The following is a 72,089-nucleotide window of genomic DNA, read 5'->3' on the forward strand; positions in this document are numbered from 1 at the left end:
TGTTTCCTTAATAGCAATAAAATAATGGAGACCATGATGATACCCATGGTATATAGAGGCAGGGATAAAAAATAATAAGGGCTGCCTCATCCCTTTGAAATCACGCTTGCAACCTTGACTCAGTGGGCGTGGTCTTGGAGCTACTGTATGACGATGTCAGTGCTTAAACACTTTTTTTTAGTAGATAACATCAGCATGCGAAACGTACTGAAATTGACTTGACTTTTTTTTTTACGTTTTAGTTATTTATTTTACTGTTTTAAGTGATTGATCATTCATGTGTGTATTCATGGTGTTGATTTAGTGTCGCACGTATGTGCGTGTGGTATTTTCATAATCTATAAGCTAAGAAATGGATTAAATCCAAGAAATAGTACATAATAATGGCTTTTGATATTAGCATTCAAAATAATAGCTTCAAACATTTTATATTAGGATTTTTTTTTTATATTTGCTTCCCATGTTTTTACGTTGCAGTTGCATTGGTAATAACTAGAGCTCAGATTTATACGACAAGTCATAATTTGAACATTTTTGAGCTATTAGTCATATTTTAGGAGTTTTCGAGCATAGTTTTTTTGGTCATCAAAAATATTAATCTGAAGGCATTTTGCTCTTCATGTAGTGAATGAATGTAATACACTCTCAAAAAGAATTCTGGTCTTTCTTTTCTTTAGAAAAAAAAAACTTTTGCATTCCCAGTAGCCATTTTTCATCCTCTGAGGATACTTTTGCTATGTTTTTGAATGGCACGCCAAACACAAAAGATGTTATTCATTTGGACACTTGAAATGTTTGCAGTCAACGCATTTTCCATCACGCCTAAACACTGGGATTTTTGTCAAGAATGGCAGATGGGTTTTGCCACCTTTCCACATGACTAAAATACTCCAAAGCTCTATAACAATGTTTCTTCACATTATGCTTTGAAGTAAAAGTAATTTTTTTCCCTTCATAAAATGACACTCCCCTCAAGTTTGGTAACTGCGCTCCCCCCCCCCTAATTCTGGTGCTGCCTAAAGTCGAGTGTTCAGAGTAAAATGTTATGGACTTTAAGGGAGAATATTTTCAACACTGATGGTAGCTGCTGTGCGGTCATGTGGGCAGTGAGGGATTTGCATCACAAGGGCCTGGGTTTGAATCCCACTGGTGTGTGCCACCAGTGATTTTAAGGTCATATTTTCATGTTTGTTTGGTCGTAAATGCTTGCATGTTATCAAGATTTTTAGGTCATAAAAATCAGAGTCCTAGTAATAATGAAGCCCAAGGCTTCTAAAAAGCTGCACCCAATTTAAATGAAAGCAAAAAGATTTTAAAAAATTAATTCAATTTAATTAAAATTATTAGGAATTTCAAAAGTTAATTGAAATTATTCGTCTCGAATTGGCTTTCAACAAGCCCAATAAAATTCAACTAACATACTTGAACCAACTGAAATGGAAGCTACCCATAAGCATATACAAAATTTCTCATTTTAAAATGTTTAAATGGTTGAATGAAGCAAGCCAATGAATATACAGATACTGATGACAATAATCGAAAAGATAATTTTGGAAAGAATTCAATCAAATGTTTAGTACAGCGACTGTGCAAACTACCACAATCAGCACGGTAGCAAAGCGTTGGTTCTATTTGAGCAATGGTGTCAGTTTGTACAGACTCCTGCGTGTTTTGAAACAGCCCTTATTATATATAGCCCTGATATAAAGGTGTAATTGGGGGGGGGGGGTTCCACTATATCACAATGTTATACTCAACACACGAAACATTTCAGATTAGGAAAAAAAAATTGGCACCATATTGTTTTTTCCCTCTTCCCATACAACTGATCCTTAACAAATCATAAATCACTTTGAAACAAAAACAACAAAACACAAAATATCAAGGATTATAAAATAAGCAAATCTAAAAAAAATCACATAAGCTCAGAAACATTCATGCACAGTAAAATCCTAGATGCTTTTCACTGGAATGTTATACATGAAAAGAAATATTCATGGGAAAACTGTGAATAAACATGAAATATTTATAACAATAAAAAACCTTAAAAGAGAGCGATATAGTCAAACCCAGTCAAACCCAGAGTAGCAAACCTCTCGATATAACAAATAAAGCTTTTAATGAATTATAAGCCTTCCTATAGGTGAAACTCCTCTAAGATGGCCACTTTTTCGCAGAACGAAAAGTGGCCACCTGCAGAGGTGACCACAGAATAGAGGTTGTATAACAGGAAAAACACATTTCAAGAGGCATGTCAAAATAATGGTTTTCAATGTCACAATAAATTCTTATGCTAAATTTGTTGGCAATGCCTAAAAAAGAGATACATATACAGCGAAACATCACTACAACGCTACTTGATATAAAAATCCTTCTACAGTGGAATTTTTTAAATCTTGTTTGGAATAACTGATGGTCGGTAATATTAAAGTTCTCTCAATACAATGGTTTTTTTTTATTAAGCGACAACCCCTTATAACTATTTTTAGGTGGATTTTGAAACCGCTACATCGTTTATTTATATATTGCTCGAAATACCCTTCAATATATTTTTTTAATTTCTCTCACATGTTTCAGTTTTTCTAAAGACTTATTGCAAGTACTGTATATGGTCTTTCCTCATATTTCTCTCACTCCTTCACTGTTGGTCTACTGAATCTCTGTGAGTGCTAAAAAGTAAAGTATCCACAAAGCCAAAACTTCCACAACCTTTACATATTCAGTAAAGATCATAGGTTATTTGTCTTGCTTACCCTGTCAACTTCGGAACAAATTTTTAAACTATCTTATCAACTAGCAGTAACCATATACCATTAGCCTTTGTCATAGCTATTCACAAATGTTTGAAACCTGATAGTGTCACACACAAACTGAAAATCTGATTAATCCGAAAACATATTGATGCTGATGTATAAAGGTTATACAAAGAGAACTACCAGCTCTGAATGCATTGAGAAGGAAAAATGCACAAAAATGTGTTTTTTAACTAAAAAAAATGGCTGTGTACAGATTGACTACTGACTACACGGAGTTGGCTGTGGAGTAAAGGTGATTTTTGTATCATGCCTATGGAGCCATATTTCATTCCGAGAAAAACTGGTCGCTAACGGAAGTTGGCATGGGAATAGAGGTGGCTGACTATGGAAGTTTCACTATATAATGTTATAAGGCTATAGAACACATCAAGAGGTTTGAAAAAATATATTTCTGAAGTGTAAAAATATGTATAAAAAATATGTATGCAAATCACTGGGGGGGGGGGGGCTTTTAAATTGGTTCTCAATCGAGCATGAAAAGGACTCTCTTCCAATGAAAATTATAGAATTGCTTCTACAGAACTGGATGCAATAGTATTGTCAATCTTTAATTTTCTAGAATGGCTTGTGTGTGAAAAAAAAAAAAAGAGACAATAACAAGAACTTTTGTGGATGGAAGAAGATATGTTACATTTTTCTGCTTTCACTCGATTTGCGTATGTGACTGTTTCTACTACCTTTAGTTGGGCAAGAAGCAAAAAAAAACTATAAAATATTTTTTGTTTTGGTTTCATTTGTTTTTTTCCCAAGGCAAATTTAAAGATGCGTCTGCATCAAGTTTTTGTTTCCTTTCAATGAAAATAGCAGAAATTAGTTTGAAATGGTTAAAATCCATTTACATGAGCTCTAGAAACACTAATCAATGCTGCAGATTTGTGGATTGTTTGACAATGAAATATTTGGCTATAATGAAAATTTTTAGATGATCTCATTTGTTTAGCTTGTGGATGGAAGCCTTGGTTTCGGTTGGTCTGTAAGTCAACATGTTTGGACCAAGAAAATCATTTATAAAATCCTTGCCTGTTTCAACGATTACTCTTTAAAAACTCTGAAGCATACTAAGTTTACAAAGCACACTGAGCCATTTTTGCCAAAAAGGAAGCAGAACATAATGTAAATACATTCTACACAGAAAATATTGATGGAAATGATCTCACTGACCTTTCCTCAATGACAGTGATAGCAGATGAATGCTGCCTCCCCGCCCCCAGCATCAATGGCAGAGCCGTCTGACCTAATGTATATATACATATATATATATATATATGAATTGACATCATCATTGTGCCCTTCCCCCAGACTTTCAAGTCTATCTCCGCCTATGTGAAAATAACAATCTTCTCTTCACATAAAAAGTTACTTCTGGGATCCTCATGTGTATAAAAAATTTTACGTTAAGTTTGGAATTTTTTTTTTTTTATCTAGCTTATAAGTACATGTATAGCAGAACTTTTTTATATACATGTCATACAAAATCTTTATATAATCTTACAAATGAAATACATTATCACAGCATCTCATTATATAAATATACCCTCATTTTTCTTCACAGGTCTTGTATCTTTTAACAGAATAGGAACATTGTAAAAACATTCCATTGAAAATATTTTCAGTTTTTCACAAAAAATACTTTAAAGTATTCATGTCTGTACACCTAAGAACAATCGAATCATAAGGTTTAAGGGAATGAGGACCGAAAATGGCAAAATTACTTTTTGTACTCAGAGTATATCTGTGCACACCAGTGGTGAGAATGAAACAAAAACCAGTCCCTAAAGGCAAACATGACCAAAAAAATTGGTGGTTATTGAATGAAAATGCTATATATCACTTAGTTTTTTCCTTTTTTTTATTTCTCAAAAACTTTTGATTTTTGGACTCGACTCGTTCCCTTCTTAAACCTGATGATTCAATTTTTACCTCAGCACCACTTCCAGCTGAAAGCACCTCTGAAGCGAGCAGAATGGCACAGACTTTGTTAGATAGCTTTCGTTACGATTTTTGATTGCACCATGACCGACTTAAAGTGAACAACTGATTCTACCAACTTTGATAATATATTAATTTTATTGGAAATGCTGCAAAGGATATGCTCCTGCAGGCACTTGGGATTTTCATATGCATATGAAAATACCCTCGACACTGTGGCATGCCACAATGTCAAGGGCATCACGAGTCTTTCAATTCTGGTAAATGAATCCCTGCCAGAGCCAACAGCCATGGTCAACAGCAGCATGCACATGAGAGTGGGATCAACATCTACTAGCTCGCATAATAACAGTAGACAGACCACAGTGCAAAAAAATCCCTCAGTCATCCAACGCTAGTGCACCAAAATATGTAAGTAGCTACAACATTCAGAACCTTTTCCTTGCTATGGGGGGTGCAGAAGTCATCCTGATGAGATCTAATTCAACACATCTCTTAATTTAATTGCTTTAGAGTGTATGTATCACAGCACATGAAACAGTGAAACCTTTTTTCATATAGGCTTGAAACCTAGATGAAAATCAATATATTCAACCAAAAATGCCAATTCAGACTCTTCTGTATATAAACATTGCATATAAAAATTATTCGATATGGGAAAAAAAATTAATATTACATTTAACATATCAATATACATAAAAATACATATTTGCAACATTTCATACCAACACTTCGCCATAAAATTTATGTCTAAAACTGATGTGATGATGACGTTGAGATTGTGACTTACATTATTATTTAGAAATGTAAGTTGCGTGAGTTTTCCATCCACTCAGCCTTGTATCCTGAATTTGAATATGCTGTTATTATTTTTCTCATTAATGTATCACAAGAAAGAACCGAATGGCAAGCAAATTATCTGCTTGTATATTAGAGTTTTGTGTGAAATGAAGTGGAGTGGCTGTTCCATCTTAGGGTAAAGGCCATGGCAAACCACTGAAATCCACGGGACCCCCTAAACCAGCATCTGCTTCAAGAAGACTCATAATGACAGCCATTGCAGCCTCATCATTTCCTTCATTGTTATTGCTGTTTTGATACGAGGCTTGGAGCATCTCTCTACCAATAAGAGGGTCCATGATACCATGTTCAGTTGAACTGCTCACGGAGCCGCCACTGTCGACCGCACCTTGATATTGAGATGTGCTGTTAGATGATGGGGAACTGCCTCTGTAATCACCATTTTCCATGGTGTGGTTTTGTATTTCTCTGTGGATGTTGAAATGCTTGGGTGTCATGCTCAGCAGCTCATCCTTACCCATAGTTCCCGATGAACTTCTAGGAATGGCAAAGTTGGTGTTGTTAGGTCCTGGACTGCAGCCAGATGAGGGTGAATTCTGAATTTTCTGAAGTTCGATCATTTCATCTGCGATCTGTCTTCCTATTTTTCCAGCTCCAACTCTGGTCCCTACTAATCTCTGCATATCACCTATGTTTTCGGCAGTAGGAAGATATGATAGCACAGTATCCAGGCTATTTGAACAACTGCTGACATCTTCCACTGCTGCACCGAGAGATTCAATAGTTTCACAGTCAACATTCTTAACTAAAGTATTGACGGCAACAATGTATTCAAACTCTTTAGTCCATGGGTTACGAAAGTTTTTCCAACGACTCTGTAAATGGACAAATGAACCCGATTTTGTTCTAAATTTGTACGTTTGAGTAACTATTTGTTCATTGCTTTGCAAAACTTGTCTATGACTATCAGCAAAGTGCAGTATGTCATTCTGGGAAAAATATTCATAACACGAAGCACCCAATAACTCTTGGGGCAAATAGCCTAAAATGGGCGTGACTCTTTGATCGACAAAGAGGAATTTACCATCCATAGAATGCCGGGATGTGAATTCCATAGAACGCAATTCAATTCCATAATTTGGAGAAGAAGGCGCATGAAGTTCATTTTGTACTTGGCCTATGGCTACTAAACAACTAAGATTACAGTCGCTATCGACTTCACTCTCATCCTGTATGTTTAATTTTGTTGGTGCCCAAGACTTGAGATAGCCGGTGCAATGTATTACACAGTATTTGCGATCTGATGATTGCGATTTCCGCCTTCTGTGCATGATAATATTTGACTCTGGTTCTTCTTTTACTGGCATCACATTTTTGTACTTCATGCGGCAGAAAAACGATCTACGTGCTCCGGGACAGAGTCTGATCTGGCTCTGTGGAATATCCCCTTTAACCGGCAGCATAGTTTTTGCATCAATTAATCTTTCCTTCGGACTAAGGTCAGAAGATGAAAGTTGCTCTTTAACTTTTGCAATATCTTTCGGATGCAGAATATCAAACCAGCTTTGTCCCAGAAGTTCTCTTTGGGAATAATTCAAAATTTGAGAGACTGACTCTGACACAAACAACATCCGCCCTCTATCACAGCTCACAACAAACAAGAACCCTTCGGCAGCTTGAAGAATCAAATGCTTCAGTTCTTCATCTGACAAGAAAGAAGGCTTATAATGACCCTCAGCATAGGTATTGATTGATCCCCTCAAGGTCTTCATGTGCTGAACGGCCATCCTGAGCACAGTCAATTTGTCCAACTTCCGAGACATCGCATTACACATGGGTACCATAGATGACAATTCTGTTATGTATTTGTTCATTTTATCTCTTCTACGTTTCTCGATCTCACTATGGTTCTGCTTTTTTGTTTGATCTCTGCAATCCAGTTTCTGAACTTTGACTTCTTCGTCCTCATCGACATCACTCCCACTCATTGCTTCCGACGGCAATCGTCTCTTCCTTGCTGCATTTTGATGATCTTTCATCGCTGAATTCATTTTGCTTTATTCAGACTTTTTCACACTAAAAATAAGAAATTCAATTACTATAACATTCTATGAATATCCGAAATATTCAACTGAAACATTCTATGCTAGTGATCAGGTGCAGATACAGGGCCCTACCGTCCCCCCATGCTTATAAGAGCGCATGTGCATTAGAGACAAATAGATGCCAGAGAATTGATATATTTAATTACGAATGGCTAGCAGCAACTGTTAAGCAGTTGGTACGACAACGACGCAAAATCAAAGGCAACCAAAAGGTTCGTAGTTTGAACCCTGCCTATAATGCTATTTTTTCCCTGTTTGACCTTACATACTCAATTTTTTAAATGATATTTATTTTTTTATTTTTCATTGGCACTAAGGTCACGTGTGGGGCCATGATGCGCTTGCTGCAGCATATCAGCTAACCGCCACACACACGTTTTTGCATAGTAAAATCAAAGTATTTGAGGTTTTGTGATTTTATTGCAATTATTTTTCTCAATTATTATTTCTTTTTAACGCACATGCGCTCTCAGAATGGACATCTACAGTAATTGCGAGTGCTAGACATAAATTTCTCTCGGATATCTTTTTATAAACATGGGGGGATGGTGGGGTCCCAGGACGATTGACAAATTATGTAAGTTCATTGAATTGTCACATATTCTATGGGACATACAAATTTTCCTATGTTATTTGACTCTTTAGAAGAGCAATCATAATCCCCCCGATAAATGCCTAAGCAAAGGCGGCACCATCAGCTTTGATCTATGAACAAAGCCTAGGCAGATGCCCAAGGATCCTGAGGATGGGTATTATGGAGTCAGGTTAAAAAATAACTGCTCTTCATATAACCTTACATATAAAAACAAATTTCTATTTGCTTTCAGAATGAAAAACTTAAGAAATGTACCTCATTTTCGGTCTTATAATTTTTATCCAGGAAGTTTTTCATAGATGGGTCATTTTCCTGAAATAGGGCAAAAAAAAGTGATTGGCAGGTTGTGGGCATTCATAATTGTTAACAGTTAATTCCCAATATACGGTATACTGCGATTTGTCGGCATTTTTTACTGCCAAACCTGCTTTGCCACTATGCACTAGAACCGGAATATCCAAAAACGAACACATGGAAATAAAAGTAAACTTTTCTGATGATAAAAAAAAAATTAATTAAATATCATGAAAAAATAGTCATATGCATGTATATAAATACATATCTCAATGAACGTTTATCACATTCTCATTAGGCTTTTTTAGAGATTGCGTGGTTGGTGGGGGGGATAGTGATTGTTTTTACAAAACTATTAAAAAGGGATTGGTTTTTTTTGTCTTTATGAAGGCAGAACTTCCTCATGAACTCAGCCAGATGTGAAACAAATTGCTAGACTGTGGCACATCGGCGCCCGAGTGGCATGGTGGTATGGTCTTCCGTGAAGGTTGCAGTCACTGTCTTGGGTTCGAACCCAAGGGGAGATATAGATATTTACCCTAACGAATTTGAAGTGACCACCGATAGACAACGCCTTCATCTCCAACCCATCTCATTAATGGCAGTAAATTGCAATATAACGATATGGCCAGAGTTGGCATTTGGTGAAGTAGATTGTGGGACATTAATTGAAAGCCACAGTCCCTCAACAGTATTAGTATGGGCATCAGTTTCTGGGTCTTTGAAGGTCATACTCTGATTTACGGTAAAGTAAAGAAAACCTTCATCTTTGAGACAGGTGTATGATTTCCAGCAAATCAGATTTCTATTATTCCTGGTAGTGCATATTTTTCCAACACGTTTAATAGCACATTTTTGCCCTGGTTTGACATTACTTACAAAGCATTTTAGGGTAAATTCTCAATATACGGTATACTGCGATTTGGCTACTTTTTTTTATTGCTCGCCAATCCTGTTTTGGCACTAGGGATACTGCCCCATTTCCAAAAAATGATTAAAAACATAGGGAAATAAAAAAAATATATAACTAGCTATAATACCCGGCGTTGCCCAAGTTTTCTTCAATGAGGCTTTTTTGGATCCCGTGATATCTCTGTTTCTTTGAGGGACATGCAAACCGTGTCTAAGTTCACCAATATGGTGACTTTCTGCGCGACTCATGAAAGAAACAAATCTAGATTTAAAGAAACTTAAAAATAAATAAATATATATATATGTTCTATTTTTTCAAAGGGTGCTAGGTATTTTGATTCCCCCCCCCCCAAACTTCAAGTTATCCATCTCTGCCTGTTTCTGCTTCAAAAAATGCTTAATTAATGCTGTGGAATTTTTTCGATGTACTTTTTATGGGCCCATAATTAATTTTAAAGCAACCTAAACTATATGAATTTATGCAGTTCAATATCAAAAGACAATACGGAGATATTAATTTTCATGAAATCAATGTTATTGCATGGATATCCAACTCGAAAGTAGGTCCGGCTAATCACTTCATATTTAATCTCCTGGGCTTCGTATATCTATCTCTAAGCGAACTCAATATTTCAAAAATTGAGTATTTAATACAATTTTTAAAATTATTGATGTGACAGAAAACACCACAGAATTTCCACATCTCTACATTAAAATCGGCAATTTTAACACTGATTTCTATGAGAATCACCCTTTTTCTGACCATCAAAGTGATGCTGATGATGATTACGACGTCATTTAAAAAACCTCATTACTGGCAGTATTGAAAATGTGGCGAACCATTATAATGGCATAAATATTATGCATACATTGGCAGCGTTGAAAAAATGACAAACCATTTTAAAGGCATATACACATCTGAAACGCATTGCTAGGGAACCACGGTAACCAAAGTAAACGTTCCAAAAGTGATTGTTGAGGCCCAAAAAACCATTGTTGCCCTATGGTTTTTTGCCCATTTGGGACATTTGTCCTGCTCTGACAAAATTTTAAAGTAGCCTATCGTTCAAGTCTGGTCCCATTTGGTATATATGCAAAATTTGACGACGATCGATTTAAAATTGTAGATTTGTATAGAGAACATATACACACACACAGATAGAAAATCAATTTTATATATATAGATAATAATTATTTAATCAATAAACACACGTGTAGGCCATACTTTCTATGGTGCATGCTCTGGAGACTAGTGCTACTGACCAAACACAGATGCCAAAAAAAACCCAGGAAATAGCGTGAAAAACAACACAGAAGAAGCACAATGAAATGGCAAAAATAAATTGGACAAGAAAATCGGGTGCAGTGGTGTCATCTACGTTTTAGAACCTGGAAGAATTATGTTGGTGACATATCGCTGGTTTGGAACGTAAGAAAATTTGGCTGCAAAACGATATACCGTATATTGGGAATTGGCCCATTTTTGCTCCCTGAATCGCCCTTCACTCATTTACAGCAGTTGTATTTTCGTTTTGAGAATTTACTTTCATCAATCTCTACTGTGACATCAGGACCACCAAGAATGACATTTTTATTCACCAATGCTTCTACAATCACTTCACTGCAGAAACTCAACCACTGTATTCTTCTACGCGTGCAGTTCATCAGAAATCCAAGAATTTGTTGTTTGCTTCACCCACAAGCATGAACAGGCTTTTTTTCATTTTCAAACCATGTGTCTCCACAGATAGACCTTTGCACTGTATGTGAACATTTAATTTGACAGGACCAACAGAAACTATCGCTTATTATGCTGGCGAGATATCGCTGTTTCAGCACAGTCTGAAATTTGGAGATAAAAAGATATATTGGGAATTAATAAATCTTGCTAAAGGCATTGGCCTGGAAAAACAAACTTTTCTTTAAAATAATTTACATTACCTACTATAAAATTAACAAAATAAGAGGCCCTGCAACTGGAGTGGGGGAAGCAGGTGGGTATGAAGGGGGAGCAAATTTCACCCTTTAACCTCTCATTCAACATTGCAAGGGGAAGCCAAAATGTGCGCTTGCCCGGATGACCAGCTTGTGGCCCTACCCTGCATCTATACAAGTTTTTGTGGGCTCCTCTAGACAATAATCAAGTGAAAAAATGTACTTTTATGAGAAAAATTAGTTGTGCTCTTTTGTTTAAAATGATTACAACTTCAATTAGCCTATTTCAACAAAAACAAACTCAATAACAACTTGTAATTTAAATATGGAGGAAATATATATGGACGTACACATGGAAGAAACATGACCACGTTATTCTTCATGTTGACATCATGGGTTTACCAATCTGTTTGAGTGACATCAATGATTGGCGTGCATGCATCGTGTATGTAATTAATTATACAGTTTATAAACAGTTAGTACTACTGACTAAAAATAAATTAAAATATTACACCTCCTTGATTAGTCCTTGAACTCGATCACACGCTGGCTTGGATTCGTAAAGTTTGTAAATTTTGTTACAAAATAATTATATAATGAAGATTTTGACGGACATTTCCTTTTTTTTTTTTTGCATCATCTCATGTCAACAGCGGTTTTTATTTATCCATATCTAGAGTGACCATACGTCCCGTATTTCCCGGGACAGTCCCGGTATTTTCTGTATTTTTGGTCGTCCCGACTTTTTCGCAAAAGTGTCCCGGTTTTTCCCGTATTTTGCACGACGCTTACTTGAATTTTTATTCTTTATTGAAGTCAAAGATTGAAATTATTTTTCAACTAATAAACTATATTATGATAATTACAACTATAAATGAGAATATTTATCTCCCACATTTGTCTTGGTGAACGTTTTTTTCGTGAAATTCATTTTAATCCACACAACTTGCAGTAACGTTTCATTTCCCGCCATTGTGATTTTACCGTAATTTTAACAATATTTGGCAACTTTGCTCGGTTTTGGCGTCATTTTTGGCGATAATTGGCGATGTCCCGTATTTTCCCGTAATTGGAATCTCAATGTCCCGTATTTCTCTCGAGGAAATATGGTCAGCCTATCCATATCTTGGCTGTGATGGAATCTACGTGACCATACATTAACAAGAAAAATACGGGATAAAATACGGAACATTACAGATGGTCATCAAAAATGTCACAAATTGCTTGACAATTAGAAAATTGCCTTTGCCAGCAGATAAATGGATACAAAAAAAAATCTGCATTGCATTGAAATCGGGATAGCGAAAATGAGAGCAAAATATGGGTATGGATACGAGAATTCCGGCTAATATGGCCATAAAGACTTCAGCACTTTTTGGAAGAAAACGAAAAACTGCTGAAGTGCCAGAAAAAACGTACAGCGCTACCGTATAGCCCTCCCTTCATATACAAGGGGGTATAAAGGGGTTCTAGCCCTCCCTATCACGCTGTACTTGTGCAGCACGACATCGCATGGACTCCCATGTATTTCATATATGTTGAATGTTTATGTCCGGGGGATTAAAAACGACTAACGTAGGATGCTGGAGTCGGAAGAGTTCCTCGAACCACTCCGGAAGTTGCTTCCGACGTATATTGCACCACATTGTCTGTTTGAATTGTCCGTGTTTCGGAAGCACGTCAGAATGCACACAGAACATACAAGGGTTCAAGTGATCGGAAAGGATTTTTACGTACAGATCACCTTTCAGAGTTACACTATGAATGTGCCTCTTCTTTACATGCGGGTTAATGGCTTCATGAGGTTTTTATTCACACCCACACATCTGTCGGAGATTGGTCACGCATGCAAATATCCAAAATTCATATCCACCTCAGAAATGATAAATAAACGCGGACTACTAAGCCACGTCCATAGGCACTGGCAAGGGCGTAGCGAGGGGGGGAGGGGACTTGGGTCTGGTCCCCCCTGAAATGTGAGAAAATGACCAGAAAAAGATGGCCAAATCCATTGTTCCGTCACTTTGGAACGGTAGTTCCAAGTGACCCCCCCCCCCCCCGAACGAAATTTCTGGCTACGCCCCCGGAACCTGAAGATATTTCAGGATTAGATTTTTCCTCCCTCAATAATCAATGAATACGCAGGTCGACCGGCAACTATGCTATGCTCACGTTGTGTTTCTGATTCAAAGTAGCTTTAAATCGTAGTAACAGCGGAATGAGAAGAATTTTTGCTGAGATATTCCCTCATGGCTAATCTGCAACAGAAGCGGCTGAAACCGATCTATATAAGCACTGCTGACTGCATCGATTTAAGTTGATTGGTTGCGTTTCTTCCTTATTTGCATACGCTCTTTTGTACTAGTTTTTATGGCTTCTCAATGAGTTATTAATTAATTTTTTCAATATATGTTGATAAATTTATTAAAAGATAAAAAAATAGAGAGAACTGCAAAAAATATCGAAGTAATTCCCACTAATGAAGAATAAATAACATTACAAAGATCCACTAGAATCAAAATGGCGGATACAATGGTGACGATCCAGTCGAATCTCTGAGACAACATGAACAATAAAACAAATGGGATTAAATCTGAAGTTTTTAAATGCTTCATGAACTAAAAAAATTTATTATACTTATTTATGTTATTCTTGTACATAATGTTCAGATATGCTTTGGATCAAGATTAACATCAAAATTTATTACAAATTGCATGGATGGTCTTCACTCCTTAAAAACTCCAGCCCATGAACTTGATGTTTGAACTTGGAAAGCGCGGGTGTTTTTTTTTTTGAAAATCTGTTTCAAAATGTCGCAAACTCAAAATGCTATAACTTTGAAAGGTTCGGCCGAAATAGTCACTGAATTCTTTCGTAAGTATATTTGAAAGGGGAGTTTTTTATTATATGTTTGTTATTTTAAAACGTTCGCCCGTCCTTTGTTTATTTACGCATTTTTCGCATTGAATTTTTAACACAAAATGTAATCGTTACTCAATGAATTGAAGCTTTCAGTATTTCAAGACAATGATTTGGATAAAGGCTTTGAATGAAAATGTCTTCAAACACTCACACATTCTTTCGATCACTGTGCAAATCAGTTTAGATGTTTTTATCTTTGCTTGTGGATAAATTGGTTAGATAATTGTATTACTGAGCTTTTTCCATTCTCTAATAATGGCTGTGGCCATGACTCCCCCCCCCCCCCACATGGAGAGCTAGAATTAATAAAGGCTCAGTTACATTGGGCAAGTTTACTAGTTGCAGTTTTACTCGTTGCTATTAAAGTTGGCAGTGGATATGAATATGGAGCGGGACATTTATTCAATGTTTGGTAGAAGACGCTAGAAGTGACGCCACGCTCCTTGCTGGATTTCTTGGGCACATGTGATACCAAACCGATGTAGCAGATTTGATTAAGTCACATTACTGGCTTGCCTTAGCTTTTGAAAATTAAAAAATGAAAAATTACAGCATCTAAAGTGCAATTAGCGCAATGCGATTTTACTTTTATTTCATCATGATGGCTCTCGCAGGGTCAGTGGATGTGCTTCCCTCTCTGATTTACAGTGAAACCTTGTTATAACTATACTCTTTAGACCAGGCCTGTAGCAAGAAATTTCGTTCGGGAGGGGGAGACCAAAGTGATAAAACAAAAGATTTGGCCATCTTTTTCCTGTTATTTTCTCACATTTTAGGGGCAGGACCAGACCCCCAAGTCCCCCCTCTTGTTATGGCCTTGCTGTACACCAGTGTTCCCAAAGTGGGCAATATCTCCCCCGGTGTGGGCGATGGCAGGGGGGGGGGGAAAGGATAAAAGCTGCTGGTTTAACATAGGATTCTATGGGTTTACATGAGTTATGGGGCGATGAGAAAAAAAAAATTCTGAAGATGGAACAAAAAGTTTGGAAAACTATACTGTAGACCAGTGATTCCAGTGGGTGTTAACGTCCCCTGGGGGGACGATAGAATGTTTCAAGAGGGCGGTAGAAGCTACGGGTATAGCATAGGATCCTATGGGTTGGATTGCATTAAGCGGGGGGGGGGGGGGGGAGAAAAAAATTTGAAGAAGGCATAGAGGGGACAAAAAAGGTTGGGAAACTATGCTGTAGACCAAGAAAAAATGTTGGAGATTATCGTTATATCAAGAGGCAACACTTCAACATTAGAATTAACACATTTCAAAACAATACTTGAAAAAATATTGTTGTAGAGGGATTAATCAATATATTAAGTGTTGCTGTAACGAGGTTTCGCTCTCCAAAGCAGAATGTTTTGCATTGTTCTGGAACAAGTCCTTGGCTGACTGGAAATGTGCTGCAGTAAAAATTACCATAATAGTGTTTTCTACACTTTTCTTGAAATTCTTTCAGATTGTTTTGCAGTAGTGTTTATTGTTCTGCAATGTACATCACAGATATCAGCATATTCTGCTTTGGGGGGGGGGGGTTCACTGTAATTAAAAATGAATTAGTTGTCATGAAGGCTCGCACAGAGGTGACCCTCTGGGGGTGACTAGATGTTTAATAGGCCTATCAGCTTTGAACATGAGTGAGAAACAAAGAAAAATAAATTTTTAATCATCCAAGAAAATCAGATCTGAGTAAGAGAGGGGTTATGAGTGAGATTCAAGCCATCATCCTTTGTTCTGCCAGTCCCATTTGGGAAGAGGGTTGACTCCCAGAACATAGCCCCATGAATACAGAAGGATGGCTGTAGATATCATATTGATTTTGTTTTTTGTGTATTTTCAGAGTATGGCATAAACAGCATAATTTATCAGAGAGGTATTTACCCACCAGAATCCTTTTGTCGGGAAGAGAAGTATGGACTTTCTTTTCTGATGACAAACAACGAACAACTCAAGTCTTTTATTTCTGGTGTACTGAAGCAGTTGCATAGTATGTATTGTATGTATTTTCCTATATTTGACTTGGATGTTTTTGAAATCCAATCTAAAAATTAAGTAATAGTATTCCATCTCTTTCCCCCCCCCCCACCACCTCGCCTCTCCAGAGTAGTTTTTCTGATCCGTAGATTGCTGTGCTTGCCAATTGTGTGTTTCTTGCTTTGCTTTGTGTATATGCCTAGTGTTTGTGAAGATAATAATGCTCATGATTCTAATGGCCTTGGCTCTGAAACATAAAACATATCAGTGTACAGTAGAACAGGGCTTGACAAATCCCAGTTTAACCAGAAAATCAGTGTTGCTGTTTAAAATTTTCTATATGTGATTGCTAAATTGGAGTCTAAGGATGAAACAAAGTTTTCTAATTACATTACATCTTTTAATATGGGAAGAAGTTATGAAGTTACGGAAGAATTAAAAAACCCCATTATTTAGAACTTGATTTTTGAGCAAAAACCATGCTTGGCTCTCAAGAAATGTGGGTGGTGCCTAAATAGTTTTTTGGTTTGTCAGGCCTTGCTGTAGAATCTCTCTCGTTTAAAATAACAAAGGCTGGGGATGAAAAGAATTTTTGATACAAGTCAGTACTTTTGGAAGCTGATACAGAAATCATTTTAGGATTAAAACGGCTTGTAATTTGGCTGGGGTAACCGTGGCCTTGAACTAAATTTGGGTCTAGCAAAAAAAAAATTATGCTTTTTTTAAAACGTTTCTTGAAAATTTTGAGTTTTTTATGTGAAGTGATCTGCAAGAAAGGCTTGCTTTCAAAATTAATTGTTGAGTTCCAAAATCAAAAAATTAGAGTAGGAGGGATGGGGTAAAAACCCACTTTTTTCTGAGTATAACCCTCTCGGCCCCCCAAGAAAAAGTCTTCCAGGGCCCTGAGAAGGCACGTTATGGCTCTTGAAAATACAAATATAAATACAATACAAATACAACGCCACAACAGGCAAATTGCCCAACGAGGTGGCTGACTTAAGAACATCATGGATCCCCCGAGCCCCTACCTACTACTGCTACACCACACATGCACCCCCCCTCCGCGGAACCCCCCATCTAATCGGTACATGCGGGAATGTGCGTGTACGTGTAGTGCAACCTGACGCAAAGTTTGTTTCTGTGTAATGCTTGTTATGTGTAGTGCTGTCATCTGCCCCCAGTTTTACAAACTATGAGTGAAGTGTTATGGTTGAATGATTTACGGTTGTAGGACTGTTGCTCTCTGTGGCGAGACTTTTTAACGGGGAGATCGGCTCGCATTTGCGCCTTGAAGTTGGGAACCACAGAAAACCAACTTCAGCCGACCACCACTGTGGGGTTCGAACCCGGATCCTCGCATCACGAGTCCGGCACTATAACCACTCGACCACCACAGCGGCTGCCTACTATTTCATTGTTTATTTCAAAATTTCAAGAACATTTTGTTTTTCAATTTTGCATTTGCATACAGAGTGCCTGCTGACCAAGGAAGTTCATAAATTGGTAGTGATAATATCAAGCATTGAAACAAAGGAGACTTTGGAAAGATGGGAGTTCCGAATAGAATGCGAGGGAGAATTCCAAGAATGGTGAATTATTGCTTTTTTAATGATATTTTGCTTCATAATGTTTTTTTTTTTAAATACTTGTTCAGAAATTCTATAACTTTGTTATTTTTTTATATATTACTGAACCGCACATACACCTCGTAAATATTTTCCTAGGGAATTTCTAATGGATTGGTGCATGCTGAAAAGTGTTTCAAATGTATAGATGTGGTCCTAATGCAATTATAATGTTTGAGTAATGCATCACATTTCATGTTCAAGAATTGTTGCTACCTGTCTGTTTTTCATATACCAAAAGTTCAATACTTTTGTCCCCCCCCCCAACCCCCGAAAACCATAATTTGTAAAATAATAATGCCAAGCTTTTGTCTAGAACATCAATTTTTAACTACAGTAATATCCAGGCTTGTGTCCCTTTGCCCTAAAAATGATATTTTTTCTCAATTAGACACATTTTGAATAAAGTTTGAAGGTTTTGACTGCACTTTCGTAGAGAGTAATGCTTCTCTGTTTTTTATGTAAGAAAGATGAATAGATAAGAAAGAATAAAGAAAATCTGCAAATTCCTGTCTCTTTCTGGAGAGGGTGAGACATTACCATTGGGAAAAGTTTACCTGAACTTACATCATCAGTGTTGGAACAAATTACTGACATAAATCAACCTATCATTATACCATGTTACAGAGATCAACATGTTCACTTACAGTGTCTGAGTATGGTGGCACAAATATGGCCCTTGTGATTTTTAATGGTGTGTGATAACTGTTTGCATCAAATTACTTTAATTGATAATATCTAAATATATTCGTGGGATATTAGTGGTCAGAGATGATTTGTTCCGGCATCGCATTCCCTAGCTAAAACGTCATTTCCCTTAGGTTTCTGTGGAAAATTGTTTAAGAGATTTGTCCCAAGTTGTGCCTAAAATTTGAAGATAAGTTTGTTAAAACACCAAGGAACAATATAAAAAAGACAAACTGATTGAAGGCTAAAAGCAGCAGGTTCAAAATCAAAAAATGGATATATGAGAATCTTACACAAAAACACCAGCTTCAGTAGACTACACAATCCAGTTGAGTTCGTAGGTGTCATCTCCATCCGTTGTGATTTGGTTAGCTTATTTCTGTGTCTGATATATGCAGATGAGTAAAGATAAGCTCCTAAAATGTCCAGACTGTTCAGTTTGATGCTAAGAGTCTTGTACTGAAAGAACACTTTCTCTAGAAATATAGGCTCCTTTTTTTTCAATGCACTTTCTATTAGTTGAATTTTTCATTTTGCATGAAATAGTTGAAAAAATTTCAGAAAAAGAAGTTGAGGTATATCTGGAAAAAGATTCAGAGGTGGACATGAGATGATCGAGCTTGAGTGACAATAGTTCTGATGATGATTGGTGCTAAAATTCTGCTCACGACGTGGTTGTTTTATATTATCATGTGCATCCATATCAACAAAAATGTTTGTTAGCCGAGTCAGAAAAATCATGAAAAAATTTTCGTTAGCCAAAAAATTTGTAAGCCAAGGCGTTTGTTAGCTGAAGCATCGTTGTATATATATATATATTTTTGTCTGGCCCTAAGTTCTACCATTTATTTATTTCATGCCAATCCGTAAATTACTTCTCCCATTTATTCAATTTTTGTAAATTTTTAATTTCTTTTTCTATTTTTTACCATTCAGCAAATTATTTCCCACATTTCTGTCAGTCCATAAAAATTTTCAACTACTTCTATTGGTCTGCAGCTGCAAAAAGGTTGAAAACAATGGTTTAAAAAGACAAGATAGCTTCACAGTTTATAATAAAGAATATATGCAGTATAATGATAAAAAAAAACCCTTGAATAGATAACTATTAAAAACTACGGCCTAAGACATCTAGTTTGATGTTTACTTATGTGTCTTAGATTGCTCTTTTTCAAATTACATAAAATAATCTGGTTAAGTAAAACATTAATTTGAAGAAAAATATGTCTCGTTTTTTTTTTTCCATGTTAACATTGCTTTGATTTGTAATCATCTTCAAATGTTTATCTTAATTCATTTTAATTTTTGTTGCAGTGGAGAACGGAAGTCTAAAGACATTAAAGAAATCCAGAAAGAAATAAGAAATATTGTCCGGCAAATCACAGCAAGTGTGACATTTCTCCCATTGCTAGACCATGCCTGTGAGTGATCAAATAGATAAATTATGCGTTGGCTTTCTGTGTGTAAATAAAAATTGGGTGATGCAATTTTTTCAAAGTTGCAAAAATTAACATATGTAGTGAAAGTCTCTTATAGTGACAGTTCACAATCATGAGGCAAATTGTTATAATGCTACTTGTTACAAGCAAATTTCCATAATTTGCTCTATCAGGTTAAGAATTGTAGGAAATTGTAATTTTAATTGCATTAAAATGTTTAGATAATTTTGTTCCAATATTAATGTTTAAAGTTATTGTTCTAATATTAACAAATGAACGTGAAACTTAATTTTTGGTCCCTCATCACAGTTAATTCTTGCAAACATTTTTTGCATGGAATTGCATATTAGCAAAGTGAGATAGTTGACCAGCTGAACAATTAAAAGTCTCACTTATTATATCACTGCTCACTTCCATGGATATATGGATGCCTCAACATTTTCCCATTGATCATAAAAATGTTAAGCTAGTTTTTTTGTCCAGTCATTTGATTAGAAGAGAGACAGAATAGAATTAACAGTCAAATCCAGTTTTAACGAACACTGTTATACTGAAAATCTTGTTTTAATGAACACTTTTCTAATCTCCAAAATAAGTTTACATAGGAATAATGCAAGAAACTTGGAATTTCTTTATAACGAAATTTCGTTATAATGAAATGATTTCTCCGGTCTCTTGGAGTTAGTTTTAACGGGATTCAACTGTATCACATAACTCATGTCTGTCGTGAGGAAGTCCAAAAATAGGAAGAAAGAGGATTAAACAATTACACTTTTCTGTGTCCATTCTTTACTCAAAGTAGGCCTACCTCGGAGTAGTTTTTTGAGGATTTTTTTTCCCCCACAATAAGATTCACCCCATGTTCAATTCTTGCAGAGAGGGAAGGAAAAATTAGTATTTTTGAGGAAAAAAGAAAAACATTTTTGAGAAGTCTTTTGACATTATTGCAAATGTTTCCCAATTTTCAATGAATATTTTTTTTATCTTTAAGCTACCCGACTACCATATTCTAAACACGATTGCAAAAAATTCTATGAATGAAATGAAATGTTTTGTTATTTTTACAGTACATTCAGCTAGTAATGGTATAGATTATGAACTAAAATTCAAAGGATTGTATGATATGCTCAAAGTTGCATGTCTCAAATCTGTTGGTGTAGGTGTGCATTTTTAGAAATTTTATTCTACATTCGTCTATAAAACACTAGTTAGATTAGACAAATGTACCTAATAGACCTTAGATTTTACTTCATAACCTTGGCATTATACATAGTAGAATATCACATTAAAATTTGGTAATGATACAAGGGATAGATACACACATAGTTTAGAAATCATGTTTCACAAACTCGAGTAAAATGTCAAAAATAACATTTTTCGTGAAACAGATTTAAAGTTCTTATTCACAGATTACTTGTATGCAAAAACACAACACTAAAGTGGACGTAACTTCTGTTCTGAGTGTCTCATAAACAAAACAAGGCCTGTTTTGGAATCACAAAGAATAGGGGCTTTCAAAAAAAAAAAAAAAAAAAAAAATCCAAAATGTTTGCAACATAGTCAGATACCTTAACATTAGCTGTTTGACAATCACTTGTTATAAGCCGTACCCTTTATTTTTTACTATATATATATATACGTGTTTGTTTTTTCTAATTTAAGGTAATTGAAATATATATATTTTTCTTATTTTTTGGTTTTTGTCAGTTTTGCCTGTCATAAAAACAATGTTTCTGTCATGCTGGCTTTTAACTTGGGCGGAAACTTATTATTCCCAGGGAATGAGATGATGTTAATTCAACAGCTATTGTGAAACGTCTCCTATTGGCTTTAAAATAAATTACTATTTTTGTTTGTTTATGCATGCATATTGAAAGATACGCATGGGCCACAAAAAGTGTATGTGAGGACTAGAGAGACTAGAATGACTAGAGAAATAGTGCAAATATAATTGGTGGTTTAGTTTTTCTAGATTTATGTAACATTTGTTTATTAGCCTCTAAGTCTGTTATTTTAACCGTTTTATATCTAGTGATATTTACATATCAAAATTATATCGTTATACTTTGATATCAGGTGCCTTCGATGTCTTATTGTACACCAGCAAAGGGTTGGATGTTCCAGAAGAGTGGGCTGAAGAAACTGCTCATCTGATACCAGATTGTGAAGAAGTTTGCCTCAGTAATTTTTCCACTTCGGTTCACAAGGTTGATACTGCTGTACAATATAAAAGCTGTGATAAAATGTGATGAGGTTTTAATGATCAAAATAGCATTCTCTGTATAAATTTTTATTATTTTTTTGTGATGAAAGTGTCGGTGTTTCTTGTATTCTGGTCCATCATTGCATTTTTTTTTGTATATGAAGCACAAATGTAAATTCAATTTGAAAAATATGAAAAAAGTATCCATGTTGTGTCTTATCAAAACAGGAGTGCTTATATTCAAGTGTGCATGTCTTTTTTTTTAAATTATCAAAATTATTTTTTATGTGCTGGTAGAATATCAAATTTGCAACTTTAGAAGTTTTTTATTATAGCAATATACAGGGTGGTTACAAATAAACTGACACTACTCAGACATAGGTAGCACCCATTCTGGTGGAGGTGTTTTGATGAAACTTGGAATATAGGATATACAGACCATGGGGGAAATGATTCAATAAAAAAAGTGGGATTTTTGACCACCAAGTAAAAAAGAGTTTTTTTATCGCAGTTATCTTTTCCTCATGGTCCAAATAACATGTATATACCAAGTTTCAATGAAATACATCCACCACAGCTGTCATTACATAGGCTGGAGTAGTGCCAGTATAATTCTACTGTCACAACTTTGACCTATGTAATGCCAGTTGTGGTGGACAAATTTCATTGAAACTTGGTATATACATGTTATTTGGACCATGGGGGAAAAATAACTATGATAAAAGAGCTCTACTTTTTCACCTGGTGGTAAAAAAATCACATTTTTGTATTGAATCTTTTCTCCATGGTCCATATATCGTATATACCAAGTTTCATCAAAATACCTCCACCAGAATGGGCGGTACCTATGTCTGAGTAATGTTGGTTTATTTATTACCGCCCTGTACTTATTTGGTGAATGTAACTTTTTATGTAAAAATTATATTTTAATTTGAATACTTCTGGAGTTAATTTATGGATAACATCACTGAGATAAAAAAATTCATGTTTTCAGGGTATATGAGCATATTTTACTACCGCTCATTTCAAACATATTGTGCATTTTTTATTATTTTCATTTAAGTATCAATCCGTTAAATTTGAAGAATACATTTTTTTTTAGAATAAGTAATATGCAGTATGTTCAGTTTTTAGACTATCCAGATTTTGGTAGTTTTGGTACTATATTGCTTGAAAAAAAAAGGCAGCTGAATATTGTCTCTGATTTTTAAAGAAAATATTAAAACTCAGTCCCTCGTATCAAAAACATATTTGCATAGTGCTTTTGATTAAGACCCATGTCACAATAAATAGGTTTCGGTATAATTAATGAAATTTTAATTACTTTATCCCACATTTGCAATTTGTGAAAAGTTTTGAGACAGTATTTAAAGTAAAATTTTTCCATACTTATTTTCGAAAAGAGCTGGACTTTTTTATATCTTCTTTACATACACACACACACTTGCTATTCTTATGAAATCAGTTGGATAAGTACTTAGTTTCAACAGTGAATCGTCTGATAAAAATAAATTTTATTTGTTGAAATGAAGTTTTTATTTGTTTTCATTGAACAGCTATACCACACAAAATAACTTAAGTGTTTTTTTTAAGTTCTTTGAAATAAAGAGTTATAATGCAATCAATAAATATGTGCCTCAATCAAAATTGAATGTTGCTGTTTGACTATTCATGCACTTTGTGGAAGAAGTGTATTAAAGCATAATTTTAAGAAACACTTGTTCTTGTGTATAAAAGAAATAATTTTATATTAACCCTCTAGAGCCGCAGGTGGTTTTTGAATTTTCCTGTACAGAATCGTGAGGGTATGATAATAGCATACCCATCAAAAATTTATAGAATATCAGAAACAAGATATTCACTGCACCGTTCATGTAGCCATTGAAAGGCTAGAGGGTTAATTTCAAAATTTTTACAATGTTTGAAAATAATCATATTATGAATATTTATGCACATGTATTATACTGTGTTTAGTATAACTTGATGTCAACCTTGAAATGTCTTTCTGTGAATTGAAATCTTAGAATTAGGAATTTAGAAGTAGATATCCCTCCAATACCTTCTCTAAGGTTATAAGGTGTCATATAGGGATGGGAGGAATAGTGATTTGACCGAATATCAATTTTCTTAAAATTAGTTATAAATAAAATTATTGGTAATTCATCATATATATATATATGATTGATATTGAATTTTAATCGTAATTTATTTAAATAAATGTATTGGTTAGCACACTTGCCCGGTATGCAAGGGGACCCAGGTTCGATTCCTGGAGGAGGCAAATCACTTTTCTTTCCAAATATCAGTTTCGGCATAAAATCCAGAAAATTCAATTTCTCAGTATATTTCAGGCCGAAAAAATACCATCTCTTGAAATTTTTTTGTTGCCATGACACTGACAATCAAATTTAAAGATGAGTGTTATCCCTCCCATATTGTATCAAAATATTTACAGAATCAATTTTTTTTTCAACACTTGTTATGATTTTACATATAATTTAAAAAAAATGTCAACCATTACTTACTCTCAATTTGTAATGCATCATAAAATTTACCACTTATTGTTTTTCTTCAGATATTCTTTGCCCCTTTTGTCTCTTTCAGTAGCTCAATACGCATCTTGTCTAGAGGTACATCCTTCAGTCAGTGAACTTGTATATAATTCATGTTCACTCCAATTTTATTGCAGTAGGATTAGATTTTCAGTTTCATGTTTTCCTTATCCTAGAAAAATTCACCCTTATATAATCTTTTTTACAGAAACGGATATACACAGCACAATAAAATATAATCGGTAAATTTTTAATTTATGGTAAAAATCCTAATTGATAATTTTTTTAATTAGTTTGTTGTGCTTAAATTTACATAAATATACAGCTGAATATTTATCTCATCTCTAGTGTCATGCAGTCCTACCCTGTACGTATGATTTATGAAATCGTATTGGAACGTCATATTATTGAAAAGTTCTATGACTGAAATTTAGTTTCAAATAAGAGTAAACACACTACAAACCTGGAATCAAAAATCCAATGTTTTTATTTCATTTTGGTTTTTTTTTTTGATCTGATGAAAATCATCTGATTGCACAAAATACTTGTGAAATCAATCAAGAAAGTATGTGTGTTAATTACCAAGGAGAACTTTACTTTTTCAAAATTGAAAAAAAATGCAACTAAATTTCTTAAATTATATTAGGATAAAATTAATTTTGCTTGAATTTCAAAAGCATTCATCTTAAATGAAGTAATATTCTTTATTTAAGATGAAAGAAACTTAATTTAAAACTTTTTATTTTATCAGTTGCTGGCAATAAATTTTTATACTCTTAGATTCATTTTTTTTCTATATTAGAGTTCTGTTACTCAGAATGTCTAATTCTTTTACAAGTTTCACTTTTCCAGTTGATCCAGAATTTTTCCCCAATATATATTTTAAAGGTGTCTTCGTTTCAACTTCGGGAACAGATGATTCGACATAGCCAGCTAGCAAAGCATCAATCAAAGGAAATTGGAATTGAAGGAATTGTTACTAAGTCCTCAAATAACGTTTCTCAACGCATCAAGAATAGCGCTAGAAACAAAGGACATACATAAGAGCATACTTGTCAACTACTACTGATTTCTACCATAAAATACGAAACTACGGCCAATCGTGTAAAACAAGGATTTCTTTGAATTCCATATCCTATCGAGTACCAGGGCTAACGCAAGGCTAGGACATTTGCTATAATTTTTTTTTTCATGCTATAAGTTCACTATAAAAGAACCCGTAAAGGATCTCAGCCTTGGGGCCCTGCTCCAGGATGTGGGAGCCATGAGATTAGTATACAGTAATTATCCAGTAAGAAGAAAATAGATCTATCCAATATTTGAGAGAAAATGGCATTCAAATTTGTGTAGAAAGAATTTTAGAAGATTAATATTTCGTATATATATATATATATATCAGTGTTAAATCATTTTTCTTTATAAACTGTTTGGAGCAGAACATGCCACGTGTTACAAGCAGAATGCGTATTTATATGCTGCGAAAGATCGCAGATAATGGTTTGCTAAGTTCGAAGAACTTGACTATTGCGGAGGATGTTTTTTGCAGGAAAGCTATGCTACGGGTGCGCTTGGGGAACGGAAGAAAGCTAGGACCCAGTTGGTCACGTGATCATTGTTTCTACTCCGAATGCCACCATAGCAATACCACACTATAGAAATACTGTATTTATAGTGTGGTGTTGGCCATAGCCCTCTCTTTCTTGTTAGCCCCGATCGATTACAAAATGATGTCACACAAACACAGCATTCCCAAAGAATAAATATCAAATTAATAACAAATTAACCAATAGACATAAAAAGGTGCAATTTATATAAAAATAACTTATCATGGCCTTAAGTTCTTTTTGATAAAAGAAAGTTCAAATTTCACTCACAGATGGTGCTGTAAAATGAAAAACTACACATCTATATATTATATAAAATTGATTTTCTGTATGTATGTTCTTAAAAAAAAACAAATCTAAAATTTCATACCAGCTAGGACCCAGTTGGTCACGTAATCATCGTTTCTGCCAAATTTTGTATGTGCACCAAACAAGCTTCAACTTAACCGCTTCGCTCACAAGCGATTGGTAAGAAATTCGAATGATTTCTGGTTAACGAATCAACGACAAATACGATGCAAGATTTGATAACCTTATTTTAACATAATGGCATGTTAGAAAAAGGAAGGGAAAAAAACAAGTGAAAGGAAAATAATCAGTATATTACAGATGAGAGATTGGTATAAAGTATATTTCTCTTTTCACCCTCACCTATCTGTTTCTTTCCCCCTCTTATGTACATGTATGTAGTAGAACGTATTTACCCTTAGAATAGAAGCTTTTTACCTCATCACAGAGATGAAAAGAACTACTTTTTTTCATAGGGTTTCAAGAAAGTTTCATGGTGATGAGGAGAGAGGGGAAAAAATAGACTTGGGAATTTATTTATTTGAATTTATTTCACTGGCGTTTGGACGCAATATTACGTCCTTGATCATAAAGTGGTTAAACGGTAGGCTATTTTAAAAGTTCGTCATAGGCAAATTCCCGATAGGGTCAAAGAACTGTCCAGCAACAATGAATTTTGGAATTTATACTTTTGTTAACTTTGGTTCCCAAAAAATGGTTTATCACTTTGTTAATGCTCCCAGTATATGAAGGAAACCCGGCCAGTGCCAGGTATGTATTACTGCTAGTTTGATACAGAATGTCAGATTCACAATTTTTTCTTAAAGTGAAGAAAATTGATTTGAATTGAAAAAAAAGTCACGAGAAAAAAATTTACATCCTACCCACACCTTCAATTTTTTATTATTCCCCGGTGATGAACATTGTCACTACGGAGAGGCTTAGTTTCAAGGTTGTCACGTATGGATGAGAGGCAAAACACGATAGGAACATACGGTATTCTTTCAAAAAAATTGAAATTACATTCGACACGTTATAACGATTTGAGAAAATTGCGTACTCGGATGTATTAAAAAATAATGATTTTGTTATATACATAATGTAAGCAGTAGCATTGAAAATTTATTATAATTGTCTAACCTGATACAAGTTCAATTTTAATAGGTCAAATAAACTTAAGGACAGATTTTGTTGATTTCTTTGCATAAAAGAATGCACCATCTGATTTCAGACGTTGTAATAGATGAGATGATATTTTCAGGTCATTATATCGGTTCGAAAATAACATGATATGAATAATAGAAATTTAGGACTCGTCGTACCGGTCGCTGTAATGCACAGTCATTATTATAAGTACGAAGGTTTTCAACAACTGGATGTTGCGAAGATATATTTTGGAAAAAGAGAAAATTCAACTGCCCCTGCGGGGAATCGAACCCACGTCCTTTCACTTTCCGGGTGAACGCCCTAGACTACAGAGGCACCGAATCTCTCAATCTTTCCTTGGAGCTCGTGTATACTGAAAGGGACCGTACATGGACGGCCGGACCAGACCCAGGCCAAGCTCACAACTGCTGACGCTGCCACCAGATGGCGACTTATGCAAGGATGACAACATCCAGTTGTTCAACACCTTCGTATGGTTGCGGAGAATGACGTCATCCTTGCATTATTATAAGTGTCGACTGTATTTCATTTTGGGCTCGAAATATTACCAGAATTCTCAAAAACACAAAAAAAAATCACCTTTTTTGAGCCTACTTAAGAATTGTCACCAACCTGTTGTATGCTTATATACCTTCTTAACTGTTGGCAATTTATCTCTTTGAAACTTCCTACAACTACTACTTAAGCATACATGCACCTCGTAAACATTCCTTTGAGGGGATTTCTCTGTCTGTGTATATGCGTGGCCCTAACGTATCTATGTTCTTAGAGTTATGCGTGTTTGGTGTTATACTGGTGCTGCCACCTGTCTTCCATATTTTGAAGATAAAATGGCAAAAGCCGGAATTGCCATGTTTTGTGTTGAATGTCTGTTTGTTCTCTGTGAAGAGACGTTTTAAAACCCCTTGTGTAAAAATACTTAAAAATTACTAAAAAATCCTACAGTAACAATATTTATGTACGATGATTTCAGTGTAACGTGTTCATGCGACCTACAGGACAAACAAAAACTTACGATTCGATTAATACTCGCAGCAGGCCTGTAGCCAGAAATTTTTTTCGGGGGGGGGGGGTGGGAACCAAAGTAATAGAACAACAGATTTGGCCATCTTTTTCCCTTTATTCGGCCATTTTCTGAGATTTCGGGAAGGGGGCAGACCCCTCAAGGCCCCCTCCGCTACGGCCTTGAGTCGCAGAGAGGGTATATTTCGCGGTTCAAATCTGGGGTTCGAGTTGGAATGAAAACGGTAGTGTAATTGAAGTTGTCCCTCGTGAAATAATTTGACATTAAAACGTATAGGGATGAATCGGGACAGCTTTTCTGAAAATGGTATTAATGCGAGTCATATAAATGGGCGGTGTCTTATCTATTTATGAATGGGGTTCATATGCAGGGTAACTCCATAATTCCCCCTTGCCACGTTTTACTGAGGAACCGTTGATCCTAGAGACATACTTTCAACTAGAAAAAGTATCCAAATAACGTGTAGAGTTCAGATAAGTCATTCATATTACAAGGAGTTGTATAGTTATTGAAATGAAAAAGTGAACTTTTTATACGGACAAACTGTCCTAAAAACCTATTAGAAGTTATTGCTCTGTCTCTCTTGAGACCAAAAAAAAATAAAAAAAATCCATGTTACTAAGTGCAATATTTGCTAAGCTTTTAAAAATTGGAGAAAATTTGGGAAATAGCAGCATAAATGAGGGAAAGAAGCATTGTCCGTTAGTTTATGCTGTTCTTTCCTAATTTTTCCTCCAATTTTTGAATTCAAATATTTCAACGAATATTTCACTAAGAAACGTGGAATTTTTTTTGTTTGGCCTCAGGAGACACAGGGCAACAACTTCCTAATAGGGTTTTTCGGATAGGATGTCCGAAGAAGTTACCTTATATAAAAAGTTACATTTTTTTTATTTTTTACTTTTATAGCTATACAACTCCTTGCAACATGAATGACGTATCTGATGTCGACACGTTGATTGCATAATTTTTCTAATTGGAAGTATGCCTCTAGGATCAACGATTCGCCAGTAAAAGGTGACAAGTTGAGTTATGGTATCACCCTTTGTACAAGATTTTCTAAAAAAATTTAGCTTTTTTTTACGACACAACCAGAAAATTTTTAGTTCATTTTTCTTGCCAGTCTAAAAATTAATGCATGAATTTTCAATCAAGAAAAATGAATTTATGTTTGATCAAAAAAGGGAAGTTTAATGTTAAATTCAATTTGACGTTGATGGCAATCAATCAGTAATGATTTGCAGATTAACTCACGTGTGTAGATACGAATAGATAAATTGCAAATCAAATATAAAAATTTTATTGTCTTCCAAAAAAAGCAAACGCTAAAAATAGGCTACTTCATGCGAAAATAAGTGTATATTTTTCTAGAAACATTTCTCGACTCAGTGAAATGAATAAAACTTGCTTTGAAATTTGAAATATTGCTAAAAAAATTGAAAACTCCAGACACGTGAAATTATTTTTTCCTTCAGTACCGTTGGATTTATTGGCAAACATGGCAGAAAATTAAGAAAATAAGACTCGTCATAGAAATTTTCTTAATTTTGCTTCATAAATAGGAATATGCAGTGAAATGTGTTCGATAATTCAACGCGCGTCCCAAGTTGGTATAAATACAGTATTCCTATTGAAAAGCTATAAAATTTACTCTAGACAGACGTTGTGGAATGGGGAATTTAACATTGCATAATAAGGTCTCTTAAAAAAAGTCTTTGGCTTCTCACCCGAATGCGGGCGTAAAAAATCCATTTTATTTTTTTGTCATTGTAAAAGGAAGGCAACGAACGACATTGGAATTAATGCATTCAGCCTCGAACCATAGCAGCCACTCTCCTGATTTTCCGCACAAGAAATGAAAAATGCACTATTAATTCAAATTGCAAACGTATAGAAGAGAGAGGGGAAAAAAATCAAAAGGTTATTATTTTTATATTCCCCGACGATAGAGACGCGCACAGAAAAACTCACGAGCACACAGTGTATAACTTGAAATACTGGGTGCCGTAGAAAAACAATGTCCGCTGTCACCGTTAAGGGGAAAGGCAACACAAAAACCATTCATATTTACAACATAAAACACTCCTAGTCTGCGCATAAAAAAAAACCTTGGCGCAGGCTTCGGCCTTGCATATAAGAAAATTTCTTTTATATGAAGCCCTTTTTTTTGCTGACACCTAGGCCTTTTTATTCTCCTCTGTGCGGCCTATTCAATATTCCCCCCATCTCCCTTCTTTTAACGGGCAACTAACTCTCTGTACGGTGATAATTTTTTACCTCCTTTTTGCTCCCTTCCTCTCGCTGCCAAGAGTGATACGTGTGCCGTTATAATGTTATATAGATTGTCCCAACACTATACGTACTGAGCATAACGGGGGGGGGGGAAGTGGAGAAGGCATTTGAGATTATATAATTAAGTATTATAATTCTATAAAAAGTAATAATAAAGACATTTTAAAGGCAATGAAACTTGTAAAGATCATGCTTTGTCTTATGATGTTTTCATAAGCCGCTTGCAATCGGTATGGTTGGTTATAGTAGGTTTCTTCAGCCCTTCACCAGTCGCGAGCAAAGTTCATGCTCAGCATCAACAAAAGAGCACTCAAATGACAACACTTAAATATGTTAATAATAAGACCAGCATAATGGGAACTCTTGTGATATATAGCATATATCGCAAGTGCAAAATCGAGCATTCTTGATTGCTTCAGCAGGCACCTGCGCGATGCAGAGTAGCTGATTGAAGATGTTGCAGTTTTGAATGAATTTCTTATCATACACTATTATGGATATAATACTAAATCACACATGCACCTCATAAAACATTTTTCCGAAGAATTTATAATGAATTGGTGCATGTCGGAAAATTATATGTAAGTGTTATGTACTTAACTTAAAGATGACTACTTTAGGGGAATGTGTGAGTGACACTCGCAGATTTCTGTAGTGGCCCGCCCATGAAAAGGTTTACATAGTGGTAGTTACATAGTTAGATAATTTTTTGATTTTGTTCACATTATGTTAGCGAGACGAACTGTTTTCGAAACTTCCTTATGCTATTCAAATTTTCATACAAAAATTTCATTCTTGAAAAGCATCCACATTGTTTTATTATTACAAAAAAAAAAAACTTCTTTTCATTTCACTAATGTGGTGCCCTTCCCACGCGTAAGGTCAAGTGTGGCCACACTTGCCACACACCTGTAAGGATGGTCCAAATTGCGTTCATAAAATAATATATACAGGGTGCGTAGCTAACAGCCCGCACCGCATTTTACTGACGAACCGTTGATCTTAGAGGCGTGCTTCCAATCAGGAAAAGTATCCAAATAACGTGCAGCAATCAGATATGCCATTCATGTTGCAAGGGGTTGTGTAGTTATCAAAGTAAAACATTTAACTTTTTATATGGACACCCTGTTCTCAAAACCCAATTAGAAAGTTGTTGCCTTGTCTCTTTTGACGCCAACAAAAAAAAAATCCCATGTTTCTAAGTGCCTTATTCGCTGAGATAATAGAATTCGAAAAACGGAGGAAAGTTGAGGAAAACAGCGTTAAGTGCAGGAAAACCGTTTTACCCGCATTTAATTCCTTTTTTCCCCCCACCTTTCCTCCGTTCTTCGAATTTGAACATCTCAGTGAATCTGTTAGAAACGTGGCATTTTTTTTGGCATCAGGAGAGACAGGGTAATAACTTTGTAATTGGGTTTTGAGAACAGGGTGTCCATATAAAAAGTTAACTTTTTTTATTTTAATAATTACACAACCCTTTGCATCATGAATGATATATCTGATTGCTACACGTTATTTAGATATTTTTTCTGATTGGAAGTACGCCTCTAAGATCAACGGTTCGTCAGTAAAATGCGGTGCGCGCGCTGTTAGCAATGCAAGCTGTATATAGGTGATGAAGAACCTGCATCTCGTTTGGTGGTTGGTTTCACTGCACTCTTTACAATCGAGCACAGAAAACAACTCAAAGCTCCGAATGAACGGTACAGAAAACAGGGCTGTATAACAGTGTTTGTCAACCTGGGCCCATATGGCTCTTCTCTGGTATTGGGATATTATAAGGTGGCCAAGAATAAAAAATAAATAGAATGGGAGCTATTAAAGGTGGCTAAGAGAGCCGCACAGAGCTGTGAAAACAATTTCAGATGCGAAAAAAAAGAAGCTTTTTCAAGTGAAATTTGATTGGATAAAGCGCGACTTTTTTCAGAATCCAGCAGAACTGTCCAAAGGACAAAGGCTATCTTCACACATGACACTTTCCGAGCATCTCGCGGGAAGGTAGGGGTTATGCCTATAGGAAAGTTGCATAATGAGAATGGGTGCTATGATTTTTGAGTTTAGGTAACTGCTGGACTTCCAGGAAATTCAGGAGGGGTGGTAGAATATCACTTTGCCCGAGGCCCATGATGTTCAGATGGTCCAGCATAGAACCATTACTGAACTCTAGTTTAGGGGTCAAGAGATCGAACTTATTTTTAAAATTTTCGTTCACTGTAAATTTACTCAAAAAAATGAACTCAATGAGTATGTAGAAAGGATCTCACTCCTGGGTAATATTGGTGGCCCTGGATAAAAGGGGGAGGGGTGTGCACGAAAAGAAATTATGGTCCAAAGGGGGGGGGGGTCACGGGCAAAAAAGGGTTAAGAAATGCTTATGTGTATTACATTATTCTTAGGATTAAGTTTATTCAATTAATTGTTTGTTTCCATCAACTATTGAAATTTCACAGTTGATATTCCATTCGGCTTTGGTAGCTTGAGCTTCTTTTGTATTTTTTGTCCCGTGAGCAGTTACTTATCCAAGCATGTTAAATAGTCCAAGAGGAGTTTAGCAAAAAACACTTTTGCAGGTGCCAAAAAAAAATGAATATCTGTCAATCCTTCGGATAAGTATAGGTGATATCTCACGTCAATTAGACACGGGTGCAAAAAGTTTTTGATGAGCGACGGGTGGAGTGAGTGGATTAGTTTATACGTGTTAATCCAGTCAACCAAATAAAGTACTAGACCGAGTTCATTCGGTATGACAGGTGCTTACGGAAGGAATAAAAAAGAACTGCCGGATGGTGATTGGCACAGAGTGTGATTTTTACATTGCTCTCAATGGAAAGGGGATCGCGGGCAGAGAATATGTGTATTAAAAATAATAATAAAAGTACGAATGGAACATACTACATCCCCTTCATACGTATGTGTGTATTTGTATTCTACCGCTTTCGTAGGATATTTTCTCGCTGCTTCGGGGGCAAAGTGGTTCTACCGCCAAACAAAAAGGAGATTAACGCTCTATCCTTTTAGGAATCGGATTAGAGGTGATCGAGATTAAGCTCCATACTTCTACGTGGTGTTCTGATCCGTCCTCTTTCCCGAGCGTTAATTCAAGTTGACATCCATAAACGAAATGCGTTTTGTCCCGCTTTAAGCTCCGCCATTCGAATTAATTCCGTTTCGTAAAGACCATTCGTGATATAAATTTATTCATCCAAATGTGAGGCCCCAAAGCCTTTCGTGTCTCATTTATTCCATTCTCTGTGAGCTTGAATAGTTTAATTAGTGCGAAAGGAAGGTGTGTATGTAACATATAAATAGTAAGCAAATATTGATGTATGATATGTAAACATGGTACTGAAACCAGAGATTTTCCATCTATTGGTTCGAACGGAACTGTTAATGCTTATGAGGCTTTCATGGAAAACATCTTTCCGTCCTAAAAAAGAGAGAAAAAAAAATGATGACTAAGAAATAAAAAAAACAAATGAGAAGAAATGAATAAAGGGAATAAACGAATAAGTGAATAAGAAATGAAAGTAGGGTGATTTTAGCGGTTTTGGTGCACAATAGGACTGCGCATTTGCTGCGCATCAAACAATAGGGCTCCCCACTTGCTGCGCATCAAACAATAGGGCTCCCCACTTGCTGCGCATCAAACAAATGGGTGCTTCGCACTTGTTGAGGCTCGCTAGATGGCGCTTCCTATGACGTCATTCCTAAATTATCGTTCTTGCCTATGACGTCATTCCCAAATTATCGTTTTTCAGGGGGGTCATTCCTAAATTAAACTTTATTTCCCAAGTGATGATTTTTTTCAGGGAACATTCCTAAATTAAACTTTTGAATTCATTTTCTGACTTAGAAAAAATTTGCTCCTAAATTAAACTTTATTTCCTGACTTGTTTTTTTTTTTTGGAGGGATGCTCCTAAATTTTTTTTTTCCATCCCAAGTGATGAGATTATTTCAAAGAGGGGTCATTCCTAAATTAATCTTTTCTTCCACAAATTATTGTTTTTTTACTGACTTAGTTATTTTTCTAATGATTTTTTTTTTTCATTCCTAAATTAAACTTTTTTTTTCACATATCAAGCTGTAAAATAAAATTCCCTCAAAAAGAAATGTTATTGACTTTTCATCATACTCAAGCTGAAAAAAAAAAAATCACACGTAACTCAATTAATGACAGAAGCATTGATGATAAAGAAAATTAAATTTTAATGATACACAAAATAAATGAGAAAAAATATATATACAAGAATAAATGGAAAAAATATATATACAAAATAAATGGAAAAAAATATATACAAAATAAATGGAAAAAAATATATACAAAATAAATGGAAAAATATGTTAAAATAAATGGGAAAAAATATGTACATCAGTGTCCATGTAGCACTGTTCATCGAATGGCATAGTGGCCATACGCATATGTTTTAATGCCATCACCGAGAATATAGCGTTTATCGTCGCGAGGGCACAGCGACGTTTTGCGGAGGGCGACCGTTTGAAGTTTGTGGTTACTGGAGGAGATTTTTAGCATGGTGTTTTTGATCGAGGAGTTGTTGCGGAGGCAAGTCAGGTAGTCTTGATGTTTGAGATGCTTTTTGACGACCGCACGAACGACCCCTTTGGCGGTCTTCTTCTCCGCGACTGCTGTGACCATGCTGTACATTTTTGATCTTAATCCGACGAATTCCACAACGGGTTCGCCGCCGTTCTCGTCCTTCATGACGCCCACCACTTTTTTGTTGTGCAGGCTAAACAGAGGATGATCACCGGGATAGTTTGACGTGTCGAACCTGTGTAGCTCCTCCCTCATGTCTTTGTAAATGTCACCGGTTTTTATCTCGTAGAGGAATGAATCTGTATCTGTGAACAAAACTTCCACACCGGGTCCGTACTTTTTCTTCATAAAATTATAATGGAAGTCCGCCATCAAGTGTTTGGACAGGTCCAAAATCGTGACACCGGTATATATGGGCCTGTCCAGATGGATTTTCGTCTTCAACATCTTGATGACGGCTAACTCACCGGTGATTATCCTGAAGCATTCGAATGCCGGGGATGATATTAGCTTCCTCAAGCTCTTCTGATTGTTGGCGAGACGGATGTCGACGTGCTTCCTCAAATTTTCTAGCGATTTCCCGTACACAGCGTTGTTGAGGAGCTTATAGAAGTCCTTTTCGAATTCGCACCGGGCTTGCTTCCTCTTTTCGGTGTTGAACGCTATGTACGGGCGTATCCAAGGCTCTTGTGTGAATTCGACTGCACGCCGAACACCCGTCAGCTTCATTCCCAGCGACGTGTATAACTTCAGGCACCGGTAATGGATCACATAGGAAGTTTTGTTCATCAGATTTGGTGAGAGCTTTTTGGATGGTTTATCACCGGGTCTTCTGATGAATGGAGAGAGCATGTCACCAGTAATTTCAATGTTTTCTGCCGCCAAGGGGAAACAATTGTGCTCGTCGTGCAACTTCACCGGGTATTCCATGTCCACTTCTAAAATATACCCCTTGACGGCGTTGTCATCGATGTTGAGAAAATCGATGCTCTCAAGTTCACTGGGGGACAACCATCTGAAGTCTCTCACCGGGAGGGGCTCCATCATACACTTTCCATATAAATTATTCACATCATAGTACATGATATATGATGTAGGTTCACTGGGGTTATAACCGGGTATTAACGGGTTGTTGGCTCGCGCATACCGCTTGGAGATCACTGAGACCCCACCTCGGATACCTTTCTCCATGAAGAGATGCATGTCCGGATCGTTGATCAATTCGAGCTTGACACCGGTCATTCGCAGACATGCGTTCCAGGCCAATCCCGGGGATGTGAACGTATGCACCGGGTCGATCTTGTAGTTTTCTTCGCAGAGTTTTCTAAAACTCTCGAACACATCCCCGAGAAGCAGCACGTCAGTCTTCACGTAGAGGTTGTGGTAATCACCGAGGTTGGAACACCGGAATTCTCTCCAAACGGTATGCGCATATGTATACTCGTCACTGGTTATATGTTGATCCCCCAGAGAGGTGTAAAAGGCCTCTCGTGGGGGCAGCACCGGATCTTCGAACTTCTCAAACGAGTCAACGTACTCGTACGGATAACATCCTTTACGTTGAAGAAGATGACTCGTAGCTCCAAAACATTTCTTCATGTTGTTGAAGTCACCGGGGTTCATCGCTTGCACGAGCGAATCCAACGACGCCGCCAAGAACTGGTTGGAATCCAGGAATCGCAGGCGACCGAGAGAAAAGGAGATAAATTTCTCCATATTCCTCCCGATCACCTGGATCCTGCGATCGGGGTACCGGGAAAGTCCTTGCATCAGGAAATGAGCGTCGTAGTTTTGTAAATTGTGAAATATAACCGGGATGTGACGTCTTAACCTGAGCTGGAGATTGCACTTCTGATGCAGCGCCGCTCTAAAACCACCGGTGATGTGACAGTGGTCACGAACCCTGTCGTCACCGAGTGGGCGGTCGCACACCATACAAGTGGTCGCATTCCCGAATCTCTCTTCATCTTCAGCTGTCATCTGCAGAGGCACCGGGTTGTCGAGCTTGCCCATAACCACTCGTTCTTCTTCGACGAGACACCGGAAGAAGACGTCCACGCAATCTTCACCCCTGTACACTGTGGGCTCTTTCACGTATACACCATCGGGCCCCACGACCGTATACGCGAATCCACAGGGGCGGTGAAGGCTCTTCTGGGTTGTGCTAGAGAGAGACGGGTTCGGCTTACAGCTGTCCACCTTCTCCAAGATCGCCTCAAAGTCCGCATATATGACGTATGGAACGTGCAGCTGGTAATGGTTGTTCTTGAAGAACATCACGTTGTCGTCTACACCGGGATACGTCACTCGTTGCAGACCGTGTGTCTGGCAAAGTGGTTCGTGCGCATTCAGCTGCTCGAGGGAGGAGAAGCGTTGCAAGCAATAATTGCAAAAGTGGGATGCACCTTCATACTTGGTCGTGTAGGAAAGCAAACGAGACATGTTTTGGATGAGGCAGTAGTGCGACGTTGTCTCGTTGCTGATGAACAAGAGGTTGATTGGTGTACCAGACACCACCTCACTAATCCTGAGAGGAAAGACTTCTCCCCCCTCCAACCCAAAGACGTTAATGCGCACTGAATTCGCAGCTTCGAACCGTGGGATTTGTTTAAGTGTCACCGGGTATACTAATTCACTGGTATTCAATTCATTCTCATACTGAATATAGTTGAACACCCTTTCGGGGTTTTGCTTCACCGGGTGTAGGGCAGCCAACACACACCAGAGAAAGCATTTCTCATCATCGTTCTTTACATTTACCACTGCTCTTCTGCTGGCTACCCCCTTTGGCAGCGGAATATAAGTGGCGGCCGCTAGTGGTTGGTATTGCGCCGTGTTTAGCTCAAGCAAGAGCACGCGCTCGAGCACCCAACCACTTCCGCTGCCTTCAAAATCCTCTGTCGCCTGCTTTACCTTTACGAAGGCTATTTGTAGGTGCTCTTCTATCTGGTCGGCGGTTAAAGTGGTGAGCATTTTACTTCGAAGATACCCGTTGCAGAACTCGTCCTCGCCGTCACTTCCTTTCCTGGAAAAAACAGCAGTCGCGACGATGTTCCATTTAAGGGACCTGTGGGTGGTCATGTCCTCCCTCAACAGCCGCGTCAACTCCTCTCTCACGCTGTCGAGGAAGGTGGTCATATCCATTTCGGTGTCTGGGGTGGGGATCAATTCGTGCGTCGACAACATGTCGAGTGCGCGCCTGACTTGCCCTCCTCCTCCTTGGGGTGCTCCAAGCTGCTGCTGTGCCCCATGGCTCGGTGATGGCCGCTGTGGTGGTGCTCCTCCTTGCGCCCACTGTGGGGACGCATCATGCTGGGGTGGTCCTGCTCGGTGATGGCTCGGTGATGGCCTCTGTGGTGGTGCTCCTTGTGCCCACTGTGGGGGCACACCATGCTGGGGTGGCGCACCATGCCCCATGGCACGCTGGTGGCGCATCAAATCGCTCTTGCGGTGAAACGCTGCATCGCACACCAAACACTTGTGGCGACGCTCGCCATGCGTTAGCCTGTGCTGATTCAGATTCCTACGCAAGGAAAACTCCTTGCCGCACGTCTCGCATAGGTGTCGCTCCTGAAAAACAAATAAAAAGGGAATGTAGGACACGTAAGTCTAACACAAGCAATGGATGAGAGGTATAGAAACCCACGTCTTCCCGCTAGTTTCGGTGGCGTATCCGCCCTCAAGCGCGTGCTCAAGTCATCAAAGAAAAAAGAAATCAGAGATTGGTTGGCTGGCGAGAGAGCGTACACGTTACACAGATCCATTAAAAAAGTGTTTCCCCGCAACAAAACAATAGTGGCCGGTCTAAACAGTCAATTTCAAATCGACTTGGTGGACATGCGTAATCTAGCAATTCACAACGATGGTTACAACTATCTTTTAACGTGCATCGACGTCTTTTCCAAGTACGGTTTCGTCGTGCCTCTCAAAAGGAAAACCGGTGACAGCGTGGCCAAAGCTTTAGAAAGCATCTTTCAACAACGTCAACCAGTGGCGCTACAGAGCGATAAGGGGCGCGAATTTATAGCGTCACCAGTCCAGCGCTACCTCAAGCGTCAAGGTGTAAAGTTTTTCACTACGGAGAACGAACAGATAAAGGCCAGCGTGGTGGAAAGATGGAACAGGTCTCTCAGAAACTGGATGTACAAGTACTTCACTGCCAAGAACACGTATCGCTACATCGACATGATCGAAGACCTCGTGTGGAGTTACAATCACAGGTATCACAGGTCTATAAAAATGAGGCCCGTGGACGTGAACCCCGGAAACGAGCCGGAGGTGTGGAACAATCTCTATGGGGATACACCCAAGAAACAAGATTGCAAGTTTAAAGTGGGTGATCACGTGCGCATCACAAGATCAAAACACACCTTCGAGAGGGGGTACGATTCTAATTTCACCGAAGAGATATTCGTGGTGACCGAGTGCGTGAAAAGGGAAATTCCCGTTTACAAGCTCGAGGACCTGATGGGGGAAGAAATCAAGGGCACATTCTACGCTGAAGAGATGGTAGGTGTAAAGATGGGAGAAAAATTTCCGATTGAAAAAGTTTTAAAGAAGAGGAGAAGAAAAGGAATTATTCAATACCTCGTGAAATTTCGGGGGTATCCGAAAAAATTCAACGCGTGGGTGGTCCTATAAAAACCCGGAAACAGTGCGCGCATCTGTCATTTCAGAGATGGCTTCTTTCTATCTCACTCTACCCAGCGATGCTTCCAGAGACTTTTTTCCCGACAACACGCTCTCGAGTTTCGTGGTTAAACTTCCAAACACCCTGGAATTCGAATCCGAGATGGAAGTCGCACTGTCGGAGATAATTTATCCCCATTCATTCCACAACATCACTCAAGAGACAAACACTTTCGAATTCGATGTCGGAAACAAGATAATGAAGACCGGTCGCATAGCCCCGGGTTTCTACGAGACGACCCCCGAACTGATCAAAGCCATATCCACTCAAAATTTTCAAGACAAGATTGGTGTGACGTACAATAAAATCACGAAAAAAGTTAAGGTGAACCTCAAGAAAGACACCAAGCTCAGTCTCAGACACGGTATAGCCGAAAACCTGGGTTTCGAACCCGGCCTGATAGAGGGTCCGACCATAGTCGAGGGTCCTTTCACAGCCGATCCTAAATTAGACTTTCATCTCTTGTACGTGTACTGCAACCTGGTCGAACCTCAGGTCGTGGGTAACACCTACGCCCCGCTACTGAGAATCGTGAAAACTAGCGGTCAGGACGGGGATATCGTCAGCGTGTCTTTCGAACGCGCCCATTACGTGCCGCTGGCCAGAAAGAGTTTCGACATCGTTCACATGTATTTAAGGACGCACATGGGCAAGTTTTTCACATTTCAACGTGGAAAGGTGATAGTGAAACTACACTTTAGACTGCGACATGCATTATAAACCGTACCGGAGCTGTGCCCACAGCATCAACGATTATTATCTCGCTCAGGCTGGAAACGGACTCGGATATTATCAGGGTAGCGCCCTGCAGAGGGGGTATGGTCTCGGATCTATATTCAGCTCTCTCTTCAGATCGGCCGTGCCCCTGTTGAAACGCGGTGCCAAGGCAGTCGGTTCTCAACTGTTGCGCTCTGGTGTGGATTTCGCCAACGACATCGTTCAAGGAAAAGACGCAAAGATCGCAGCTCGCGATCGTGCCAAGGAAGCCGGAAGGTCTCTCACGGATAAGGGGGCCAATAAAATCAAATCCATGCTCGGAGGAAAGAATAAAAGGAAGAGACTCGTCAAGAAAACCGTCAGTAAGAAGAGAGCTAGAAAGCTGTCGACATCCGATATATTCAGCGATGGCTTTAATCCACGAAAATTCTCATGAGTGTTTGAAAAGCGAAGCCGATCTGTTCACGGTGCCACCCACGGAAACCTCTATAGAATCAGCCGAATGGGTCCAGTACCATCCCATATCTCAAGTGCGTGATTCGGGGGCCCCCATCGAATTTCACGTGGCCGGTAGTGCCGAAGAATACATAGACCTTTCTGCCACTCAGCTGTATGTCAGAGTAAAGGTGACAAAACCAGAAACCGCCGAAGCCGTATCGACGGCGAATAATTTCTTGCATACCCTTTTCTCTCAGATTGACGTCACGTTGAATGGAAGAACGCTCACAAACTCATCACACACTTATCCGTATCGAGCTTACCTGGAAACGCTGCTTAACTACGGATCGGATGCAAAGAAAGGACCCCTGACAGCCGAGGGCTACTACAAGGACACTGCAGGTCACATGTCTGACCTAACCAAGAACGAGGGGGCCAAGAAAAGAGCTAAACTCGCGGAAAATTCTTTTGAAATGATGGGCGTGCCTCACGTCGACATATTCTATCAACCGAAGCTGATGCTCTCTCTGGTGGACTTGAAGATGAGACTGGTTCGCTCGAAACCCGAGTTCTTTCTGATCACTGCTGCTCAGGGTTGCGACGTGGTTATCGAGCAAGCGAGTATTTTTGTGCGTAAAGTAAGAATGAATCCTGCTGTGGCTGTAGCGCATGCCATGGCGCTCGAGAAAACAACAGCCAAATATTGCATTAACCGCGTGATATGCAAGGTTTATTCGATATCCATGGGAAGCATGAGTTTCGTGCAAGATAACGTATTTCTCGGGGTCATGCCCAAGAGATTGGTTATGGGCATGGTGGACACGGAAGCATTCAACGGAACGTTCAATTTGAACCCCTTCGACTTCAAGCACAACAACGTCAACTTTGTTTCTGTTTCTATCGATGGAAGACCCGTCCCCCACACGTCGCTACAACCAGACTTTAGGAACAGACACGTCATCAGAGCCTACAACACACTCTTCGTGGGCACCGGAAGGCCCGGAGAAGATAAAGGATGTGACGTGAGCAGAGAAGAATATGAAGCCGGCGGTTACTGCCTCTTCGCCTTCAACCTGATACCCGACATGAGCGACTGCGGACACGTGCACCTACAAAAGCAGGGCAATCTGCGAGTGGAACTCAAGTTCTCCTCAGCCTTGATCAAGACCGTGTCGGTTATCATATTCGCCGAATTCGAATCGCTGGTGGAAATAACAAAGTCCAGAAGCGTCTTGTGTGACTTTGCGGGATGAACACTAAACAGATAGAGCACGCCCTCTCGACACACCCCCACACTCGAAAGGCTTTCCTAGGTGTTTTTGCGAGTGACAATTTACCCGAAAATGTGATCGCTTATCCCGCTGCACTGGTTGTGAACACGGACAGAGAGAATGAACCCGGAACGCACTGGTTGGCTATTTACATCGAAAACGAAGCGAGAGCTGATTTCTTCGACTCTTACGGGAACCCGCCCACCTATTTCAAGAAGGGACACATAAACAGATTTCTACGACGCTACTCGCGCGTCGACTATAATGACGTCATGTTACAATCAGATAAGACAACCGTGTGCGGTCACTATGTGATTTTTTTTATCTATTCTCGATGTATCGGCAAAAGTATGAATAATATTGTATCGCGTTTTAATATGCAAAACGATATGCGCGTAGCAAGCTTTGTAAAGAAAAATTTTTCTGTTAAATAAAAGAGAAAAAAAATTCATTCATTTGTCATTTACTATGGAACCTTTCAAGCTGACACATCCGAGCACCGTGCTCATTGCCGGACCCACCGGTTCGGGAAAAACATATTTTCTCAGAGAACTATTAAAACACAGAAACGAAATGTTTCGAGAGCCTCGTCCGAAACGAGTTATATGGTTTTACGGCGAATATCAGACTTTGTTCGAAGATATGGAAGACTACGTTGAGTTTCGAGAGGGGAGCAATTTCGAAAGCGTGGAAGAAGACAGCTTGGTGATTTTAGATGACCTCATGAACGAGCTATCGGGCGAGAAAAAATTAGCAAACCTTTTCACAAAGTACAGTCACCACAGAAAATTGACCGTGATTTTCATAGTGCAGAACGTGTTTCACCAGGGGCGGGAAATGAGAAACGTTTCTCTGAACGCGCAATATATGTTTCTATTCAAAAATAGAAGAGATGTCAGTCAGGTGACCCACCTGGGACGTCAGCTGTTTCCCAATAAAATCAAATTTTTCAACGAGGTGTTCGAGGATAGCACGAAAAAACCGTATTCGTATTTAATGGTTGATTTACGACCCGAGACGGAGGAGGAAATGCGCCTGCGCACTAACGTGTTACCTGGGCAGACGCAATATATCTATAAACCCAGGAAATGAAACTTTCCATTTTCGAACATGACGGCTGTGATAGAGGTCGAGGGTTTCCAGCTGTCGGATAGAACATTCATAATCAAGGAGTTGGCGTGGTGTTTCATGCATTCGAGAGAAAATTTTCACTATGTATATAAACCGCCCAAAAAGTTTTCGGAATTATCTCCTAGAGATAGACACCAATGTCTCTACGTCACCAACAACATACACGAAATATCGTGGTCGGCGGGTGATGTACCTTTTGAAATGCTGGAGCAACATTTGCAGCGATTATCAAAAGTCGTATTGTATACGAAAGGCCACGACAAGTGTCGGATGCTACTGCAGCAGTACGGGTTAAAAGTTTATAATCTAGATGCGATTCTCTGCCCCAACATTGTGGACTTGCCAGAAGTGAGCGCGAACTGTTTTCTCCACGAAAACATGATAAAGCACTGCGCGCTGAAGAAGGCTATAGCATATAGCATATGGTTGGAATAAAAACATCGTTATTTTAAAGTATGGCATTGGAGAAGCAACAAGTGCTTCGTCTACTCTCTGCCTGTCCGAGGAATAAACGTAAGGATTTGTTGAAGAAATTACCGAAATCAGCATTAAAGACAGTCTGCGAGTGCTCACTCAATATTTTGAAGGGTGTCATACCGTTATCCTCAAAACAGAAAAATAAACTGAAAAGGCACAGAAATACACTTCGCAAACTCGCCTGCAAAAAGACGCCGCTATACGAGAAAAAGCGCGTGCTGATTCAGAAAGGAGGTTTTTTGTTCCAGTTAATCCCAGCCGCCATACAAACCCTCGCCACTTTGTTCACGAGATAATGGAGCACGCACAGAAATTCGCTCTGGTTCCAGAACAATTGTTATCGCGTCATGTGACCACAAAAGAGCAGCTTTCTGAGTTGGACAACGAGATGTTGAAAATACTGCGAAGCAAGGAGCCCGAAGCTATAAAAATTAAACTCTATCAGAATCTGCTGAACAAGAGAATCAACGTCGCCGAGAACAATCCACCGCGGTTACCAGAACCGAAAATTCAAGAAGTAGAAAAAGAGAAGAAAAAGAAAGTTGACGAATTACCAATAGCTCTGATTTCTGTCCCGAAATCGCAAAGAGGGCACTCAGAAAAAATTATCACGCATATAAATAAGCATCCGAACATATTAAAAATTAATTCTAACGGCTCGATCGTTTATAAGAGCAGACTCATCAAAGGAAGCGACATTCGCGATTTGATATCAAGTGTGGTCGGTCGGAGAAAATCACCCGTGGTGGGTCAAGAAATTTTCCTGAAAGCGCTAGAAGAAACCGGAGCTCCGAGAGATTATATAAAAAACCCATTTTTGAAACATATTTGGTTAGAGCTTTGAAATGCCAACAACAGTGGAAGCCGTGATCTACGATCAAAACAATAGAAAGCAGGGTATCGCATGGAAAACGGATGTACCGTCATTCGATTTACCGAGCTGCTGGTCCTACGAATTGGAGAGTAATGGAGAACTGATAAGACACAAGAGAATGTTCGCCATATTCACGATACTGATTGTTATATTATTTACTCTTATAGCAACAACATATAAAAATCAAATGGACTTTGAAAGATGTAATTCCTCTCTTCCGCTGGGAGGAAATATTTTTCTCACGTATTGTAATAAAACCTACGATATACGCTATTTTAGCGGAAATGCGCCCACTACGAAAGCCGTTAATCTCACCAGTGCGCAAATGTATAAATTGATTCACGAGTCTGCTGATGTACAATTGAATAAAAAAATTTCTATTTGAATTCTTGTGTCGTTTTGAAATTGTTTCGCGACATGAAATTCCCAGATGTTTCGCAGCTCTACCATTAAATAAAGTTTAAATACCTTACATGAAATAAATTTAACTTGAAATAAATTTACGCCTGAGAAATTGTTTCGCGACATGAAATACAACTGAATAATTTTTTTTCGATGAATGAAAATTTAACTCGCGACATAAATAAATTTGATTTGAAATTAAATTTAACTCGGAATAAAATTTAACTTGTAATGAAATTCCCAGATGTTTCGCAGCTCTACCATTAAATAAAGTTTAAATACCTTACATGAAATAAATTTAACTTGAAATAAATTTACGCCTGAGAAATTGTTTCGCGACATGAAATACAACTGAATAATTTTTTTTTCGATGAATGAAAATTTAACTCGCGACATAAATAAATTTGATTTGAAATTAAATTTAACTCGAAATAAAATTTAACTTGTAATGAAATTCCCAGATGTTTCGCAGCTCTACCATTAAATAAATGAGTTTAAATACCTTACATGAAATAAATTCAACTCGAAATAAAATTTACTCCTGAAAATTAATTTGGAATAAAATTTAACGCGCGATAATTTAAAAAAACAACTAACCTCTTTCTTCTTCTTCTCTGACGGAGCATATCCACTTGGTCCAGCTTCTACTGGCGCAGGACGCTTCAGGCATTGCTGGATGAAATTCTCCTCATCCTCAATCATTAATTTTATATCGCGATCACTAACTAAATCCTCGTTGAGACATTCATTGACGAAATTATCGTCATTTTCCAACAATCTAACTAATTCTTCTTTACTTATACCGAAATCGATAAAACTAGCCATTGCGCGAACGTACGAAGCGAAAGCTAAAAAACTTGATGCTGTCTGGACAAAACTCAAAAACGAAGTGAGAGGATCTGCAAAGAAGATGATACTTTTAATGAGATAAAGGGTTAGGAAGCGATAACGAGTCTCGTGTGCTATGCGTCATTACTCGGGCAGACAGTACTCATATAGTTATCAGTGTCGCGTGCAGAATAATCGAAGCAACGCGAGTGATGCATACTCACGTCAATATCATTATCAGTGATTTATGTAACATTGGATAGTGTATCGTTAGATATTGGTACTGTATCAGTGATGCATGCTCACATGAATATATTGTATCAGTGATTCACGTGAATGAGATAGTGATGCTACTCACATCATTATCAGTGATTCATGTAACATTGGATAGTGTATCATTAGATATTGGTACTGTATCAGTGATGCATGCTCACATGAATATATTGTATTAGTGATTCACGTGAATGAGATAGTGATGCTACTGGGTGCACTTTGAGATTCACAGTATATTCCTATACTTATGCTTATCAACTGCAACTGCAGTATATAAACTGCGGGACAGACACAATTCCTTAACTTAGTTCTCTCGCTCGCTTGGATACACTTCTCTCTCCGCAACTTGGTAAGATTTTTTTTTTCTATGGCTTCTTGCGTGTTAGATTTTGAGGGATTCTTGCTTAAAAGTGGGATATATGTTGTTAAGGAAATGGCTTGCTTTGATTTAAGCACAGGGAGAGTATATCACTCTCTCTACAAGCCGCCATTCTCTAGCAAGGAGCTATCCGAAGAAGATTTCCCACAAATGCTCTGGGTTAGCAGAAATCTTCTTAATATTAGATGGGGGGAAGGGCTTTTCGATTATAATTTAATGAAAATTCATCTCACCACTGTTAATAACAGATATAGTTGCATTTATGTGAACTGCAGGCAAAAAAAAAAATTTCTAGAGCAACGATTCAACCTGGAGACAGTGAAAGTCTTAAACTTCCCAAAATCCTTGACTTCTTGCGGGTTTCACCCTCTGCAAAAAGGGCATTGCGCAAGAAGCAAGGTCGTAGCATGCGCTGAATGGTTAGATGCATAAAAATTTAATTTTGTAAAATAATAATAATAATAAAAATTTAAAAAACTTAAAAAAAAAAAAAAAACTTCTGTTAAAATATATATTTCGCAATTTTTTTTTTTTTCATCTTGAGAGTTGCGGAGAGAGACTGTATGCGTTGTTTTCATTTAGACAGATGGAAAGCCTCCGCTATGAATACGCTCGGAACGTACTGGATACTTCCGTTGCGATACTACACCAGCTCGAATCTGAAATCGTGTACCGTCCAGCAGAGGAATGCGTCTTCAAGTTTGGCGACAAGACTTATCCGATGCCCAGACAGCATGCTGGGTATGGTGACGCTGGCCTACACTACACCTTTTCCGGAATGACCCTCCAGGCCCAACCGTGGACACCTCTCCTCTTGGATTTGAAAGCCGTGGTCGAGAGCATCTCAGGCCATGACTACAACTTTGTTGTCGTCAACCGATACTCTGATGGAACCAAGAGCATCTCCCCGCATTCCGATGACGAATCACAGCTCGTCAAAGATTACCCCATCGCTTGCCTCTCCCTGGGCGCTGAAAGAAAGCTCGTGTTCTCTCGACGGGGGCACCAATCCGTGGACCGAATCCTGGAACACAACAGCCTGCTGACGATGCTACCTCCAACCAACCAGCTGTGGCGTCACGCGATACCTAAAGACCCAAAAGTAAAAGACGTCCGACTCAGCCTGACGTTCCGGAAAATGGTTTCGAGTAACAAGCGCCCATCACCGAACACTCAACCACCATCGGCTAAGAGATCTCGCAGCAGTGGATTCAATAAGGAAGCGCCGCCTCCCAACATCTTTCACGTGAAGGAGAACTTTTTCGTCAGCGTCGTGATCTTCAGTGGTGAAGTGCGCGTACATATTCGAGAATTTTTCGAACGCGATGGACTCATGCACCCAGCTAAAAATGGAGTGACTCTTTCGCCGTACGTGTGGGAATGTTTGAGAACCGAATTCTCTCGTCGTACTATGCTGCAACGCGTTGATAGAACTTTCCTAGTGTCGGAGAACCTGATCGTGGACTACAGCGGTGATGATGTGCTAATTCAAACTCTACATCGCGGGGACAACAAAATTTTCAAGTGCTCCGAAAACCCCCTCAAAATGACTTTCCAGGCAATCGAGGCACTCTTCTGGAGCGAGGATGATAAACCACTTCATACCGTGATCAGTGAGCTCGTGCAGAAAACGCTCTGCTTGGACTATCTGAAAGTGTGTGTGCGCGAAAACCAAACTAAAGGAACGAGTTCTATGGATATCACCGACATTTTGGCTAAATTGGTGAGTGAAAAACTTTTTGCTAGCATCGAAAAAATTGTTGACTGCCATGGGTGTTCCATGGGATATGCTAATCAGTTGGGTCATGAATGTCTGCAGTTGAATGATAATTTAATGTTTTATAAATATTTTGATCATGCTTTAACCCTGATTGACTTTCGCGAAGTCGCTAAAACTCTGGCGGAAAATTACGATGTAGCGGAAAAATGTTTTAATGCGATTGATTTTGATGTTTTGAAATCTAAGATAGAAGAAATTTATTTGAAATAAATGAAAATCATATAAAATGACTTTGTATTTTATTGCTCCTTTGGTTTATTTTTACTTTTCAGCTTGGACATACAAAAGTTTATTTGTGACTTGAAAAAAATTTTATTTTAAAATTAATGAAACGATTCATCTTTGTTTAGTTTAGAAAATAAAGTTTAATTTAGGAATGAAAAAATCATCAGAAAATAAAGTTTAATGTAGGAAAGATCCCCAAGTTAGAAAAAAAAAAAAAAGTCTGAAATTAAACGATAATTTGGGAAAGATCCTTCTCTTTGGTGATATCTTCGAAGTGACGTTATGGGAAAATCTTGGGATAGAAAAAAATTAAGTTAGAAAATGCATCCCTCCAAAAAATAACAAAGTCAGAAAATAAAGTTTAATTTAGGAATGACCCCTCTTTGAAATAATCTCATCACTTGGGAAGTCAGAAAATAAACGATAATTTGGGAAAGAGTTGAAAGAACGGTAATGAACTTTAAATTTCCCAGGGTGTTGAGAAAAAAAAAAAAACCAAGTCAGAAAATAAAGTTTAATTTAGGAGCAAATTTTTTCTAAGTCAGAAAATGAATTCAAAAGTTTAATTTAGGAATGAAAAAAAAAAATCATTAGAAAAATAACTAAGTCAGTAAAAAAACAATAATTTGTGGAAGAAAAGATTAATTTAGGAATGACCCCTCTTTGAAATAATCTCATCACTTGGGATGGAAAAATGCATACCTCCAAAAAAAAAAAAACAAGTCAGGAAATAAAGTTTAATTTAGGAGCAAATTTTTTCTAAGTCAGAAAATGAATTCAAAAGTTTAATTTAGGAATGTTCCCTGAAAAAAATCATCACTTGGGAAATAAAGTTTAATTTAGGAATGACCCCCCTGAAAAACGATAATTTGGGAATGACATCATAGGCAAGAACGATAATTTAGGAATGACGTCATAGGAAGCGCCATCTAGCGAGCCTCAACAAGTGCGAAGCACCCATTTGTTTGATGCGCAGCAAGTGGGGAGCCCTATTGTTTGATGCGCAGCAAGTGGGGAGCCCTATTGTTTGATGCGCAGCAAATGCGCAGTCCTATTGTGCACCAAAACCGCTAAAATCACCCTACTAATGAATATGAAATAAATTTAAGAGTAATGAAGGAATAAACTAAAAATAACTTAACTAAGTTAACTTAATTACTTAACTTAGTTAATTTACTAATTTTTAGTTAATTAATTGACTAAAAATAAGCTAATTGATAACGCCGAATCTTGGAAAAGCTTTTGCGGAACCAGGGTTCCATGGAACACAATTTGGAAACCCATGATACAAATAGTTAGGAAAAACTGATGAAATTTATTTGATCAGAATTTGATAGCACTAAACAGAATGAAAAGCATTTTGGAAGTTTTCTGGATTTATATATGATAAGGTAAATTTGACATTAACTTATCGGCATACTTACCAATCCTCTTGGCAAGTTTGATAAATTTATCACTCTTACCGGAGATTATATATAATACACACATGTTGGTAAATTCGATACATACTGAAAACCAATTTTATCGGTGATTGTGCATAATAACCAAGTATTGTTGGTGAATTTGATAAATACTTCAAATTTATCACCTTCACCTGTGATTGTGCAAAATACCCTAGAGCAGCGGTTCTCAACCTTTTTTGACTCGCGGAACCCTTTTTAGTAAAAATATTCTATGCCGGAGCCCGGTAGGCCTATTTTTTAATTATTCATTAAAATTACTGATTTATTTTTACTACTTAACATAAAAATATATATTTTTTTTTAATTTCCTCGAGAGGCCGCGGAGCCCCTGGAGAGTGCACAAGGAGCCCCAAGGCGGAGCACCGGTTGAGAACCGCTGCCCTAGAGTAATTGATAAATTTGATGAATATAAAAAAAATGAGCCTAGTATATGTGTATATATAGTATATATAGTTAGATATAATTTATAACAAATTTTACGATCGTACCTTGATATAATGATACAATACATGTATGAATTATGTATAGTATTCCATATAGTACGATTTACCATGTTCACCAACGACGCAACGCTTGGGTACTATGCATACTCACCGGTAAAAGTGATTAATGTAGGAAAATTGATCAAATTTACCAAAACGCTCTGCAATTATGCATTATAACCGGATTTATTACATTTACCGTAGCATATATACTGCTTCATATTGCGTGATGCACATTTTAGAACAGATATACATGTATATGAAAAGAATGCAGTGATACCTCGGCTAACGGAGATAATTCGTTCCGGAGTCACATTCGTTAGCCGGAACGTGATTTTCCATAGGTTTCTATGTAAAATCGTTTGATTCGTTCTAGGCACTGCCTAAAATTTCAAAACAACCTTCTTTGAAACAATAAAAAATATCATAAAAAAAAAAATCTACGAACTGACCTAAAGCTGAGATCAACAACTTCACAATTGGATGAAGTAGGAATTTAAACTATTAATAAAAAGATAATCAGTTTTTCATCTTTTTTAAAAAAAATATAAGAAAAACGAATTATCTTTTTATTTTACACTCTGCAGTCGAGTTCGTGAGCTTGGTATTAAGAACCGTCTTACCGTATCCACTGAAACCATTCATCCAAATCTGTGAAACTTTGGTTTTTTTTAAAAATTCAGCTTTCTCTCAGCTTAATTGTTGATTTTACATGAAATGGGTCGAAATCTTTCTGAAAGAGAGGTCGATTCCGAGGTGGAAATAAATTAATCGGGCTCGAGTAACTCTTCGGATTTATTTTTGATTGGCACGAAAATTTAGCTCACGACGTTGCTGTTTCATATTAGCGCATGCATCCATATCAACTAAAATGTTCGTTAATCGAGGTAGAAGAACGTCGAAAAAAATTTTCGTTAGCAGAAAAAACAAAAGCCGAAGTGTCACTGTATATATATATTATGGTAAATGTAATAAATCGGTTATTATGCATATTACCAATCGTCTAAGTATGATAAATTTATCACTTTTACCGGCGAATATGCATAATACCCAAGTGTCGTTGGTAAATTTAAAACTACGGAAAATATTATCATTTTTACCGGTGATTATGCATAATAATCGAGAGGCGTTCATAAATTTGATAAATACGCACTTGAGATTTATACTTGAGATAAATACTTAAACTTTATCGCCTTCATCTGTTATTATGCATACTCTAGTATAATTGATGAATTCGATAAATATGAAAAACATTCCAAATGAGTCTGGTATGTGTGATGTATATAGTCGGATCCCGATATAATGATAACTAATTTTACGATCGCATCGCAATATAATGATACAATACATATGTATGAATTATTATGTATAGTATATCATGTAGGATTTATGATGTTTACTAACGACGCGATGCTTGGGTATTATGCATAATCGTCGGTAAAAGTGATAATTTTTTTAGCGCTTGATAAATTTACGAACGACGCTTGGTTACAATCTAGGCCTCTTAGATATTTTCTTTCTTTCACACCGAGCACAACTCAGGTCTATCACCATCTATGGGCGATTCACTACCTAGTGAGTTGTGTCGGAAGTGTAACTGTGAGTGTGAGTTGTAACAGTCTGAGTGCGTATGTAGTGTTGTGTTTGATTTTTCAGTGGGGTTCGTAAAATTGCCTCCTAGATACTACTATTTAGGAGACTTGGGTACTATGCATAATCGCCGGTAAAAGTGATAAATTTAGGGAAATTTATTAAACTCACCAAAATCCTCGGTGATTGTGCATAATAACCGGATTTATCACATTTACCGTAACATAGGGGGGAGGGGTGTATATAATGTTCATAAGTATTCGAATATTATTTATTAGAATTTTTTTCTCAAATTTTTATAGCTATCAATGGAATAAAAGAGGCTATCTCGGCCGATTTTCTTCGCAGCAATTGACATTAAAAATTACGCTTCACACCATGATGAGTCCTAAATCATTTCATAAGAGCCCGTTCATCGCTATTTTATGTGCCAGGACCGCATCACAGTCTGAATGTTCAATGAGGAAGGGTAGAAAAAAAAAGAAGAAAAATAACCGAGAAATAATCCATAATCACACACACGGACGAGATAAATCACCTACAATCGGAGCACACAAGTGTGCTTTTTTTTTTCCTTTCGTAAATTATTATTAAAAAGTCGGGCGTCGTCGTCGTCACAAAGCCAATCTATGGTTCATTGTGCGGTGTCGTGGATGATGCCCATGACCCATCCCGGAGAGAGCGCACGTGCCACCCGAGTGTATTGGTTGCATATCCAGGGATCGGCATTCGACAATAGGAAGCACAATCAAGCTCGGATAAGAGAGAAGAGCGTTGGGGGTTGTGGAAGGATCGACCAAAGATTAATGCCAAAAGATGCGTCCTTCCCTCCTCCTTTCATTGCCAATAATCCCTTTGTCACCGCTCCTTCGACAGCAGACATGACGTACGACTCCGAGAAGATGTCTATGCAGCTGCAACATGCAACAGGGATCTCTTTCTCTGGCTCTGCTACAATTTTTTTTTTTAAAATAATGTCCACATCTCGTACCTGCTTCTTTTTTTTTCGTCTGGAAGAAAAGTTTCTCTGCGGCGGAATTTTTTTTATTTATTCTTTTCCTCATCAACAAAATTGACTCCCTCTCCGATATTTTTGAACGGCTTCAAACACATACACCCTCCATCACTTGTAAAAAAAAAAGAGAGAACAAAATATTTGGAAACTCGTGTGAGAGCACAACGAACAATTCTTTTTCGTCGAGGGCAAGTTAGCTTAAGGGATTTACAGCATGGAAAAAAAAAAATTGAGGGATGGGTTAGTTAAATTTGCTTACGATATTTGTACATTACTTTTTTTATGTTTTCAGGGTGTTCTTCGACCCATGTTCAGTTTTGTTTCGCGAGAGGGAGTGACCGTAATCTAAAAAAAAAAGTAAAGCAATTTTTTTATGTTGCATAAACCCTTTCTTTAAATTTTCGTTGAAATTCTGTCGCGCAAGTGGACACTAAAGTTCTATAACGATGAACGATAGCTAGTCGATGTTCCTGGCCAATGCCGATTCCAGCGATGGCTCTCTATAGTAATTAATGTGGATCTGGGATCACGTAACTCGTATCTACCGCGAGAATGGACTTGTTTTCAAAGAACATGATATTGTGCAGAGCGCGAGCAGTGGTTCCCATATATTTCTGGTCCTGAACCCCACGGAAATCTTGGCGTCTGTCATGAATGGTTCTCGAACCATGGAGAGGTCATTCTATTCTGCATTAGTAAATATGATGCGATAGCAATGTCATCTATTTGACTGCAAGAGAACTAAATTAACGTTTCATACTCTTATCAAGAGATGTCATCGCAAGTACACATTTATTGCCCCAAGTAGGAAAATATTACTATTACAGTCTACCAACGTTGCAGCTGTGCTTTTGCGCGTTAATTTAATTAAAGTTTTTATTTTTAAGGTATTTACTTATATTATTTCTTTTCTTTTTTTCCAACTTAGCATTAATGTTTTTTTATAATTCTGCAATAGGGTTATGGGCCCTTGGGGGTTCCAGGGACTCCCCTCCCCCATTTGAGAACTACCGTTTATGGATGGCGATTGATTTCCCAACCAAAATCTGTCTCAGGTCTTTTAAGAACATAAATACGCTTACAGTTCAAAAATTTCATTAATCAGTTCCCTTCCACGTTTGATCAGAATAAGTTTCTCTTTATTTCATCGATTTTCTGGAAATTAACAGATTCCTAGATTGAACCGAGCACGACCAGGCTCTGTCGCTTGCATGATATGAGCTTATTGTCCCGGACAGCGTGGTCGTGCCGGGATTATTTCCAGCTGGGAAACTACCCAGAACAAAATAAAAAGTTACAGATATCGGGTGGGGGGCTTATCGAGGAATTGTCTGAAGCAAAGCTCAATTAACTACAATGGATCCCATACACACTTCCGGCACAAACGCACTCAGTAGTAAGTCGCTCATGACCATAGACAGGAGTTATGCTCGGTTTGAAAGAAAAAAAGTGGATCAGAAAATGAATGTATGTACAACATGGAAGAATTTCGGATGATGTCATGGAAGTCTCCCAGCAGTCATGAGGACGGAACCATCACTACTAGATACTTCATCACAACGGTCACCCAGACATGACTCCCACTCTGGCCTAAGGTCAGAATTATACTATAAAAGTATTATAAAATATCTTCTATCAAAATTTTATAGTGTAATATCGGCCTAAGATACAAACAAGGAAATCAATGGAACCTCAGTGTTGCACCCCCATTTTACTACTGAATCAGGCTTCTCAAACGAGGAGGGAAATGTGAATTCAACAACCTCTTTGGTTCGGCACGCAGGACACCAGACCCACTTGTTCTCCTCTAGTTTCAGCCCTGCATGGAGATGATGTTCTACCATAACACTTCATAATTCATAATCAACACTGATTTTGTTCTCAGAGTTTTTCCAGTGATTTTAAGGGTGATTTTGGGGCACCGATTCCGAATCTTGCATTGGTTTTGTCGGATTGGCTCTAGTTTTCGAGATGAAGTGAAAATTGAAAATTGAATTTTTATGGTAATTCATAATCAGCATACAAATCACATTCGAAGTCTGCGAAATGTAAATCAATAATGAACTTAATATCAATAAATAAACACCACCAATGCCCAGGGTCGTCTTAAGAGCCTCATGGGCCAATGTTTTTTCTGAGGCTCTACCTGGCAAACTCTCGAGAATTTCAACCAGTTCTAATTTTTGCGAGACCTTTCTTCTCCTGAGGCCTTCAGGCCGTGCCCGGGTGGGCCCATACGTTAAGACTGCACTGCTGATGTCTGATAATGACATAAAATAATAAATATAATAGTATATTGAATAAAATAATTAAATAAATAAAAAATTGAAAGTAAAAATTCGACGCAAAAATTAGTGGTTCCAGACTATATTGAAATGTTGGGAGTATGCATTATCTCAAAAACTAGAGCCAATTGGGCAAAAGCAACACCAGTTTTAAAATCAGCAGTCCCAATATACTCTAAAACCGTTAAAGTTCCCTTGGGAACATGAATTTCGTTGTTGTTTCTGTTTCCCAACCATTTAAATTCTACAAGGGCAAGAAGTACCCGAGAAATAAGCTTAAATTTGAGAAAAAAAAAAAAAAAAAGAAAGATAGAGGAAGAAGGGTTTAAACCTTTTCCCTTCATTTACTCGATAAATTATGAGAAAAAAAAAGACTCAGAATTTTTTAACACGACCGTCACCATCATCGGTACGTTAAAAAATCATATTTATAGTGTAAAAACCCTTTAAAAAAAGTGGAAATCCTTAAATTATTGGATCTTTGCAGTTGAAACTCGGAAATGATGAGTTATGGATGATAATGCTGTATAGTGTGTATTGATTCATGCTCCATTCGTCTATAACAAATAAGCAGTGAAAGGTAGAGAGAGGGGGGGGGGCGAAGGGAATAATGTTTGTAGCTCATCTATAACATGCAGTTTTATAACATTGTATAGTCAGAGAGGAGCATCGGGCCATATTCGGCAGCAGTAAAGAAAGGGAAAAAAAGCGTTATTTCGACCCATTCTTCCATATTTTTTTTCCCCCATCTCTAGCTATTGTTACTGTATTTGCTTTGCCAATGTAGAACCAAGCGCTTTTAATCCGCCAACCCAATAGATAGTCACTGTCACATTGGAGTATTGTCTGAATAACGGATCGTCGAGGGTTAAAGCCAGACATTATACCAAAGAGGAAGAGCACAAAACTGTGCACTCTTTGGGTCTTCTTCTTCCTTTTATTTTTTCCCCAATGGGCTAGAATAGTTCGGGTTGAGACAAACAGTGGTGCAGTTTCATTATTAGGAGACATACAATCACTTCTGGGGTCTTCAACGCATGGCCCTCGAAGCTTTTTCAAATGACCCGCAGATTAAAAGGCTTAAGTAGGTGCAGGATTTATAGAAACACTAAAAAAAATTCAATGACAAAAAAAATGTATTCCGAACTTGGTGAAAGAAGTAATTTCAAAATTGCTTTTGGAAAATATTTTAGAACCAATGGACGAAATAATTTCAGAATTGACGTAAATTTATATTTAATAAAAAATATTTCGGGGTTAATGAAAATTCATATTTAATAAAAAAATATTCTCCGGGCATTAAAATGAAAAATGTATTTTAAGAAAAATTAAAAATTCATATTCATTTAATATATAATAACAGAATACATGAAATTCTCCAGTAGTGTAGGGCGTGCCCGAGCGGCAAGCTGCTCGTCTACCATCGTGAAGGTTATTGTCAGGGGTCCCGGATTCGAACCCAAGGGAGGATATAGATAAGATATTTTCCCTAACGAACTCGAGGCGACCACCGATAGACAGCGCCTTCACTTCCAACCCATCTCACTAAAGGCAGTAAATTGCAATATAGCGATATGGCCAGAGTTGGTGTTTGGTGAAGTAGTAGTGCAGGGCCTCTGTGTATGAATCAGTGCTCTGTGGGTCCAACCCCTTTGATATGCCACTGGGTGAATATATAGTGAAAACCCAATATAACGATATTCTGCGGGCCAAGAAGAAATATCGTTGTAGAGGGATTATCGTTACATCGGGCGACAACATTGCCAACACGTGCCACTAAATTTACGATGTTTTTTGCATTTTTCCTAAATCTGCGTTGCTATTACACCAGAAAACGTGCTTTAATGTATTTATTCGTCTCGATAAACTGTGTAATCAATTAATTGATAAATGAAATTCATTTCAGATGCATTGCCCCTGTACAGAAGGTTATTGTATTTGTGTCTTACAGAGAAAGTGTCAATACCAACAGCCCTATCAACATTTTCGGTGATCACGTGGTGCAAAACACCGATGTTATTGACGCTCGCGGGAGATTGAAAACAAGTGACGAAGTTGAAATTTAATTGAAGATGACTTTAAGTGAAATATAAAAAAAAATATATCGTTGTGTGTGTGTGATGGTTTCGAAATCTCTTAAAAATATCGCCATAGAGGGATTTATCGTTGTAGAGGATATCGTTGCAACGAGAGGTGTTTAACAGACTATGGGCCATTGCAAACAAGATTTGAAAAAAATATCGTTATAGAGGGATTTATCGTTCTATCGAGTATCGTTGTAGCGAGGTGTCACTGTAGATACCGCACAGTATATAACTTGACCCTCGGGTTTCATGGAATTTTTTTTTTTTTCCCGTAATGTCTGAAAGGTTGAATACCTCCGTAGTAAACCATGTTCAACCCGTGGCCTCTGAAGCCATTTGATGTAGCCCGGACAGCTGAACCTAACATTATTAGACTTTAATGAGCTAAAGAAAATTTATACTTCAATTTTTCATTACGGCGATGCATTGATTGTGGAACCCTTTCATAAACGTTTGCAGCTGCGACGGAGATTCTTGCGACGAGGTCGGTGCATCCTCAAGCGCGCATAACTGTGGATGGTAAGAACTTTGAGCACTTGTGAAACTTAACATGTTCACGTAGTCTTCGTGTGTACAGTATCGCTAAATAAAGTTTTTCCACCCATTATTTTTTTTAAAGTAAAGCGTCAGACAGAGATCCTAGGTAAAAGCAGGGCCGTCTTAAGAGTATCATGGGCTCCCTGGCCAACTGATTTTTCTGAGGCCCTACAAACAAATTCTCGAAAATTCCAACCAGATCTTATTTTTGTGAGGCCCCGGGCCGTGCCTGGGTTGGCCCATGCCTTAAGACGGCACTGGGTAAAAATGGTTCAGATAAATAAAAATAATACAATACGTTATTAGTGAGAAATGTGGAATACAGAGAAAGGGGGGGGGGGAGAAAAAAAAATTACCAAAGGAGCCAAATGGCACTTACTGATAATCACAAATTACAATTTGGTATGAATCATGTAAGCATATAAATAAAAAGATAAAAAAAATACAACATGTGTGAACAGAAAGTAAAAAAAAAAACTAAACACAATATATAACTTGATAAGTCATGGTGGCCGCAGGCATGTGTTGATAATATTCCGATTGTAGAAAAAAAAAGGGAAGGTTAATTTAAAATGGCTTGTCATTTCTGCATCTTCGTTTATCCTCCAGCTGATCAGGTTGGAGTTCTATTTTGTGGGTTTTTTTGTTTTCTACCTTAAGTTTTACTACTAATTAAAGTTTGTGCGTTGAGTTTTGAATCACCCTGTATATTCTGATCATGTGCACTCCAGACTGACTTAAGGGTTTTGTTAATAAGCATTAAGATTTATTATGGATTCATTTTTTTGAAAATCTCATTCGCTGCGGAAACATTTTGTTGTTTCGTAGAGAGAAATGCAGACTTCACAACATGAAGAAGAGAGAGGGAGAGATATATATATATATAAAATAAATCTGGTTTCCTTGTTGTAGCATAAGCCTAGAGATGGCGCTGCTAGTCCTAGCACATCGTTTCATGTTTCATATGTGTAAAGGGGAGATGTAGATCTAAAATTTAAATATTATTTGATCTGGCGCTCTGTATCACTTGTTCACGGTCACGGTCATATGTGTAATGGAAGTGCTAAAATTTCCTAGAGATTTATTGTATTATCAGGGAAGCAGTTTCTCCCAAGGCCACAGTGATAGAAAAGAAGATATCCTAAAATTATTTCAAAAGTACAATGTAATTACTGTACTAATTCAATTTGAAACATGTATGGCGGCAGAATAATATAAATATCCTAGTTACGGTACGGCCCTGGTTAGGGAACGGTTCCCGTGGTCCCTCTGCTATGAACATTTTATGATCGAGAGTGTTATGGTTCTCTAGTGGCGTCGGAGCCGGGAGTGATGGAGCACACACGGCTATTCATGGCATGGGTCTGAACGGCCACTGAATTGATTCAGAATTCAAAATTTCCTATGTAAAGATCAAGACGAGCACTCACAAGTTCCAAACACTTCCAATGCTGATGGTTATCGTAGTCCCTTTGCCATGAACACCTCGGGGTTCCTACGGCCGCAGGCACTGTCTGTCCCCTCAAGTTTTATTAACATTTTCGTTGTCAAGGTATGACTCAAGGAGTGACAGCGCGTAGTGTTGTGTGAATTTTCATGATTCCAAAATTTGTGTCTACACAAAAAGCTGAGATTGCCACTCTTTACAACATAGGTCTTCAACCTTTTTCTAGTCACGAGCACTGCCTCTACACAGGGCTGTCTTAAGAGCATCATTGGTCCCCGGGCCAAGGGGTTTTTCTGAGGCCCTACCAGACAAATTCTTGAAAATTTCCCGTAGATGTATTTTTTGTAAGGCCCTCTCATCTCTTGTGGTCCCCCGGGCCGTGCCTGGTTGGGCCCATGCCTTAAGACGGCACTGCCTGTACCCATCATCAAAAGAAGAGCACCCTTACGGCAAGTTTGATATAAGCACATACTCATGCATGAAATCAGGATAATTTCAATCCTTCAATGCAATTTGTACAAGGTGTTTACTTGGGACGTTGATCAAATGCTCGTGAGCACGAAATCGGACACAAGCATCGAGCACTCTGGATGCTTCAGAGATCACCGTGGTGCTCGCGAGCAACGGGTTGAAGATTCCTGCTCGCATCGCTTGCATCTTTGCTTTAGCTGCCCCCCGCCGAGGACAATGAAAAAAATCTTTCGAGAATACACAGTATTGTCCTTTAGTCTCATCATCAGGCAATGATATAAAATCGAAATATTATCTCAGATGATTATGATTAATCAGTAAATAATGTATACGTTAAAAGTAAGTGAATTGTAAATGAGATTTCATTGCAGCTCTTTGCAAGTTTCCAATGCTGTACAGAGGAAACTTCCCGGGACTCAACCACGGGGAGGTGGCTGCAATTTCGAGTCCCATTAATTTTTTTTTTATTTTGAGTTACAACCTAACCAAAATCTAATTTGAATTTATTTTTGTTTTAGTATCGAAAGTTGGCAATTGATTGAATGTATGAATTATTTTAATGTCTTCGCTACCTAACAAGGAATCGGGGGTGAATGATTACGGATTAATAAAATTTATATTGAAAAATTCATTTGATAAAGATTTATTTGTTACCATAAACTAATTTTGGGAATTAAAATCTAGTTACTCAAGTTCAATTTGAAATGAATCGGTAAGAAATTGGAATGACAATAAAAATTAATATGGGATCAAATTGATTAAATTTATTGATTTAATTTGGATAATTTGAGTGTAATTTGTAGAGAGAGATCGAGTTCAAAGAGTTTAAATCAGAGAGATTAGAATTATTTTTAAACTATTTAAGTTTTAGGGAGATTGAGTTTGGAGAATTTAGTGAAGAGAAATTTTATTTTGTTGAAATATTTAAATTAAGGGCGATTGAGTTTAGTGAGAGAGAGATTTTTTTATTTTGTTATTTAATTTTAAAATTGAAGAGATACTTACCTGTACTTACCTTCGCACTATACTTACCTGCACGCACAGCAGACGCACCTGAGGAAACGTCGGAAGTGACGTCTCCAGCACTTGCCCTTCAAGCTCCTGGGCTTCGGATCTGAAACGAGAATTAGAAAAAAAAAGAAAGAAAGATATTAAAAAATGAAGGCATTAGTGACAGTGGGGTACACTGAAAACTTATTAATTTCCCGTTCTCTGATCCTGTTTTATCAGCATCTGGACCCAGGATGAGTATTTTTCCCATCTGAAAAGAAAATCTGAAGCAGCATCGTGTGTATGAAGACAGTATTTTAATGTATATATAACTAGAATATATATTGATGTACGTATTAAATCTCGTGAAGTTACGTTTAAAGATTCGTTGGACACAGATAGGAGCCGATATTAGAAAAAATGAATAGCATATTCATCCAGATTATATGGCTGTATTAAAACGGATATTAATTTCAACAAATATTATACGACGCAGTTTTCAGAAGCATTGGAAAATATAAAGTGAATTTACTCACTGTGGTGGCCCAGGAAGATGCAGACGTGAGGATCCGCCGCAGGTCTCTTCTTGTCCTGTAAGTAAAAGCCATATCCATGAAAAAAAAAGACATTTCATCTAATCGAATCTCACATTCACAAGTCACTCTCAAATTCGCAAAGAAAATGAATGCTTTGTACCAGGACTTCTCTTGGAAACAGGAACTGCATATTTTACCGTCAAAAAATGAGTTTAAAATAAAACACATTGGAAAAACAAATTAATTCCGACTTTGGCAAAAAATCAAGAAAATATTAGTAAAATTTACGAAAGAAACACAAAAGTAAATTGTGATAAATAAAAGTGAGATATTGATATGACAATGTGAACTTACATAGGTGAAGACCATTGGACGATCTTCGAATGTCACCCGCCTGTTCTTGATGCGGACCTCCTAAATGGACATAGCAAAAAACACGTTAAATTTGAACACACCATCTGATAACATGCACACATGATCACTCTATCGATAAGGGGTCATTCAAGTATTACGTCAGCATCGGGGGGGGGGGGGGGGTTTCGGATTTGCTGACTTTCGATGGCAAGGGGGGGAGGGGGCTTTGAAGGTTGCTTACGTCATCAACCACCCCTTTTTGAAGATATGAAATATTCTAAACTGCTGACGAAATTTTGCTGACAGGGGGAGGAGGGGGGGGGGTCAGTGTTTTGCTGACTTTTGCTGACAAGAGGGGAGGGGGAGAGGGGGGTCAAAAATGGCTAAAAATCTGCTTACTTAATATTTGAATGGCCCCTAACCTATCTCAGAGGGGGGCAATTCTTTTCAGTGACCGATGAAATCTTGATTTGATGTGAGCTTAGTTGCCCTGTCAATGATCTCGATTTGTTACCCAATATTTGTAATGTATATATCATTCGAGTTCTGCATCGCTAATATATAAATCACTATTCTAAACGATTATAAAACTAAGATGAAGACATTGAAAAGCACCAACAAAATAAATAGGGGAAAAAAAAACGATTCATACAGAGTTTTTTTTTCTGATGAACAAATGACATCATGTTCCTTACACAACGCTATAAAACTACCAAAAGAAATGTATGTCAGGTGTATAAAATGGAATCATTGGAAACATTACATGCACTTCCCGCCCTTTACAAAAATGAACCCAATTCATACAAAATAAAAACACAATGTCAGCAATCAAGTCTTACCTCTGCATTCTCGACGACGTCATCCACGAACTCGACGGCAGTGACGACTTTGTCGACGACGTCGAAGAGGACGGCGGACACCTCCTGCAGGAAAGGAGAAATGTGTAAAACATGTCGAATCTCAAGACAAACACAATTGTAATGTGATTCACGGATCGAAATAAATCAAATCAAGGAAATCTTGCAACCAATTAAATCCCTACGAGTGAGACCAAAATAGAAATGTGAACCCCCACACACAACTTCAAGATCTAATTAATTGCTAAGCATTACAAAATATGACGACGATGAAAATTCAAATATTCATGATTCCCCCCGTAGATGAACTGTGGCGTATTTACAAAGGAAGGGGACGCTCTTAGCGGGCTATAGCCAAGGGCGACAATTTTTGAAGAATGAGTGGTCAAAAAATTAGAATGAGAGAAGGGTTGCAAAACCATAAATCCGCATCTACTTAAAGATCGAATAACTAGGTCTATGAGCGACCAAAAAAGTGACTTTAAGACATGTCCCTGCATTAGCAATGCCCCAGGCTCAGATTATTGGTACACCAAAACTCAGATTTTTCACGAGCTTACGATAGTAATAATGTGAAGGATAGATAGGATGGATAGTTTTTTTTATAATGTGACAGAAAAAAAAGTATTGCCCTGTCACATCCAACCTTATGGGACCATGTCTAGTGAGCAAGGGGCATCGTCAGTGAGTGACTAAAAGAGTGATCTAAAGAGAAAGAACCAGGTCAGTGAGAGACCAAAAGAGTGACTTAGAGAGCGTGTAAGCATGAGAGAACATTAGAGGAAGGCATTTTTTAGCAGTAAAAAACGAACATCCATCCCCTTGAGAAAATCTTTGAGTACGCCTATGCATGGGAGTGACCTAGAGTGCAAGGAACGAGGTCAGCGTTAAACCAAAAGTGTGACCTAGAAAGTATGGAAGCGTGTGAGTAACGAAATGAGTGACTTCGAGCCAGGCATTTTTACAGGAGCGGGAACTAAGCGATCCACAGCTGAAGGCGAAGAATTCAAGGAATGAGTAATCATGAAAATTAGACTAGGAGGGTGGCAAAATTTTTGTAGCTCGCCAGCGAACAAAACCATGAATCCGCCTCTGTAGATGGAGATACATCATCACAAACTAGTAATCGCGATGCAAGTGTGTATTAAGTGGAAGAAACTTACCTCGCGGATTTTGATGTCCGTCACGAGATCGTCCACGGACGAAGTGATGTCGATGGCCGTCCAGACGACTTGATTCTGTAATACAGAACGGGACATCCCATTTCAAACACATCTTTTTATCGAAATCAAACTTTTGCCGTGGAACTCGTAGAAAAAGCGTCAATTACTTACGAGTTTTTCGTCGCCGATGTCTGTTGACTCCGATGCCGCGTCGAGTATGAACACGACCAGCTCCTGTGGGAGGAGAAAGCGAGTACAATTTACCATTCACACCATCAAGTACTACTTCACACAAACATCGAAATTTTAGCAATACTCATTAACTAACCATCGATAATTAATTGGTAACACGCGATATCTAGCGAACAATAAATCATCAGGAACTACTTTCAATTGGCTTTCCGTCTACTTATAACCTTATACCGTTAGTTTTTTGATTTTGCCAATAGCATCACATTCACGAGATGCCTTTACACTATTATCACGAAATTCATTGCATATGTTACTATATACAGTATATATCATTATATCAATAAGTGAATTGATCTTTCAATGAAAGACAGACTCGAATAAACACAGCTATAATATATCCCCAATCTCTTGCATATTGCAGTTACATTTCAAAGTAATATAATTTATATTTCAAAGTAAATTATCACAAATGCGTAAATTTAGAGCATTTACAAGTAAGTATAAAAGATAAATTTACTAAACTTTACCTCCATGACGCCGGGGACCTTCTCCAAGAAAGACTCCAGTTCCCGCGTTGCTTCCATCTTTTCCTCCAATCAAAGATCACAAGATCAGCTCACTCTAAAAGAAAGATCCTTATAAGATCCAATCAATAAATCAAAGCCTACGCTTCGGTGAATCGCTCAGGTAACACCTGAAAGATATCAAGAACAAGAAAATTACAAAGAGTGTGTTGACAGCAGTAATTCTCAGTTCGAAATGCGCGTTTGTTGATGATCCAGCCCCTCATGTTCGAAATTCTGCATTGTTTAACCTTATTGTTTGGCCAACAAATATCATGCTAACGCATTACGACTGTTGAAAAACGGCATGTAAAAGATGAACACAAATCTTTTTTTACAAACTAAAAAGCAATAATTTTAGAAATTTTTACTCTAGCCGCACCTTGCGAAAGTTTTAAATTACGCCTAGGCCCTTTGGCACTAGTAATATGACAGGGCCAGTTATTTTGTAAAGTTAATTTCTCAATGGAAAATTTTTTCCCGATATCCTTTAGTTTGCACTTTCAGAAAATCGGCACAGAAAGTCTACTACTCAATTAAAAAAAAGATACGGCGTTTTGTGGAGATATGGCATTTAGTGATTTCTAATTGCCGCTTAAAGGGTTAAAATAATCTCGCGGTACATTAGGGTACCATGAACCACCGTTTGGGAATCACTGAGGACCAAAATGAATTCTGGGCCTCTCCCTCTCTTCTTCGTTATTTTGAACGGAAAACTAGTGAACTCGGCGCCCTTAATGGGCCGGTGCACCAGATTCTCCTCTGCCCTTCCTCAGTCGCGGCTCTATGTTTTTAACAGTATGCAAATGAAAATTCAAGCACATTTACCATCTATACTACAAAATATGGAAGGCGGATCGCAGCACCACCATTAACGCGAAACAAGCATAACTCTGACAACATTACAACTACGTTGACAACAACAAATAGTACGTTAGGGCAGGGGTTCTTAAGAGGGGGTCACGAACCAAACTTGATTCGTAGGGGCTTCCAAGATGGGTCGTACAAATCCACTTACAGTCAAGGTTTCTTGAGTTATGGCTATAGCGGATATAGGCTCCTCGAACGGAGGTGGCGAATTATTTGGAGTATGCGTAGTGAACGGGGGGGGGGGGAATTAATGCCCACCTCCGCCCTCCTATGTCAATAATACATTTTATCCCCAAACGGGAGGGGGGGGGCGATACGGGGTACAAGGAACGATAGGGCTTTGTACTCGCCTATGGTGATCATTTACCAGGGGAATCTCAGCCCCTGACGGTAATACATCCGCAATACTCTCATGACAGTGGCATAGTAAAGTCTGTGTGCGATTTCTACTAATCAGTATGTTGACATACTCGTATTTCTATTTCAGTGTTTCCCAAATTGATCAATATCGCCCCCCCCCCCCCAAGACGAGGACACTTCGACAAAGTTCAGTTCGTCGACGCAACTCCCAGGGATACAGACTCTAGAAACCACTAGTCTAGCAACACGATTTGATAACGCCTCGTGACACAAGACGACAACTCATTTTCATAACGCGTGTAAAAAAATTCTTTTCCCGCGTAAGTTAACATTTCCTTGCACATTTAATACGCAAAACCGTGTCGAATATTCAACACAAATGAACATCGGGAATCCTTTTTCCTGCGAAAACTAATAAAAGAGGGGAAAAAAAAGGGATTCGATCTGGTTCCAGGCGAATCCTCGTTTCCCTTCATGTAATGTTATTGCGTGAGTCTCGGGGTGACGATCATTATTACAATGGAAAGATGGTTTGTTACGGGACGCCCCCCAGGTGATCATCATATTTAACAGTTGGCTTATCTCCATATTTGTTCAAGCTTGTACGATGACTAAAATGACACGGTGCAAACGCTATTTTATTCCAGCTTGTCTCGTTCCAGCCCCTTCTATCATCTCGAAATATTCTGCGGCCAATATTTTTACGGAATTATCAATCCGCAGTTATCGTATAAATATCGATAAAACCGGAATTACACTATAAAAAGGTCTATAAAAATTCTTTTATAAAACTTGGAAAATCCAACCAATAAGTTTATCCGTTACATTTGAGTAAATGCAACTAACAGGCTTATTGGTTATTTTCCAAGTTTTGTACTTTTATAAAATGCAGTCCCAGTCTAAAAATCATTCCGTATCATATAATTAAGCCGGCTTTTCCTAGGAGTAAAACTTTTGTGCTGTGTGCAGCCTGAAAACGCTCATTGGTTAAAAACCTGAAATTCAGGGTTTTTTTTTTACCAATCAGCATTTTTACACTGCGCGCTGTAGAAACCTGCTCCTAGGAAAACCCGGCTTAATATCTCCTCTTCGTCTTTAAGGAGAAATCCAGTCCTTAATCTCAAAATCCCGAACGAACTTTTCTTCAGTTTTAGCTGGAGATAAGAAATTTCACTTGCCAAATTTTAATTGCCTTTACGAATAGGTGCAAATTGTGAAAAATTAGACCCGTTGGAGTTCATCGGTTTCAGGGACCCCTCAAGCACCATCAGTTCTCGAAATTTCTAGGGGCTACCTCATGACCCGCGGGTCACCGAGTGACCCATTTCATAATTTCAAGTGACCCCCTTGAGTTCAGGAAATAAAGTATAATTATATTCGGGTATATAAAGTATATATACCCGAAACATCTTCTTAATACACACATTTTGGTTGATTTTGACCCCTGATCTAGATGATTACAAAAGTAACAACTTGAAATTTTGTGTTTTGAAATACTGTATCTGCATTTTAAAGATTTATTTTGTATGGAAAAAATGGGAATCTCAACGCAGATTTAATTACAGTAGGGAGCGTATATGCAGAGTGGGAGTTATTGCTGTTTTGCAATATGTAGTGGCAGGGCCGTAACTGAGGGGCGGGGTAACTGTTCCGGGCTTCAAAATTTAGGGGGCGACGGTTTTAGGTGAGAACAAGGAACACCATTACAAAATTATCGTATTTTAAAGCTGTGGGGGCGGCAAAATAATGTTTGTCCCTCGCGGAAAAAATCCTATTACGGCCCTGTGTAGAGGCTTGTTCCACTGTTCCAACTCAAAAATGCTATTTTCTGAGTTGCTTTTTTTTTTTTTTTTAACTGGGCCGTTCATATATGTGATACGGAAGTAGTTTTAGTGCAAATTAGATTTTTTTTCCAATAGAGAGAGAGCCATCATTATTTCTCAAGATGACACAACTCTGGTCTTCTGATAAATCTTTTTTTTTCAAAATTTTCACTTACTAAATTTGCTAGGATATCTATCGAGGTCTGACTACTTTTATTTCTCTTCTCTGTAGTCTATATTTATTGGTCGTAACCGTGTTCATTTCACGTGCTCTGAAAGGCCAAGTAAACCGCGAGCAACAATGAGAGCCAATCGCGAAAGTTTCGAGAAAAGCATCCATGCTGTGCTGTAGGGAGTCCGAACTCAGTGCGCTAACCACCAGTTATTTCGTTTCTGCATCCTTGTTTTTGCGAAGAAAATTAAAATAAGTATGAATCGTGACATTTTTCTTTTGGCATTTTTCATTCATATTTGGCCTCGAAGAAACAATATTTTAGCCTTCCCCCTCCCAACAAGAATTTTGTGAAATATGGCTCGCAAAATGAAACATTTGTCCAAAAAGTTATATATGGGAAAAATATATATATATAAATAATTCGAAATAAAATCCCATATTCCACTGGTTATCTTGTCATGTATCCATTGCCATTTAAAATAGTATTTCTGAATAATCTGTATGAGTGTTTATTTTGCGTTTGTTGGTAATGATGCCAATACCGTTCTTGTACCAACGCAACGCGGGTGCATAGGAGGGAGGGAGGTAAGAAGAAATGAACGTATGTAGAGTATATGTATTGCAAAATTAGGTGGAAAATTTTTGTGAAATCGACGTCAGTCAGTCAGTCATTCATACGAGCAGGTGTCACGTCGGAGCAAAAAGTAAATTTCACCCCATTTAAAACATACAAAAAATTGAGTGCTTATAAATCAGTCCTGTATACTACGACATGTACTACGTAGCACCCTACGCACCTCTGCCCTTTAACACGCACGGATGAGTTCGTTGCAAGGGGCGAAACCTTTGTCATAGAACCACGTGTGACAGTAGTACAATCTACGATATGCATTGCTTGCAAATACCCCCCCCCCCTCCCCCACATCTCCCCTATTCTGGACTAAAATCACTGTATAGTCCTCGCTTACGTACGACTCTATACCGTACGTACACAAACATACATTACGCGTCAAACTAGACACACGGGAACGTCACATGAAGATCATGAATGCTGCCAGGAATTAATGTTAGTGTTTTTAGACATCATCTCCCATGAATGATAATGCTATACAATAAAGTTGTAGATAAACAGTGTTTGGAGAAACACTGCATGCTCCCCCCCCCCGCCACATCCCGCAGCAGGGCCCCTAGGCTGGGATCTTTGGTGGGCCCCACTGGCCTGACTTTTATGCCCCTTCTACAATGAATTTATAGCGTGAAGAAACGAAAAATGATGAGAATCGCCCTGGTTTTCAAGGGATGGAGTCCTGTCAGCGCCCCCCACCCCGTGTAGGGACCATGATGCACTGTTAAAGATAATTTTCCCCGTTTTTAATAAATTTGTAGACGTTCACATTGGATAAGCGTAATTTCTTCGATTATTTTTCTGTGGGCTTTAGCCCATAGCCCTTTCAGTCCCAGATAGCACAAATGGGGCGTGGGGGGGGGGGGTATAGCTGTAGATATTTTTTTTTTAACCTCAGGAGTTCAGTCCTGAAGTCAAGGATTGTTGGTATTTTATCATTGAAGTGAGGGCTGAACTTCTGTGAGGTAAAATAAAAATACATATGTTGCGGCTAAAGCCCGAAGTCCGGCCAGTTTGCGAATCGGCTGATGTAAGACGGTCCTTTACAGCACATCTATCGCTTCTGACGTTGCCGTGCACGTGGTGAGAAAAAAAGGTGGCATATTGAGGGAATCTACAGCGAAATCGACCAATTCGCTAACTGGCCCATTTCGGGTTTTGGCCGTAGCATATACAACGAGAAAAAGCAACACCCCCCCCCCCCTCATTCTTGCGTCCACGGTCTGAAATGTATAGTGATCGATGGATTTGGATTTTCTTTAGTCAGTGGCGTCGGAGTCGTGGGGGTATGATAGTTATGTGAGCACCGACATTATTTTGTAGTGCAAAGACCGAGCATCTTCAGAATCGATTCGGGAATTAAAGGCCGAACACACACATACATGAACAGGTCTAAAGGCCTTGGAAGCGCTTAAAGAATTTCTTTAAGACTTAAATTCCATTCAGTTATGTTATGAGTTTGAACTTCCAATCTAAAATCATATTTCATCTGTGGCAGCTGGCTGTAGATATAGCGTTGTGAAATTCTGTTCCGTGAAAATAACGCGAACACGAATAAACCTAGCAATGATTAAAGTTGACATCCATAGTAAGTAGCGTAAGCAGAATTTTCTCAGGGATGAGTCTTACTTTTTTTTCTTCCCTAGGAGAAAGGGGGGGGGGGGTCCAAGTTTTTTACCGCATAAAAACCACTATGATCCAGGCTCCCTCCCCTCCTTGCGTACGCCAGCGTCCACAATCCCTCTCCGCGGAGAGCATGCAGGCCTTAAACACGAAACTTACATAACATGAAAATTCAATCATTTTCTCCATCTTCACTTCAAAATATGGAAGACAGATGGCAGCACCAGCTAGAGCACGCAACAAGTACAGACATAAAATCCGTTAGGGTTACGAATAAACTTAGAGCACACATTCCGGCAAGTACCGATTCGATAGAAATGTTGCAGAGGAATGTGTGCAAGGTGCATGTACGGTTTAGTTGTCGTGTGTCTATAGTAAAGCGCTCTTTGGCATCACATTTTATATGATATTAAAACTGTTTGGATAAAGTGCCGTTAGCTTTGTCAGCTGAGCTATTGACGGTTGTAAACTCATTTCGGGCTCGACCAGCAATCGAACGCGGAACGTCTCATAATCTAAGCGAGAACTGACCACCTAGCCACAAAGAAAAGCGTATGACAAGCATGTCTATCATATAATTCAATTCAAAACAAGATATGCTATCAGATCTTTTCCCCAATGAAATATGAGCGCCGAAGTTGATGAATAAAGATTTTACGGAGCTGAATTTTTGTGTGTGTGCCGAATATACGGCAGGACATACAAAGCAGTGTGCTTAGAATCCATTAGTCATTTATTACGGTATAAGATCCCCGAATAGATAGATGTTAAGGCTTAACATTCATAGACGACCGTTATATGTACACGAGGAGGTCGGTCGTGTTGGCGGCGCGAAACTACCTTCAATAGCGAACACATAGAGTGCATAAAACGAGAGCTTTACTTCATTATACTAATAGACATCGACGGCACCGAATTCCCATCTTTTTTGGCGGTTTCGTATTTCTTTCCGAGAGAGAGAAGTGTGAAAAATTAAACTTTCCTACAACACCCGCCGCCGCCGCCGAGTGTATCGCGTGTCACGTGTCTCTATATATGTTATCATTTCTCGCGATCGGTCGGGCACGTGGTAGAATCCAAGAACTAGGGTTCACTCGTTTCCCATCAGCTGACGTCATTTTTACGGGTGGGGAGGGGGGGGGGTGTCTAAGCGGGCTGTAGCCCAAGGCAGCAAGTTCAGGGGGGCAGCAGGAGATGGTTTGAGGAATGGGAGCGGTTAAGAAAATTAAGATTGAATGAAAGGAGAACGCAAAAACTATGAACCCAAGAAAAAAAAATATACCCATGCGGGACCTGTATTTGGCACCCATGCCCGCGTTTTGTGGTCAACACAGTTTTTTTCGCCCGTTCAACTCGAATTTTCCGCCCCTCCCACAGCATTTTGGAT

At 38.1% G+C, this 72,089-nt stretch overlaps 4 protein-coding genes across 5 annotated transcripts; 2 read left to right on the plus strand and 2 right to left on the minus strand.

The window, feature by feature from the left end:
• Positions 1–4,129: 4,129 nt before the first annotated feature.
• Positions 4,130–12,028, minus strand: cyc (basic helix-loop-helix ARNT-like protein cyc). Of its 2 annotated transcripts, none has more exons than XM_089249345.1 (2): positions 11,902–12,028; positions 4,130–7,622 (listed from the first exon to the last, which is right to left on the minus strand). In XM_089249345.1, exon 2 carries the CDS (start codon positions 7,595–7,597, stop codon positions 5,717–5,719), a length of 1,881 nt encoding a protein of 626 aa, XP_089105471.1. In that variant the 5' UTR covers positions 7,598–7,622; positions 11,902–12,028; the 3' UTR covers positions 4,130–5,716. The 2 variants fall into 2 exon arrangements, with proteins under 2 accessions (XP_089105471.1, XP_089105472.1); XM_089249346.1 differs by lacking the exon at positions 11,902–12,028 and adding an exon at positions 11,738–11,836 and having other exon boundaries at positions 4,236–7,622.
• Positions 12,029–14,114: 2,086 nt separating this feature from the next.
• On the plus strand, positions 14,115–23,944 carry LOC149069332 (mitotic spindle assembly checkpoint protein MAD2A-like). The gene is made up of 5 exons (XM_089249862.1): positions 14,115–14,261; positions 16,142–16,288; positions 17,747–17,864; positions 19,902–20,008; positions 22,103–23,944. The coding sequence occupies exons 1-5, from the start codon at positions 14,198–14,200 to the stop codon at positions 22,273–22,275; spliced, it is 609 nt and encodes a 202-aa protein (XP_089105988.1). The 5' UTR covers positions 14,115–14,197; the 3' UTR covers positions 22,276–23,944.
• An 11,399-nt stretch (positions 23,945–35,343) lies between these two features.
• Positions 35,344–46,594, minus strand: LOC149069333 (uncharacterized). Its single transcript, XM_089249191.1, has 2 exons — positions 46,310–46,594; positions 35,344–39,282 (listed from the first exon to the last, which is right to left on the minus strand). The coding sequence occupies exons 1-2, from the start codon at positions 46,535–46,537 to the stop codon at positions 35,548–35,550; spliced, it is 3,963 nt and encodes a 1,320-aa protein (XP_089105317.1). The 5' UTR covers positions 46,538–46,594; the 3' UTR covers positions 35,344–35,547.
• Positions 46,504–49,879, plus strand: LOC149069334 (uncharacterized). Its single transcript, XM_089249192.1, has 2 exons — positions 46,504–47,162; positions 47,775–49,879. Exon 2 carries the CDS (start codon positions 47,779–47,781, stop codon positions 49,180–49,182), a length of 1,404 nt encoding a protein of 467 aa, XP_089105318.1. The 5' UTR covers positions 46,504–47,162; positions 47,775–47,778; the 3' UTR covers positions 49,183–49,879.
• The last annotated feature ends 22,210 nt before the right edge of the window (positions 49,880–72,089 follow it).

This window comes from Pholcus phalangioides, unplaced genomic scaffold (genome assembly GCF_987345545.1).
Source record: "Pholcus phalangioides strain wild (caught in Gottingen) unplaced genomic scaffold, Ppha-v1.0 ptg000022l_1, whole genome shotgun sequence".
NCBI lineage: Eukaryota > Metazoa > Arthropoda > Arachnida > Araneae > Pholcidae > Pholcus > Pholcus phalangioides.

Excerpts from the sequence above, each read along its gene's own strand:
- LOC149069333 (XM_089249191.1), bottom strand. The coding sequence starts at position 46,537 with ATGGCTAGTTTTATCGATTTCGGTATAAGTAAAGAAGAATTAGTTAGA. Across the intron at positions 39,283-46,309 it reads CAGAGAAGAAGAAGAAAGAG|GAGCGACACCTATGCGAGAC; the intron begins GTTAGTTGTTTT and ends TTTGTTTTTCAG.
- LOC149069332 (XM_089249862.1), top strand. The coding sequence starts at position 14,198 with ATGTCGCAAACTCAAAATGCTATAACTTTGAAAGGTTCGGCCGAAATA. Across the intron at positions 16,289-17,746 it reads TGTACTGAAGCAGTTGCATA|AGTGCCTGCTGACCAAGGAA; the intron begins GTATGTATTGTA and ends ATTTGCATACAG. Across the intron at positions 20,009-22,102 it reads CCCATTGCTAGACCATGCCT|GTGCCTTCGATGTCTTATTG; the intron begins GTGAGTGATCAA and ends CTTTGATATCAG.
- cyc (XM_089249345.1), bottom strand. The coding sequence starts at position 7,597 with ATGAATTCAGCGATGAAAGATCATCAAAATGCAGCAAGGAAGAGACGA.
- LOC149069334 (XM_089249192.1), top strand. The coding sequence starts at position 47,779 with ATGGAAAGCCTCCGCTATGAATACGCTCGGAACGTACTGGATACTTCC.